Source organism: Panthera tigris, chromosome X (assembly GCF_018350195.1).
Source record: "Panthera tigris isolate Pti1 chromosome X, P.tigris_Pti1_mat1.1, whole genome shotgun sequence".
In the NCBI taxonomy this organism is placed as follows: domain Eukaryota; kingdom Metazoa; phylum Chordata; class Mammalia; order Carnivora; family Felidae; genus Panthera; species Panthera tigris.
The window spans coordinates 74,841,204-74,913,292 of NC_056677.1; the positions used below are offsets into that span (position 1 = coordinate 74,841,204).

Here is a 72,089-nt window from a genome sequence, read left to right on the forward strand (position 1 = left end):
TGTGTACTTACTAAAACTGGTTTGGATAAATTCTCATCTATTTTATTCATGAAACTAAAGCTTTGCATGCTGGTTTTATTCTAGGAGAAAAGAGTGCAGAAGATTACTACCAACAATAACAACAAACTTACTATAGCTGAGTATTGAACTGAGTTAACTGATTTCAAGTTTTAACTTTCATCCTCTGTGACAGTTTCTCACTGAATAATGACTAGAACCTTCATTTTCAACATTGAACCACTATACAATTGAAGTACCTTGTATATCTTCTTCTGCCTCTAAAAATATTCTGGCAAGTATGTGCAATGTATACTTTCAGTGGGGAACTGTGATTAGGCTATGAAAATCTCAGAAATCATTTCCTCACAGGAAAAAATTCATAATTGTTCTTTATTTTCAGCATATATAGGTCAAACCAAATTAGTTGTATAAAGACTAACATAAAACAAACTTTTAAAAATATATGTATCTAGATTTTCAGAGAAAACACATTAGAAATTATTGCAATTCATCTAGCTCAAATCTTTGTGGCACACTGGAACAGACATTTTCGGACTGGATATTGACTAAAATAAATAAGTTCTTAGCTAGGACTTAATTTTTTTATTATACCAACATTTATGTTGCAACAGCTGTCAATGTAATTATCCAGTACATGAGATAAACCCAATTTCTCTCCCTGGAATTTGTAATATCTATGTATTTCATCTTCCTCAGAGGCTAATCAGCCAATAGCAGGGACTTTCAGAAGAGTAAGCTGTGGGATTTAGATGAAACTGCTGTGGTTATCAGGTGACCTGGTCAAAATATTCTTGGCATACTAGAACTGGGGTATTATTTTTTTTTTTTAAGACGAATAATGATATGGGCTAGGTAAGGCAGGGTGAAATATGTCTTGTTTGTTTATGCTGGCTTTCCAAGCTACATCAAAGATTTTGCACTGCTCCTTTATAATGTACTTCTAGAGGAGTGTCTCTCTATTCAGTATAGATCCCAGCACAAAATTTTAAGTGATTTAATGAATAAGACTCTCAGATGTGTTCCCATGTATTCCATGTGCATGTGGAAAATCAATCAGCCGTATTCTCCCTTAGGAGATTATAGGGAACCCATTGCAAAGCGGAACACTGCTTTCTGGTCTTGCTGAAAACAGCAGGCTGCACTTTGCCTATCTAGTTCATGTATATCTAGAGAAAGTATCTTATCTAGTTAATGTATTTCTAGGGGTTAGGTCCTGTCTGTGCTCATAAATTCCTTAGATCATGTTATCACATGGAATATTTTATCTTGTTTCCTACCCTGTTTTCTACATCTGCTCTTTTGAAGTCTTGGGAATGCCTTAACTTGGTTTTGTGCATATTTTCAATATGTTCTTACTGGCACGTAGCCCACTGATGTATTATATATTGTCTCCCAAAATGTATGCTTAATAAATATGGGAGCTTGAGAGCAGCTTGGGGAGACTTCCCTTAGTCTTCCTCTCATCTCTTTTGACTTGTGTAGGGTCCTGAGTAATTCTTTCTGCTGCCATTGACTTTGCAGGACAAAATGGAAAGCTGAACCCACATGTGCATACCCTAATTATAGTCCCTATTCAATTTTACTGTATTTGTTGGCTATCTTCCTGCCCCAGTACAGGGCTTTCTTACAGAATATGCAGGACATTTTTCACCTTTTCATCCCCACAGTCTAGCCCCATTAATGGTATTGGTGAAATGCTCCACAAATTTTTTTAAATATTTTTTTAGTTATATTTATTTTTGAGAAAGAGAGCAAGTGCACAGGTGGGGGAGTGGCAGAGAGAGAGAGAGAGAGAGAGGAAGAGACTCAAAAGTAGGCTTCAGGCTTTGAGCTGTCAGTACAGAGCCCGATACAGGGCTCAAACTCACTGTGAGATCATGACTGAAGTCAGACGCTTAACTGACTGAGCCACCCAGGCACCCCCAAATTTTTCCATATAAATAATGAGGGAAGGTGTTCACTTCCTCCTTGGAAATGCATTTATATTCCGTGCTAAAAAAATTGAGTTTAGCTATAAACTATATTTATATATCACATTTTAATGAATTCGATGTAAAAACATCATGTAAAAATTATGTAATAACAGTACAGAAACATGAACAATAACAATGTATGACTTAGTGTATACACAAACAGTATATCCCCCTTCCTCATTCAAGTAATTACTGTTAACAGTTTCTTGTGTATCCTTCCTACAATTTTGCATTGCTATTAAAATTTTCATGCATAAATTATTTGTTTCCTACCTCCATAATTAGATTCTGAGTTCATTAAATACAGGAAAAGCAGCATACACTTCCATATTCTACAAAACTTCTAACTCTGCTGGATACCTAGTAAGTATGCAATAAAAATAATTGCAGCTGTGATGGTTGTTGACTCTTTAAAAAAAAAAAGAAAGGATAAACTGAAAGCCATGCAAAATGTTATAGCAAGCAGGGCAACATTTAAGGCCAAGTAGTAAAAGTCTATAATGACATTGGTTAATAATCCTAGGGCCACAGTACCAAATTAAGATGAGTCATTTTTTTTTTTAATTTGGGTAGAAAGACACTCATTAATTTAACAAATTTGCGCAGAATAAAAGCCTGGCTACATTTTGTGGGATATACAGAAGCACAACCATCTTATTATCTACATTTTACAAAGAAATTGAGATTTAGAAAGATTAAGTATTTTCCCAAGGTTATTCAATTAGTAGATGGCCAAATTGGAATTTAAAATGAGACAAAGTCTAGGATCCCTCAAAGGAAAGAAATGGGCTTGAGAATATAAAGAAAATATAAGAAGAGGTTTAGCAATTGATTCAGTTGGGGTGTGTGTGAAAGTGAAGTAGGCAAAATTATTGTGAGGTTTCAAGCCTAGATTTGTCAGGAAATAATTTGACACAATTTCCAGATCTATGTTCAAAACACACATCAATATTGTATGTCCTCATTCCCTGCCCTGAATGACATGGCTAAGGAGTCCCTGCAATTTTGGAGTCTCTATGACACTTTGAGTTCCTGTGAGATCTGATCTCAGGGGAGTTAGGTACTCTGTTTTAGAGATGGATAGACACCAGCTACTCCTTGTTTCCCTCACACGTCCCTCTCTGTGCCCCAAGTTGTGCTAAGAAGTCAAATCCTGGGACCATTTCAAGGGAATCTGCCTGCCAGTTCAGAAAGACCAATTAATTCACTCATTGCTTCTCACCAACTTCCTGCCCACGGGATTCTGACACCTCTATGTTTGTGTGAATACAGACTTCCCCAGCCCATCCATCCCTCTTTCTGTAGTTTGGAGTTTCTGGCATGCACATATGATGCCAAGAAGGACAGGAAGTTTGAGTGAAACCCCTTGTGGCCCTGTACCTGAAGAAGTAATGACACCTGGGGGTGTCCACAAGTTAACTTGTCTGCTGTACCTGGGATGGCAAGGCTAAAATAATAAAATATATATAGTATGTTCTCCCCATGCAAATATGAAAACAAGTGTTATTAGTGAAGACTTAAATTTTAAGTTACAAAACATAATCACTCACTAAATAATATTACTTTATTCTCCCTGTATGATTCTACTACTCATACAAATAATACTGGGATTTTGTTATATCAATAATAATAGATGTAAGATGTTTTTGGCTAAAGTTCATCTTCTTAACAGACTCACACCAAGCAGATTAATAAGCTATTCCTGGCACTCAGAGGTTAAAACTTGCCAAGTTCACACAATCAGAGCAGGATCAAGTGTCTGCCAAACAACGATTCTTTTCTACAGATTCCAGGCATGCAAGTTTATGTTAACTGCTGGAGTAGGTAAAAACTACAGCAGGAGTATGGAGGATTTTCTTGTACCAATATATTTTCTAGATTCAAAATGATGCTATTTCCTCATGATATTGAGGAAGCCTTATGACTTTTTATTAAAGCTTATGCAGTAGTTCTAACAAAAATTGCATATGCAGATCCGAGGGCCAACAAGGTTGAAAGAAATGTTACTACAGAGAAATTACAAGAATATTGTGACTTCTAGAGAGACTGACAAATATGAAACAGCATGTCAGAATGCCTGTGTACATTCTCATAAATGCAGTCATATAAAATAAGCCAGAACTATCTCACTAAATTAGATAATAATTACTGCCTGAAACACTCTTCCTCTCCACACTAGGCATCACCATGAATGTTTCTCTCTAAATGTCAAAATTTCCCTTTACTGAAAGCTTATCACTTGCAGAGAGCTGGTTAAAGGGGGAAAAGGCCAAAGTGATATTTGATGGGACTTTCTTCTCTGACATACTTCTAATCTGGAAATCTTCAATTTGCACGCAAATGTCTACATAGATTTATATTCTAGAAACTTTGGAAAATATCCTAAGTCCCAGCTTCTAGGAAAAGATTCATTTCCTCCCAGTATATTCAATAAAATAGAATACTTCTGTGAAATAGAATATACTCATCATGTAAGTATTAGAGGATATAGAGAAAATATATTGCTGTTACTATTATTAAGCTATATCTGCACAGTGACACACACTGGATATTAGAATAGGAATAATGTATTCAGCTGTCGTGATTTGCCATGGTCCAGCACAACCCTGAGAATGGCAAGAATCCACAGATAAAAACCACAATGCCACTTACCCTACCCAGTCATCTTAGTGGGTCACAGTTAATAAGACCTACTAGTTACATTCTTTAGTCAGAATTGATAATTGATAGTAGAAAATATATTTTGAGAGACAACGTATCTCTTGTGAAATATTCATGAAAATGTTTTGTTCAACAGGTATGTTGCTTGCCTGAGGATGATCTATCACAACATTTCTGTATTTTCATGTAAGCAGACAAAATAATGGTTTGGGGCTGTTACAGTCAAACTGATTTTTTTTTAATAACAATTGGAAACATATTTGAACCCAGAAGTCTAGAAATATGTGAGCTACTAATTTCTAATTGTCTTGTCTTTTTGCTAAAGACCTGCCCTCTAACAAGTGTCCCACAATATACTCAGTTTAAAAATATGACTTCTTTTACTATATGTATATGTGCACAATTTAACTGCAAAAGTAAATAAATAGTATAAAGAATATGGACATGCAGACATGATCCATAACTATACCCTTGTTTTAAAAGTGATTCCCTTGCCTAAGATGATGTAACTGATAACTAGAGACACAGTATTTGAATCCCAGGTCTGGGTCATTTTAGAGTGAAGAAAGTAAAAAAAAAAAAAAAAAAGTATGAATGATGATCAGCATCAAAATTTGTTCCATTTTGATTTGTATTCAATACTGTGGACACATGTGTGTGTATATAGAAAAAACTTTTGGGGCCCCTGGTTGGCTCAGTTGGTTGAGTGTCCAACTTTGGCGCAGGTCATGATCTTACAGTCTGTGAGTTGGAGCCCCGCGTCGGGCTCTGTGCTGACAGCTCAGAGCCTGGAGCCTGCTTCGGATTCTGTGTCTCCTTCTCTCTCTGCCCCTCCCCCACTCATGCTCTCTCTCTCTCTCTCTCTCTCTCTCTGTCAAAAATAAACATTAAAAAAAAGAAAAAAAACTTTTAAAGCTTATCCATGCATAACTGTTGACTTTTGTCAAAATGCAAGCAAAGATCTACTTGAACAACTAGAATATAACATCATTAATAACTCTTTCTTTGCTTAGAAACTCAAGGACAGGGGTTGTTTTATGATACTTAACAATACAGTTGTCAATTTTGGAAAATTAAATTTGCAATTTCCTCATATTTTATCAGAATTTTCATGTAGAAAATCTTAGGCATGTACTTTAAAAGAAATATTACTTCTCCTAGCACCATAAATAACTCTTGCTGTTTTTTAATGCGATTCATCAGAGGTTCTAAAAGATTAGCTTTGTTTACTAAAAACCTATTCCAAATCGTGTCAATAAATATATGTATTCTCTGTAGATAGATGTAAAAAATGAGCTAGATTTCCCAGAGAATCATTTCATATATAGGACTAATAAATATATCTTAGAGATAAAGAAACAATCTAGTAAAAGGGACAGAATTTCATTGATAGCCTTAGTCTACTGAATAATAATACTATTAGTACTAATTATAGTTAAAATTTATTGATTATTTACTATGTGGCAAAGACTTTGTGCTAAGCATTATATATATTGTCTTGTTTATTCAGTACAAATTTATGAGCCAGGTGCTATTATTATCCCCATTTATTAATGAACCACTGACTTTGAAAGAAAATAAGGTACCTCACATATCTTGGCCTTGAATTTAGTTCTGTTGAACTCCAAAACCAGTTTTATCACTTGTATGTGTAGCAGAGGCACTGCCAGAGAAGAAAGCAAGGCAATGATGAAACATGTGAAAATAAAAACATGTGAAAATAAAAAAATGTGAAAAATAAACATTTATTCTTTTTCAGTGAGAAAACATGCCAGCTAAATCAGAGTTGGCTTCCAATTATGATGCCAGAAGACATAAGGGAGGACCAAATATTGCTTTCACAACTGGAATTGCCTAGAAAATGCAAAATAAATAGTGAGTGGAGGGCTACTCCTTGTGTAGTGGTAGAGAGACTAGAGCCTTAACATATATACAAAGTAAAACATTCCTTAGAAGGGTGGGGGATAGTGTACCTCCAAGACTCACTGAAATTAGCGTCTATCAGAAGGGTGGTTATAGGTTGCATAAGAGTTATGAGAGAAAAAAAAAAGTTTTCCCAAGGTGGGGTGGGGAGAGGAGTTACCATAAAGAGAAATGAGTATACTGGCTATAGTAGTCAGGGTTCTGCAGAGAAATAGAACCAATAGGAGATTTTATATTTGTGTATGTATGTACGTGTATGTAATATATGTATATATGTATATACAAATAAATAAAAATAAAAATATATATGTATATTACACACACAAAGAGATTTATTATAAGGAATTGTCTTAAAAATTTAGAGGCTGACAACTCCCAAGGCCTTCAGTCAGCAAGCTGGAGACCAAGAAGAGCCATTGGCATAGTGTCAGTCCAAGTGCAAAGGCTTGAGAACTAGGAGAGATGATGGTACAATTCCAGTCCAAAGGCCAGCAGGCTTGAGATCCAGATAAGAGTTGATATTCCAGTTTCAATCCAAAGGCAGGAGAAAAATGATGTTCTAGCTCCAAGGCAGTGAGGCAGAAGGAACTCCCTCTTACTTCTGGGACAGTCAGTCTTTTTGTTCTAATCTCATCCTTTAACTGATTGGGTAAGGCCCAATCACATTAGAGAGAGAAATCTGCTTTGCTCAGTCTACCAATTCAAATGTGAATCTCATCCCAAAATGCTCTCACTGGCACACCAAGAATAATGTTGGATCAAATATCAGGGCACCTCATGACCCAGTAAAGTTGACACATAAAATTAACCATCACACTGGTTATGTCATCAAAGTGGTAGATGCTACAACTAGTCCTCCTAACACAACACTACTAGGGCAGGCAGGAAAAGGTTGTGTGGAAAAATTGCAAAAGCTAACTGACAGAACAGTAACATAATGGACTCATGACTACAAGGCCATTAAAGCTCTGACATTAAATATTCCCCCAGCAAAGAATTGCTGAAGCAGATTTCCTTATAATAACCAGCTGAGCAGTAGACCCAGTAGAGTTGTGTGGGTAATTACTCCTTAAATATTGCTTCTCAGAATGAGTTTTTCACTGACACGGTATATTGGAAAGATACTAACCAACAAAATGGTAAATCTCTGACCTCCCTCTCCTTTAGCCCAGAGCTACTTAAGCAACTAATGGGAGTATGGTAGGGGTGGGAAATCACCTAAAATACCAGAGAAGTCAGAAATTGCTGTGATGGACCCAAATAAACAACCTATATTGAAATGGGAACTCTCATTGAAAGAATTATCACCAACCACAGTGCAAACCTCTCTCCTCTCTACCATTCTCCAGGATAAAGTAAGCATGCAATTAATAACTTTTTAAGGGAGAAATACAGATCCTTACACAAGACATAAAACAAACAAAGCCTACAGAATACTATAACGTAGGTAGAGAAACAAAAGATAGGTTAAAATAGGGGACCTATACAAAAAGAGAAAAAAACAATTTCATGAAAAAAAAAGTGTTGATAACACTGTATTGTAGAATTGAAGTTTGCTAAGAGGGTATAACCTAAATGTTTTTAGAAAACAATAAGTAAATAAATAACTACATGAGGTAATGGATATATTAATTATCTAGAAAATGGGAATCCTTTCACAATATATACATATATCAAATCACCATGAGGTAAACTTTAAAAATTGTACAATTTTTTGTCAATTATACTTCAATAAAGCTAAAAAACTAAAAAATAAAAGTGGAAAAGGAAGGCAGAGGAGTTGTCGGCTCTGAATAAGAAGGAAAGGGTTTGTGAACCAAGACACATGAGTGGCTTCTAGAAGCTGGGAACAGCCCTGAGCTGACAGCCAGCCAAGGAAATGGAGATATCATCCTATGACCATGAGTAACTGCATTCTGTCAACAACCTAAATGGGCAAAGAAACAGTGTTCTCCTGGAGCCTCCAGAAGGGAACCCAGCTTTGCTGACACCTTGATTTTAGCTTAAGGAGACCCATACTGTACTTTTGACCTACAGAAATGTAAGATAATAAATTTGTGTTATTTTAAGCTGCTAAACGTGTAGTAATTTGTTACAGCAGCAAGAAAAAACTAATGTACACCAGTGGTGCACAGAAAGTAGAGGGAGAAAGAAGAGGGGTATGTTACTCAGCTCTCTTCTGTCTAAGGAGATTTCCAAGCAATAGATCCTTCAACTTAAGGAAAAAATGAAAATGGTATGGAGGAAAAGAAAATAAAGATTTGTCCTGAGTGCAGACTTTCAGTTATTCCCAACTTTTAATTAGCCATGTAAACAGTACTGACACAGTATTTTTTAAAAGGGGGGGTATTCAAACCATTTTTGGCTTTGTAATTGATGTTTATTATTATTAAAAGGGAGCATATTTTCTAATCTTTCTTCTTCACCTTGAAAAGTCAATCAATAATCAATAATTCTATATCTTCTTTTAGATCTGGTTCAGTACCATTGAAATTCAAATCAAATAAAAATCAAGGAAATTCAAATCAAAACCATTTTGAGATATCATTTCACACCCTCTAGAATGGCTAGAGTCATGAAGAGAGATAATAAGTATTGGAAAATATATAGAGAAATGGATCGCTCATATAGTGCTGGTGGGAATATAAAATGGGAGAGAGAGTAGACAGGAGAAATGCTGGGTTCCTTTCACTTCAGTATTGTTTAAAATAGAAAGTTATAGACTTGTCTCAAGGGTTTAGCAACTACAGAAAACATCTTGTCAATTACTAACAAGATAACTTGAAATCTTAAAGTGAAGAATGTAAAAAAGGTATAAACTATGTTCAACATCAAAATTTATTCTGATGTGTATACTGGGGATGTTTGAAGTTTTCAGGCATTGTCTGCCACTGAGGGTGATGCTGTTAATGTATTTTGTATCTTTATGAAAACAGTAATCTATGCTGGATAGTCATTTTCTCAACTAGGATTTTTATAACTAGATTAATTGGTAAATTTATCTTACCCAAATTAAAATTAAAAACAATCCTCCTGAGACTTCCAATTCATCTTTACAGATTGCAGTAGACTTAACTTTGCAAAAAAAAAAAAGATATAGAAAAGGAGTAGGTAAGTCTAACTGACTTAATCATCTGTCCAGGGAATTAAAAGTAAGAGAACATGTGAAAAGAGAAGGGGGAGTGAAGCCAGACAAAACTAGAGATAAAGTAGAACACTAGAAAACAGTGAAAGACAAGCTGAAGCAAAGAGAGAGAAAGGCAGTTGAAAGGATGGTTTAGGTCCTGCAATCAAAAATTATTTGGGGGCACCTGAGTGGCTCAGTTGGTTATGATCAGGTCATGATGTCAGAGTTTGTGAAATTGAGCCCCACATTGGGCTTTTTGCTGACAGTGCAAGAAGCCTGTCTCTGATTCTCTCTCTCTGCCCCTCCCCTGCTCACACTTGCTCTCTCTCAAAATAAATAAACTTAAAAAAACTTTTTTGTCCATTTGCAGAGGGAAATTCACATACTTCACATATAAATTAATAATCCAAACTGAGAAATACGCTATTATAATGGTTTTATCTGGAACATGGTGACTAGACCAGTTGTGGCAATGATGGACTATATCTTGGAGGAATTGAGTTTTTCAACTTTCTCACTGGGAACACAATAGGCCTTTGACAGGAAGAGAGAAAGATATTCATTTTTTCTCTAATCCCCAAGAAAAATGGGAACTCTAGCGTCATCTTTAAAGGAGGGGGTCAAGGGGACTCTCCCAAAGGGAAATAAGTTGGCATTTGCAACGTGTATGGCATAAGGAAGGACTACCATTTAAGGAATCTTTGTGCAGAGGCATAGACAATGAATCTCTGATAGCTAGTTTTAAACTTTCCTTTTTTTGTCTGATAATTTCCTTCTATTCCCAAATCATCACTAAAATTTTGTTAAGCTTAAGAGTCAGATATTAGCTGTTTTAGGGGTTTACTTTTTGGTGTTATGTGTTAATTTTTAATGTAATGTGGATTGGGATAAGTGGCAGCAACATGGAGAAGTGGTTGTAAGACAGCACAGTATGACCAGTGGAAAAGTCTAAAGCACTTGCTCTAAGAAAGTGACAAGCAGACACACTTTTGGAACATATAACCAAGTATTTTCTAGGTTTCTCAGAAATACTTGGAAAAGGAAACTAGGCAGAGACTAGTAAAGTTACTTGAGGGAATGAAGGCTGAAGTTACGTTATTTGAGTATTAAAGGGAAATGTAACCATTGAAAGTCAGAAGTGTTAGAGAAACTTGGTTTTATAGTAACTGTTAATTGCACAAAAAAATGAAAGGGAAAGCATATGGTTTTCTGAACTTCCCACTACTTACATATTGTATGACCTTGGGTAATAAGTAGATACAATGAGCCCAAGATTTCTTACCTATGAAATGAGAAAGTAGATCATCTCTAACATTTAGCGTCAACATTATTGGAATTTGTGTTTGGTCTTAAGGTGACCACTATGAAGGGTCATAAACTATGTGAATTATTTTAATACATTATTTTTAAAAATAGTCTCCAATACTGCATAGCTCAAAAATGTGCCTTCATAATTCTTTGTTTTCTGACTCTACAGCTCCACATAATTGTCTATAATTCTAACATGTTCTTTTTCTTCCACTATATTTTCTTCTGATCACAACAGTAAGTTGTGACCATTATATAAAATTTAGAATCCCCAAAATTATGAATATAAATTACCTACACCCCATTACATATAGATAACTAGTATCAGAATTTTTGTGTACTATATATAATTTACATATATATGCACGTATTTCCATATTTTTGACACCGTTTTCATTAAGCAACTTATCGTAGTTAACTTTCAATGTCAGTACAGAACTGTAATATTATCTTAAATGCCTTCATATTATTCAACTGTCTGAATAAAGTAAACATATAAATTGAATCCCTTTTTCTGGACATTAAAATTGTTTTTGACATTTTCGAATTATAAGCAATACTGAAATTAACATTCTTTTTTCTAATTAAAAATTTTTTTTCTAATAAAAAAATTTCTAATTAAAAAATTTTCTAAATAAAAAAATTAAAAAATTTTTCATGTTTATTTATTATCAAGAGACAGAGACGGAGCATGAGCATGGGAGGGGCAGAGAGAGGGGGAGACACAGAATCTGAAACAGGCTCCAGGTTCTGAGCTGTCAGCACAGAGCCCAAAGCGGGGCTCGAACTCAAAAAACACAAGATCATGGCCTGAGCCGAAGTCAGATGCTTAACTGACTGAGCCATCCAGGTACTCATCTTTTTTAAATTTTTAAAAATATTTTTATTTAATTTTGAGCGAGAGACAGAGCATGAGTGGGGGAGGGGGGCGGGAAGAGAGAGAGGGAGATACAGAATTTGAAGCAGGCTCTAGATCTGAGCTGTCAGCACAGAGCCCAACCCAGGACTCAAACTCATTAATTGCTAGATCATGACCTGAGCCTAAGTTGGATGCTCAACCGATTGAGCCACCCAGGTGTCCTCAAATTAATATGCTTGTAATTGGTTTTGCTGTTATTTTCTTAGATAAATTCCTTGAAGATTTGCTAGGTCAAGGACTATGCACATTTTTTTAAATATGAAATTTATTGTCAAATTGGTTTCCGTACAACACACAGTGCTCATACCAACAGGTGCCCTCCTCAATACACATCACCCACCCTTCCCTCCCTCCCACCCCCCATCAACCCTCAGTTTGTTTTCAGTTTTTAAGAGTCTCTTATGGTTTGGCTCCCTCCCTCTCTAACTTTTTTTTTCTCCTTCCACTCCCCCATGGTCTTCTGTTAAGTTTCCAGGATCCACATAAGAGTGAAAACATATGGTATCTGTCTTTCTCTGTATAACTTATTTCACTTAGCATAACACTCTCCAGTTCCATCCATGTTGCTACAAAAGGCCAGATTTCGTTCTTTCTCATTGCCACATAGTGTTCCATTGTGTATATAAACCACAATTTCTTTATCCATTCGTCAGTTGATGGACATTTTGGCTCTTTCCATAATTTGGCTATTGTTGAGAGTGCTGCTATAAACATTGGGGTACAAGTGCCCCTATGCATCAGCACTCCTGTATCCCTTGGGTAAATTCCTAGCAGTGCTATTGCTGGGTCATAGGGTAGATCTATTTTTAATTTTTTGAGGAACCTCCACACTGTTTTCCAGTGCGGCTGCACCAGTTTGCATTCCCACCAACAGTGCAAGAGGGTTCCCGTGTCTCCACATCCTCTCCAACATCTATAGTCTCCTGATTTGTTCATTTTAGCCACTCTGACTGGCATGAGGTGATATCTGAGTGTGGTTTTGATTTGTATTTTCCTGATGAGGAGCGACATTGAGCATCTTTTCATGTGCCTGTTGGCCATCTGGATGTCTTCTTTAGAGAAGTGTCTATTCATGTTTTCTGCCCATTTCTTCACTGGATTATTTGTTTTTCAGGTGTGGAGTTTGGTGAGTTCTTTATAGATTTTGGATACTAGCCCTTTTTCTGATATGTCATTTGTAAATATCTTTTCCCATTCCCTCGGTTGCCTTTTAGTTTTGCTGATTACTTCCTTTTCAGTGCAGAAGCTTTTTATCTTCATGAGGTCCAAATAGTTCATTTTTGATTTTAATTCCCTTGCCTTTGGAGATATGTCAAGTAAGAAACTGCTGCAGGTGAGGTCAGAGAGGTTGTTGCCAGCTGTCTCCTCTAGGGTTTTGATGGCTTCCTGTCTCACATTCAGGTCCTTTATCCATTTCGAGTTTATTTTTGTGAATGGTGTAAGAAAGTGGTATAGTTTCAACCTTCTGCATGTTGCTGTCCACTTCTCCCAGCACCATTTGTTAAAGAGACTGTCTTTTTTCCATTGGATATGCTTTATTGCTTTGTCAAAGATTAGTTGGCCATACTTTTGTGGGTCTAGTTCTAGGGTATCTATTCTATTCCATTGGTCTATGTGTCTGTTTTTGTGCCAATACCATGCTGTCTTGATGATGACAGCTTTGTAGTAGAGGCTAAAGTCTGGGATGTAGTAGAGGCTAAAGTGATGCCTCCCACTTTTGTCTTCTTCAATATTACTTTGGCTATTCGGGGTCTTTTGTGGTTCTATACAAATTTTAGGATTGCTTGTTCTAGCTTTGAGAAGAATGCTGCTTCAATTTTGATTGAGATTGCATTGAATGTGTAGATAGCTTTGGGTAGTATTGACATTTTGACAATATTTATTCTTCCAATCCATTAGTAGGGAATGTCTTTCCATTTCTTTATATCTTCTTCAATTACCTTCATAAGCTTTCTATAGTTTTCAGCATACAGATCTTTTACATCTTTGGTTGGGTTGATTCCTAGGTATTTTATGATTCTTGGTGCAATTATGAATGGGATTAGTTTCTTTATTTGTCTTTATGTTGCTTCATTATTAGTGTATAAGAATGGCAACTGATTTCTGTACATTGATTTTATATCCTGTGACATTGCTGAATTCATTTGGTGGTTCTAGTAGACTTTTGTTGGAGTCTATTGGGTTTTCCATGTATAATATCATATCATCTGCAAAAAGTGAAAGCTTGACTTCATCTTTGCCAATTTTGATGCCTTTGATTTCCTTTTGTTGTCTGATTGCTAATGCTAGAACTCCAACACTATGTTAAACAACAAGAATATGCACATTTTTAATTAATTTTTAAAATTTTTTTTTTGAGAGAAAGAGAGAGAGAGAGAGAGAGAGAGAGAGAAGCAGGGAAAGGCAGAGAGAGAGGGAGACACAGAATCTGAAGAAGGCTCTAGGCTCTGAGTTGTCCACACCAAGCCTGACAAGGGGCTTGAATTCATGAACCACAAAATCATAACCTGAGTCAAAGAAAGAAGTTCAACCAACTGAGCAATGCAGGCACCCCAGAAATATGCACATTTTGAAAATATTTTCCTTGCTCATTTATTTATTTTTGAGAGAGAGAGAGAGTAGGGGAGGGACAGAGAGATGAGGAGAGAATCCCAAGCAGGCTCAGTGCTGTCAGGGCAGAGCCCAACGTGGGGCTCGATCTCACAAACCAAGCCATGAGATCATGACCTGAGCTAAAATCAAGAGCTGGCAGCTTAACCAACTGAGCCACCCAGCTGCAGCAAGGAATATGCACATTTTTTAAGGTTTTTATTAACTACTGCCAAATAATACTCCAGGAAATATGTACAAACCTTTCCACTTGCAGTATCTGACATGGAATTTTCTTCACATTATGGAAGAATGATAGCAACTTTTAAATTTTAATTTTGCCAACAAAACAGGTAAACATCAGTATCTCATCATTATTTTAATTTTCATCTCTTTTATTCGTAGTGAAGGTGAGATTTCTCATATTTATTAGCCAAAAGGCTAATATACATATAAAAATATTTTTTGGAATTGCCTCTTTCACTCTTTTACAAGTTTTCTTAAGTTTGTCATTCATCCTATATATTGTTTTATAAATGATATGATTTTAAGTTGAGACTATCAAGACAGATCCAAAAATTAGATAAGGAATGTCACCTAGTACTCTTTCTTCTACCTTTCCTTAGGTACAAGGTACTCTCCAGATCACTACCACAAAGCAGGTTGATAGATAGAGAAGACATGCCAAGAAAAAAATCTTAAACATCAATAAATTCTTGTATTTTTAAAAAATATCACATGATGCATTTTTGGTGGATGGAAATTAATCTACCCTGAGTAACAAAACTCTGACTCAACTGCTCTTTACTATACACAAATACTTTTTGTTTACTAAAAATATTAGAACAATACAGAGATTTAAGCCATATTTAATATCAAATTAGTGTTTCTGCATCAAATAAAAAAAACTAAATATACTCTTTTCACATAAAATTATTTTGGTAATTGAGGTATCATTTCTGATCTCTTGCTTCCTCATGAAAATGAAATGAAAATCAAATTGTTGGGATAATACTTCTTCCAACATGTAATTTAAGATATAGCATTTTTTTTTGTTGGGTCTTGTCAAGTTATTCTTTTTTACTATTAGACTTGTGAGAATATTTAATAACACAAGCTAAACAAACCTAAACATATTTCAAAAGACTTATTTCTAAAACCATTGTCTAGAAAATCAACCAGGGATTTCCCTAAACTAGAGAAATTTTCTGATAAATTACCATGTGCTGCTTAGTATAGATTCAGTTACAAAACTGAATTCATTTTCTTAAACCTCATCATCTATACAGATTTTTAAAAAATAGCTATGTTCTTTCTCTAACTCTTCACCTTAATTAAATACAGCTGTAGACTTTGCATAAAGGAATATCAAACAATTAATTGGCAACCCGCTGACATGATAATTAGGCTAAGAAAATCCAATTCTTCCAATATTTAAAAGTATATTATATTTTTGGAATGCTTTCCTTGCACCCTGAACCCAGACAGAAATAACAGCAAAAAATTTACATGACTTACTTGTCTTTGTGCTTTTCTTTGTTTTTCAATCCAAAAAGTGAAGAACTCTATTAAAACTTGAATTATACTTAAATAATTATAAGTAATGCATCTTATTCCTGAAATCTTTTTTATTGGATTTAAAGAGATGTTTTTCCTTAAAGCCAGACCGGCTGATGTGAGTTAATAACAAATTCAGCAAATCTAACATCATGATATTTTACCTGAAGTTGTAAATAGTGGTGATATTTGAAGGGAAATATTACGTGAAATATTTTTACTCTCCTCAAATTTCATTTTTTATGGGATGTGGTGCAAATGTTTTAAGTAGATGTCATCTGATATGCTGTTCGTTGCCTTTCACTTCTCACATCTCATGCTCTCTTAAACTTTTACAAGCAATTCTTAAGAATAAACTTCCTAACCAAAAGAACATTTTTAGAAACCACGTCAAAATATCACTAACCTGTTTTCTGTGAACCCTATTAATACTCTGGCTAAAACTAGAAGAGGTTGTATAAAAAGCATTCCACGCTGGAAATAGTTTGTAAATCCCTATTTTACATAGAAATGGGCAACTGCGTTCTGGAAATGATCCAGTTGTATTCAATATTACTAAAGAAAAGTTTTTATTGCATAGTCTTTTGGTAAGAAAACAGATTGGGTAGAGTACTGGCTCTTTAAAGAAATGGATAAAAATTCAAAATGATCTTGAAAGACTGAAGATATAGTAATGATGCAGGCAGGTAGGTGTTTACCAGGAACTGATTTAGGGAGGAAAAAGACAAGAGAAAACTGGAATGATTACATGAAACCCATGAAAGAAGATTTTTTTCCTCAAAGATGGACATAACTGGATGTGTGAATACCTATTGTAAAATCTTTAATATCATTATATTTCATTGGAATTCCAACTAAAACTAATTTATTCTAATTATAGCAATCACAATTATTATTATTTGAATGGTTACTGCACACCAGTAAGTATGCTAAGTATTTGATAAACAATATCTCATTTAAGCCTTACAATAATTCTATGATGTAGTAAGATAACAGCCACATTTTGTAGATATGAAAAATGAGGATTAGAGGTATTAAGCAACTTGCATAAGGTCACAAAGCCAGTAAGTGACAAAAGTGGGAGTCAAACCAAGCCTATCACAGACTTCAAATCCCTGCTTTCATCCTCTACAATGCTCAAATCCTATAAATGTCCCTTTGGGTTATGCTCAAGGATGCTTAGGAGTAAATCTCTTCAGTTTCTCTTCCCTTCTTACGTTGACTGATTTAAAAGGCTCTTTATTGCTGCTGACTACAGGAAAACAGGGAATGATAAATATATAAGAAGTTGGAAAGGTAAAAGAAATCTTTAATGGTAATAGATCATCCTGAACTTAACCAAAATATAAATTTACTAAGCCATTTCTCATCATACCCCTGAATATGATGGATATGACCCAGGGGCTAAGCTCCACCCAGTGGTCTTATTAAGCTATAAACCTTGACAAAGTTACTCAGACATGAGTTACAAGTGGATTCAGGGGGCACCGCTGCTAGATAAGATGAAATTCTTAGTTTTCCTCAATAGATGAACAACCACTTTGTCTGCAGGTTATACTTATTTTTTCTCTGCTGCTTCCCTGAGCCTTTGTGTGTAGTCTTGAATATAGACAAAGAAGGTGCTTTTTTAGGTGGTAAAGTATGGTAGAGGGTGGTACAGTAGAGCAGTTAAAAACATGGACTCAAGCCAGACAGCCAAGTTTAAAACCTGGCTTTGTCAATTACCATTTGTGTGAACTTGGACAGGTTACTTAACCTCTCTGTACCTCAGTTTCTCCATTTGTTAGAAAAAAATAATAATTGTACCAATTCAAGATTATAGCAAGAGGGCTGCCTAAGTGGCTCGATCTGTTAAGCATCAGACTCTTGATTTCCTTTCAGGTCATGATCTCAAGGGTCATGGAACCTGTGATGGGCGTGGACCCTGCTTAAGATTCTCTCTTTCCCCCTCCCTCTGCCCCCTCCCCTGCTGTAATGTGTGCACTCTCTCTCTCTAAAAAAAAAAAAAAAAAAGATTGTAGCAAGATTACATACATAAATAATAATTTGTATATTCCTGGTACATAGTAAACATCACATAAGCATTTTCTATTGATACTATTAAACTTTCAAATTTTACAGAGAAAGACCTTGTAATTCCTTCTTCTGTCCCTATGGGAGGTCCTGGCCACTGGAAGTCCTGTTTGCTTTTCACCCAGTTTTATTCTCCTATAGCATAGTCACAGATCAGTGACTAACACACTGGAATACTACCCAGCAATAAAAAGACAGCTATTAGTACAGGTACAATTTGGATGGACGTTAAGGTTATTTTGCTGAGTGAAAACAGGCCACTCTCAAAAGGTTACATACTATATAATTCCATTTATATAACCATCTGTATAACTTTTTCATATCAAGACAGAAAACAAATTAATGGTTGCCAAGCATTAGGGACAAGAGGGAGAACATTAGTATATTAGTATTAATTTGTGATGATGGAACAGTTCTGAGTCTTAATTGCAGTGGTAGTTCCATGAATCTGTACATGTGGTAAAACTGCATAGAACTATGTGGACATACACATGCACACACACACATACACACACGAATGCGTGTAAAATGTGTCAAAATCTGAATGAGGTTTGTAAATTGTACCAACTTAACATCCTGGTTTGGGTATAGTACTATAGTCATGTAAGGTGTTAACCATTTGGAACAGCTGGATGTAGGGCATACAGGACCTTTCTATACTGTATTTGCAAGTTTCTATGGGTTCTTTAAAGGTCTCAAAAAAAGTTTTTGGTTTTTTTTAGCAAAAGTTTTTTTTTTTTTTCTTTAAGTGTTAAGGGAGGCTTTTACCAATAAATGAATCTGGGCTAATTTACATATTTAGCCAAAGCCAAATTCACCAAACAGGTACTCCTACTGAATTAGGAGAGTTGTTAATAGCTGTGCTGCAGAAAAAGTTTTCTGAGGTCAATACATTTAGAGAGAATTATATACGTCCCTCTCAGAGATTCTTCTCTATATTGCTTTGTGGTTCTCAATCCTGCATGTGCATCAGAATCATCTGACACACACTGGAAAGAATATCTTTCAGTTTCAATGAAATTGTAACCAAAGAAAAAAAAATGCAAGACTATGAATCAATGCTTGCTTTCACAGGTCTCAAGCCCTAAATATTTGATTTAGGCCTGTGGCAGATAGTGAAAGCAGCAAAAAAATAACCCCTTTTGGAAACAGCTCTGATGAGGAAGCATGGGGCAAGCTGAGGGCAAAGTACATACTAAAAGCACCCACCCCCAGGTAGGATATGTATGATATTCCTCTGACACTCCTGACTGCCCATAAACAAAGGTAAGTGAAGAAAACAAATGGCTGACTGATACAGACCACAATCATGCAGGACAGGAATCTCTTTCAGTTTATGTATAATTTAGTAAACTGCAAGAAAAAGGCAATGTCATCTATACGCTAATTTCCAGAAGCCTATACACTCCTTTCCCTAGAGCCCTAATATCACCCTTATCAAGATGTTAAGGGGGTTTAATTCCTTGCCATGGTGATGTGGGAAACAAAGGAAAATGAAAAACTAAATTCCCTTACTGACTACAGCCCATTGACAAATCCGTGAAACAGGTAGAGTGACCTTCCTCTAGGAGCTCAGCTGCTTAGATGATGACACTTTTCTAGGGACAAAAGGGAATCTTGGCTTAACATTATCCTAACACCCCAGGATCCTGTGAGTCTCCCCGAACACATAAAAATTCCTTTGCAAACCTCCTTTATCTTTAACCACCAAGTATATGTTGGCAATTGTACTCCAAGCATATGACCCCTGATATACATCTGAAGGGTCTCATGACTGAAGTTTTACTGTTTACACATCTGAAAGGTTCATGACTGAGGCTTTACTAAGTAGTAATAAATGATGTTTTCCTAACAACAGCTAGCCCCTCAAGGTCCTGGAAACCTTGCTTCCAAAATTCCTTAGAGACTTACGCTGTCCCTAACCTCTTCCCAACCTGAAGGTATATAATCAGTCACTCTTCACAACCCCAGTGCAGTTCTTTCTGCCCATGGGTCCTGTCCCTGTGCCTTAATAAAATCATCTTTTTACACCAAAGACATCTTCGAGAATTCTTTCTTGCCCATCAGCTCTGAACCCCACCATCACCCCAAAATTTCATCACCTCCATAACACAGAACAAAAGTGGAACTGAAGTAAAGAAGAAAATTATACCAGTATATCATCTTTATTTTCTGGAGATTGCTTCAATATGAGAAAGACAAACAAGAAGTAACTAAAGATGCTGGTCAGTCAGTTGAGCAGAAATTAACTACTAGATCGCCACAGAACACTTCTAACTCAAGACATTTCACTGAATCATACTGATCTGCTGTTCATTCCAAAGCTGGCAATGGAGAGAACACCATAAATTGATAGAAATGGCCTCAGGAGAGAGATATTAGCAATTTAGAGAGAGAATGATATTATACAAACCTGAATTGAAACTTCTGAGATGCTTGAGTTCATTTCTTTCCACCTCTTCACACATCACACTTCAGCAAACAGTTGCCCCCATTCAAAACTGAAAAAAAAAAAAATGAGACAACCCCTAAGCATAGATGATTTAAAAATAAGAAGCAAAACAACATAAGCAAAAGGCAGACTAAGGAAGAAGAAACTAAGGAACAGGTCCTGAAAATTTTTGAAAAGCCTATTTTAACAGGTAAACTTTAACATTCTACTGAAGGATATAAGAAAGACTTGATTAAATGGAAAGACACATCTTGTCCTTGCATAAAAAGCCTGAATAATATGAAATTCCCGATTCTCTCTAAGTCTATCTACAAATTCAAACAAACCCCAAATCAAAATATCCATAGGCTTTGGGGATGAAGTGTGAAAAAAAGCAATACTGCAGCTCATCTGGAAAAATAAATAGGTGAAAATTTCCCCCAAAAAAATCTTTAAAAATGTATAATAAAAAATCTTAAAATGTACATCAGAGATTTTTTAAAAAGATTTATACTAGCACAAGAATAACCATTTTGAACGGAACAGTCCACGAATAGACACAAACACATGAGGTAATGTATTATATAATAAAGGTGTCAATTATTTACATTGGATATTTAATACTCAATAAATGGTGTTGAAACAACTAGTGAGTTGTGTTGAGAAAAAAAAAAATGGTACAGGTATCTCAATCTTTACATCAAAATTATTCCAGAAGGATTAAAGCTTTAAATGAAATTAAAGAATTCTGTAAGAAAACATGATCAGGTAAAAAAAAAATGATCTTGGTGTGGAAAGATCTAAGCCAAATACCCAAAATCTATAATAGGGGGAAAAAGGATAAATGTGGCTGTATTAACATTAAAACTCTTCTGCAGGGGGAGGCATCACAATCCCAGACTTTAGCCTCTACTACAAAGCTGTCATCATCAAGACAGCATGGTATTGGCACAAAAACAGACACATAGACCAATGGAATAGAATAGATACCCTAGAACTAGACCCACAAAAGTATGGCCAACTAATCTTTGACAAAGCAATAAAGCATATCCAATGGAAAAAAGATAGTCTCTTTAACAAATGGTGCTGGGAGAAGTGGACAGCAACATGCAGAAGGTTGAAACTATACCACTTTCTTACACCATTCACAAAAATAAACTCGAAATGGATAAAGGACCTGAATGTGAGACAGGAAGCCATCAAAACCCTAGAGGAGAAAGCAGGAAAAGACCTCTCTGACCTCAGCCGCAGCAATTTCTTACTTGACACATCTTCGAAGGCAAGGGAATTAAAATCAAAAATGAACTATTTGGACCTCATGAAGATAAAAAGCTTCTGCACTGAAAAGGAAGTAATCAGCAAAACTAAAAGGCAACCGAGGGAATGGGAAAAGATATTTACAAATGACATATCAGAAAAAGGGCTAGTATCCAAAATCTATAAAGAACTCACCAAACTCCACACCTGAAAAACAAATAATCCAGTGAAGAAATGGGCAGAAAACATGAATAGACACTTCTCTAAAGAAGACATCCAGATGGCCAACAGGCACATGAAAAGATGCTCAATGTCGCTCCTCATCAGGGAAATACAAATCAAAACCACACTCAGATATCACCTCATGCCAGTCAGAGTGGCTAAAATGAACAAATCAGGAGACTATAGATGTTGGAGAGGATGTGGAGACACGGGAACCCTCTTGCACTGTTGGTGGGAATGCAAACTGGTGCAGCCGCACTGGAAAACAGTGTGGAGGTTCCTCAAAAAATTAAAAATAGATCTACCCTATGACCCAGCAATAGCACTGCTAGGAATTTACCCAAGGGATACAGGAGTGCTGATGCATAGGGGCACTTGTACCCCAATGTTTATAGCAGCACTCTCAACAATAGCCAAATTATGGAAAGAGCCAAAATGTCCATCAACTGACGAATGGATAAAGAAATTGTGGTTTATATACACAATGGAGTACTACATGGCAATGAGAAAGAACGAAATATGGCCCTTTGTAGCAACGTGGATGGAACTGGAGAGTGTTATGCTAAGTGAAATAAGCCATACAGAGAAAGACAGATACCATATGGTTTCACTCTTATGTGGATCCTGAGAAACTTAACAGAAACCCATGGGGGAGGGGAAGGAAAAAAAAAGAAAAAAGAGGTTAGAGTGGGAGAGAGCCAAAGCATAAGAGACTCTTAAAAACTGAGAACAAACTGAGGGTTGATGGGGGGTGGGGGATGGGTATTGAGGAGGGCACCTTTTGGGATGAGCACTGGGTGTTGTATGGAAACCAATTTGACAATAAATTTCATATATTGAAAAAAAAATAAAAAAAATAAAAAAAAATAATAAAAATTCTTTTTGGGGCTCCTGGAAATCTTAGTTGGTGGAGCATGAGACTCTTGAACTTGGGGTTGTGGGTTCAAGCCCCAGATTGGGTGTAGAGATTACTTAAAAATAAAATCATAAAAAAAAAAAAACTCTTCTGCAGGGAAAAAGAAAAAAAAATGAACAAAATCAAAAGCAAAAATGTTTCAACATATGCAACATTTTTCCTTAATTCAAATAGTGTTTGTAATTACTAACCAATTAGAAAAAAATGCTCCTGGGGCGCCTGGGTGGCGCAGTCGGTTAAGCGTCCGACTTCAGCCAGGTCACGATCTCGCGGTCCGTGAGTTCAAGCCCCGTGTCAGGCTCTGGGCTGATGGCTTGGAGCCTGGAGCCTGTTTCCGATTCTGTGTCTCCCTCTCTCTCTGCCCCTCTCCCGTTCATGCTCTGTCTCTCTCTGTCCCAAAAATAAATAAAAAAACGTTGAAAAAAAAATTAGAAAAAAATGCTCCTAACCTAAATGCCCATGAAAAAAACCATACAATAAGTTATGGCATATCCATTTAATATATGTTAAAAGGAATAAACTTTGCATGCACAGGGCTCCAAAATATATTAAATGAAAAGTGAAAGTGATAAAATCGTAGTTATATTGTAAGGGTTAAATTGTAGTGTAGGGCTAACCTGTAGCTTTAAGAAATAACAGCTTTGTTTTAACATTGTAGATTAAGAGATAACAGCCTTGTCCTATCAATCAAGGGAACAAAAGTTTAAGGGAACTCAACTGGTTTAGTGTTTGATTGGATTGGGGCAAGGCCATGTCTGAACTGTTTCCACCCCCATCTGGGAACTATTTCTTTGTTCTGTCCCCAGGTGATGATAAGACAATGTGGTCAGCTATAAAAACTCTGTACCCTGGCTGTTTGACTGCACTCAGGTCAAGAGTGTCGGTCTTGATTGGTTGGCCTTGTCTCTCGCTGCAATAAATTTTGTTGTGACTGTCACTGGTGCCGATTGCATTCTGTTTCAGGAGTCATGTGGATGCAACAATATTAATAAAGATATAGACATTTTCGTGCAAATTGTGGTTATGTTTGAAGGCAGAACTGTTTAAAATAATTTTTATGCTTTTCAGTATATTTTCCAAATTTTTTATAATGAACATACTTTATAATCAGAGGATGTAATACAACAGTAATAAAGTTTCAACTTTCAGTGAAGCACAGTTCAAACAAAATATAATTAATCACTTTAGTTTACATAACTCATGAGTACAGCTGAGAAAAACGCTCGCAAACACTAACTTTTCTCAGCACTACCAGGGAAAAACAGCTTCATTATATTTTTCTTTATAAATCCTGTGTCACACAAAAATTTAAGAAGTGATATCGGAGACTTGATATTAATGTGTTTTTGAAAATTCTTAACTCTATGCTACTTTATTCAAGTGATAAAATTTTGTTAGGTACCATATCATAGTAAACCACATTTTTATAGCACAATAATAAAGGCACACCTGGTCTAAGTTGACTTAAACTCTTTTACTTCTGAGCTGGAGGCAAAACACATACTTGAATTGATTGGCTTTCCAAGTATATTTCCCCCCAGGTAAATATTAGCTTCAGTGAAGAATTCTAATAATTTTCCCACTCTCTAAAATCTATAATACAAAAAAAAAAAAAAGGACTAAACTGCATAGCAATGAGAAAAGATGGTTTAGAGAATTTGTTGTGTTCTGTATCTTGAAGAAAAGTATACTTCTAAATGCTGTTTTAATTAAATATTTCATTTTTTTATTTAAAAAATATACTCTACAAAACTCACAAAACATTTGAAGTAATCCCTACGTGTATTAAAGTTATTATACTGTAGGTTGTCCTAATACATGCACTAGTTGGCACAAACACCTACCTCATCAAGTAAGAGTTTATACTTTTTTCAAAAGCCTGCAATTCCTTTTCACATTTGGCTTCTATCTTGTCATATGGTCCCTTAAGTGTTTTTTTTTGCGGGGGGTGGGGGCAGGGGCACCAGTATCGCTAGACTGCGACATAATGGGTAATTTGCTTCATTTGACTATCTGTATTTTCACTTTGTTTACTTCGATCCAGAGTTTCTTCCATGATCTCTTCATTAATCCCTGCTGCTTAGTCACATTCTTCCTCATCAGTCAGCAAGGTTAAAGGAAAAGAGCAAACTTTTAAAGTGACTACCATGGACGCTCATTGCCTAATCCAGGACGGGAAAGAACTCACAAAGTAGGATGTGGGAAAGGGGGGGACGTGGTGGTGGTGGGGGTCCTCCTCGGTCGGGTTGGGAACAAGGAAGAGGGCAGCTTGCCTCAGCCTTAAATGACAGCAAAGGGAAAACAGCGCGCCAGAAAGAAGTCACAGAAGACTGAGTAAAAGCTCTCCCCAAGCTTTTGCTCTCCGCTCACGGAGTTCATTCCCAGTAGGCTCCTCCTTCCAGCATTATTCATTGGTTGGGCAAGTGTGATGGACAAACCTGCAGCCCAACAAACGTGCAAGCCCAGCGGTTTCCCGGCTGTAGCCACCTTCACTAGCCACGGTGGTAGAAGCGCCTAGCACAGACAGTTTGCATTTCTGTGATTCTAGCTTTACTAATGTAAAAAGCTTTGGCAACTACCCCGCCCCTCCCTTTCCTCCACCCTCCCACCAGCCCCCTAAGCGGTAAAGGTAAATATACCATTAAGCTGTTTTTCCACCGCGCTTTCTTACACCCACCCTGCTTGAATTAACCTTTTTATTTGAGCCAAGAAGTTGTGATAAAACCTAATCAAGAGACAGACTGGGAAAAAATACACCAATCTATAAACACGATATCTTCCTGTAGCGTGCTTCTGAATGACTTTTATTTTCTGCATTTCTGCTTCTTTGTTGCAAATATTCTGAGGTGCGTTCCTTTAATATTGGAAAATACAGAACAGGTAGGGGCTAAATACTTAAGTAAGTGTTCTAAGATGCGATAAGGATTTTGCATTCCATGTAGGAGTTTTAAGGGCTCTGCTATATCTGTGATGTCTGACAAGCACAGTATATATCCGATTTGGGAACCTCCCCAACAGTGACCCAGGTACACCATATTTATTATAGCCTTCGTTTTGGCCCTGCTATATTAGTAAATCTATTCCCATACCCTTTCTTGATGGATGCAAATATCTCAGAAATAAAAACCTAAATATCCAAACACCCCAGATTGGTTAAATATAGTGTCATATATTGTAATATTTTACATTGTAGACACGGTCTGGGCTATTGTTAAACAGGGATAAAAGCAAGATATTAAACTATGTATGATGGGATTTGGAAAGACTATTAGGTAATTTTATGCCTAAAGAGCCAGAAACCCCCAAATCCTGTCTTCTTCCTGCTTCAGCTCTTTCCTTAAGGTTTTGATGGAAGATATATGTGGACAGGGAAACGGCAAATGTGAAAGAAGATACTACTTTACCATTTGTTGTGCTGTGCCTTTGTGCCCTGTGCAAAGCTTCTGATAAGCTGAGTTTTAAGGGACCTCCTCTTCACACTAATTTCAACCCCAAAATCGCAGGATCTCATTACCCTGTAACCAGTTGCATGGTATTGAAGAGGTGATAACCAGTTGCATGGTATTGAAGAGGTGAAAGCCTGAGACACCTATTTAAAAAAAATGCCACATCTGAGAGTGTGACCTTCTCCCAAGTCAGGCGGAAGGTGGGCCTGGATCACTTGTTCATCCTAGGTCATTTGCCCATCCTACTTTTGGAAGTGAAAGCAACAGCTTATATAGATGTATTTTCTCAGTGAGGCATTCCTTCCCTTTTTCCCCTTCTGCTCTATCCCCACTACCTCCCATCCTTTTCATTCCTCACCCTCTTCCCTTTCCCCTCAAGCCCTTTCCCTTCTTTCTCCACTCTCCCTTCCCTTCCAACCACCCTCCTCTCCCTCTTCCTTCTCCTTTTCCCTCCCCCTCTACCCTCTCTTTCTCCTCCTCCCCCTTAGCCTTCCTCCTCTGTCCCATTTCTCTCCAATCACTTGAATGTGTATCTTCCAAAGAAGACCTAAGATCTGGGAAACAAATCAGAATATGAATAATAGTTATGTATTTCTTAAATTTCCCCTTTTCTCAGTATTTTCCACTTTTTTGAGAAGACCTACATTTTTTATAATTAGGAAAAAATGTTAGATTTTTATAGCATGATACACTTTATTTGACATTTATTTTAGGATGCAATAGAACATGAAAAAATATCAAATGATATAAAGTGATCATCTTAGTGAAAGATAAAGTAGAACATATTACAAAGAAAATGTGGTTAGTAACCTCAGTTTACAATTACACAGTATGAGGAAACTTTTAAAAAATACCATGTCACTAACACTTCAGTGGTAAACAACAACTTAATTTATAGACCACTATGTCACATAAATAAGCTCACAGTCATATCATATATGGTCTCGATGGACATTCTTAAATGTATGCTAATCTTTTTTAAGCAAATTTCACTGTTAAGCTGTTCTAGTTACTGTAAGTACCATATTTCTATAGCAAAGTAATGAAGGCACAGCTAGTGCAAGCAGATTTAAACTTTTAGTCTTCCAGGCTGGAAATAAAACAAAACACTTGCGTTGGTACTTCAGGAACTGTTTTTTTCAAGCAAATATTTGTCTCAATTGACAATTCTGACAGTTTTCACAGCTACATTCTAATAGGAACATGACAAAAAGACTTTACAAAAATCAGAACTTTATAGCACAAAATGAGCATGCTTTAGATAACTGACATTTATATATTTTGAAGAATATTACACTACAACAGGCTAGATAAACTGATACTTAGACACTGTAAGACCATTTTCAGACTACCAAGAAAATATGAAAACACAAGACTATAAGGAATGCTAGTGTTGAGGTTATAGAGCAGCGCCCCCCTCCCATCTCGCCTAAGGCTATATAAACCTGCTTCACTTCTGCTTGAAGTTTTGAGATTCTTGAAAATTCTTTCAAGCAGCTTTTTTTTATTTTCGATATTTCCTGTTTCCATAATTTTTACTATCTTCATAGGTACATTTGACTTCTCCTGTATAGTAATAGATCGATTTCAGGATGACATTATCATGTAAAGTTTGACCAATTTCAAAGTCCTCATTGAGGATAGCATCTTCTCGTGGCTCTAGCTTTCCAATCTTAGGAATCTCAGGAGGGCTAAAGAAATTGAAGAATGATGCATTAGGAACCACTCTTGGCTGACTTTCAATTTCTCCAGTAGCAGTTGTTCGACTCTGGGTGGTTGTCACAGTAACATCCTTTCCTCTTCTCCAATCTATTTTACAGCCCTTGCAATCTTGGATTTCCCATCCCCAAGAGAAGAAGGGATCCTTGTGATCTGGTTTTGACTTTATTATATATGTCTTGGTCAGCACCTCATTTCTGAAGTATGGATTGGGTAGAAAATAAAATTCAAATGTGTAACTTATAGGCTGGCCAGGTTTTGAGAACTTTAGGCTAATATCTGACAAGAACTTCAGAATGGGTGCATCATACTTCTGAATCATGGGCCCGAGCTTGTCAACATTCTTTAAAACAGTCAGCCAATAGTCAGGAATGCCTTTAGGATCCTTTTTAGGCTTTCCCTTATGAGCTCTTTTAAGAGTCACTCTTTCTTTAGGCCTGGCCTCAGGAATTCTTTTAGGAGCCTCTATTATGGCAGCCTTTGCCTTAGCTTCTGTTGCTTTAGTCTGTTCTTTATCTTCTGCCTTTACCTGAGGGTCTACTTTAGGGTCTTCTTTCACTTCAGGCTTTGTCCCCAGAAAATCTTTAGACTCTGCTTTTTCTTCAGCCTTTGTCTCAGGAATTTCTTTTGGAACCTCATTTTCTTCAGCCTTTACCTCAGGTTTTCCTTTAGGCCCGTTATCTTCTTCCTCACCCTCTAAAGCAGGCATTTCACTAGGGCTGTCTTCCTGCACCTCCTCATCACTGCTGAACACCTCATCCTCTGAATTCCACTCATATTCTTCTTCTGTAGGTTCATATTCTGCATTGATTATTTGAAATCGCCGATCGTATAGAGGCTTATTGAGTTCGGCATATTTTCTTTCGAGATCGTGAATTGCCTTTAAGAACAGGATGTCTACCTTGTCACATTCATCTTGAATATTTCTGAGCGCCTGCACACGATTTCTAACGGCCTGAGGCAGCCTATCCACGAAACTTTTACCCAAAGGAGCCCGTTGTGCTCTTCTGGAAGGCCCAGATACCCTCCTCTTTCTATATAAGCGGCTGCGGCCACTGCTGCTGCTGCTGCTGCTGCTGCAACTAGTGCTGCTGCTAGAGCTACTACAGTCAGATTCCTCCCCAGAATCACTAGAGGAGCTAGCCATCTTCTCTTCAGCAACCCTTTGGGCGGCAGGTTCCAAAACCGTGTTAAGATCCGCTTCTGCCATTTTGCAACCCTGCAAACCTCTTAATGTGGTGACTACCGCTGAGACCGCGCGACCAGAGATGGGCAGAAAATGACTCACGGATGCTTGGGTGGCGGCGGAGGCCGAGGCTGAGGAGGTGGCAGCGGCGAAGGCAGCAGTAGCGCAGGACGGGGTTGGGCTGGGTTGCTGTGATCCCGCAGAGGTGGAAGCCGCAGTAGAGGCCTGGGCAAGAGCGGCGGTGGCAAGGACTCTCAAAGCAGCTGCGGCGGACAGAGGAGTGCCGCAGTCTAATGGCGCAGTGTAAGACCCCAAGATCTCTTCACGGTTTAGATCGCGAGCTCCCACCCCTTGCGGACCCACCTGCAGTCAATTTAGTTCCCAGTGTGCCTTTTAGCTCTCACCTCATTTGCTGGGCAAACTTGATTGACAATGTCTAAGCCTATTGAATGACCAAACGCACGCGCCGCTCTCCAGGCTCCGCCCACCTTCCCAGACGCTGCCTGGTAGCTGAGGCACACATTCGTGGAAGACGTTTATTTCCCCTGAAAATTATATCTTTATAGTTTTATAATTCAAAAAATAAAAATAAAAAAAGCTTAGATATGAGGTAAAAATACTATACATGGTTCTTAACAAGGGAAGAGGAGTATCTTTCTCCTATCATTTCGTCCTGAATTCCCGTTTGGTTTGTCAGGAGCCTCTTGACAAAAATTTGTTTTTAAAAAATTGGATGAAAATACTTCAAATGGCATCATTGGGTAGTGTGAATATGTAATATATTTTTTTAAAACTATATCTAAATATGCTATTAGCGTGTATTTTTAAACTGGAGAGAAAAGGGAGTCGTTTATTGGCAAAGGGGGGAGGGGCTAGAAAGCAGGCATATTGAGTTCCACCTTACAGTTTTTAGTAAGTACTATCTGTGGTGTTGGGCAAGCCTGATTTATATCCATCTACAAGGGTGGCGATGCTATGAGTCAGTTACACTATTTTTACTGTATTTCTTTTTTTAAAACTGGCATATAATATACTCCAATCTTGCTGCCGATTTGCCTCTAGCTGTTCTCAAAGCTTGCAACAACCTTGTAGATGAAGTGCAAGGACATTCAGATGTTAAGTAGTGTTATTTAAAAGCAGACGGTTTGCTCTATACTTTTGTGGAGCAGTTTTCAATTCCATAAACAACAGCATGGGAGAGGGAATTTGTGCTGATGAAAGTGCATCCTCTGTCAGGGTATACTTTACAATGTCGTCTACCACCAGTTTCCTTCTAACATTGTAATATTCCAGCCACACTAAAGTATGATTTACCAGTCCAGTAATATGTTAATAAACTTTTGTAAAATGAGGTTTAAAAACAGGTATCTTATTTTTATTTACAGGATTGTTTTCTGCTACAGAACACCTCCCTTGGTACAACAAAAAAGACCAGTGTTTACTTTTCATTAAAAGGTAAGAAACATATTTAGCCCCTTTTTATGAATGACCACAATTACCTATCTATATTTGAATAAAAATTCACAGGATATATTAATAGTCTCTTAAAGAATTCATTGGAAGATATCTTGATCTTTCTGTGGAAGTAAAAACAAACAAAAAACCTAGATGTCATTTGATATACTAATGCAGAAAATAACCTAATTAATTAAATTCACTGTCTAAACCTGCTCACAGAACACAAGTAGTAAATTAAAATATAAAATATGATGAATTATTCACTTCAAATGAGGAAACATTTTAAAGTTAGATTAATCTTTACATTACTTTTTTATTATAGAATTTGGGCTTTGTCATTTAGTCACATATTTTTAAAAAGTTAGGAAACACTTTCTATGTTGTAAATAAATTTACTTTTATTGTTTATTTTTGATCTTCAAGGTATATAAGCATTATAAAGAAAAAACAGTATATAAAATTCCAATGATGGTATATATACACAATCTTATCAACCAAATGATAACCATTTTTAACATTTTGGTGCATTTCCTCCCAGAAATTTCTCTGTACATCTACATACCTGCCTGTTTATATATACTGTTTTATCTATAAAACATACTTTGTTTTGTAATCTGCTCATTTATCAGTTGTGGCTATATTTTCATGGTAAATGATAAACACCTAATTTTAAAATAGATGCATATTCCATGGAAATGTTTATTTATTTAATATTTAACCATATTCCTGTTGTAGGGCAGCTACTTCCCACATCATTTTTCTACTAGCATACACATTTTTTTCCTACTATAAAAAAATTAGCCCTGGATACCTACTGTATGCACTCGTGAAAATTATGGGAATGCAGGAGTAAATTGTGTTCATTTTATTCTTTGACACATATTGCCAAACTTTTCTCTCCAGAAAAGTTATCACAGTTTACACTCCTACAAACAATGCTAAGAGTTAATTTTGTCCTTCAACTAATATTTTTGTGCCTGCCGTGTGTTAGGCACATGTGGTAGAGGATGGCAGTTTAATGGTGAATAAAACTTAACTGAGTGTGAGGGGTGCCTGGGTGTCTCAGTTGGTTAAGCTTCTGACTTTGGCTTAGGTTTCTCACAGGTTCATGAATTCAAGCCCCATAAGGGATTCTGTACTGACAGCTCAGAGCCTGGAGCCTGCTTTGGATTCTGTGGCTCCCTCTCTCTCTGCCCCTCCCCTGCTCTCTCTCTCTCTTTCTCTCTCTCTCTCAAAACTTAATAAACATTAAAAAAATATTAAAAAAACTAAACTGAGTGTGTATTCTTTCATTTCATAATTTTAATCACAACATATACTATGGAAACAATTATTTAAGTCAGTGGGTTTATGCCATAAATATTGTCCTGAAACTTATTATTTTCATTTAAAATGATAGATATCTTTTTTTAATGAATGCTCTTATATTTTGATAGTATGTTAAAGGTTTCATTTACATGTTAAATTTTGTATCATCAGGAATTAATATTTTGGATAAGTATTGAGTTAGGGATTCAAATTTTTTTTAAGTTTATTTACTTTGAGAGAGAAAGAGAGAGAGAGAGAGTGAGTGGCAGAGGGGCAGAGAGAGAGGGAATCTGAAGCAAGCTCCCACACTGTCAGTAAAGAATTTGATGAGGGCCTTGATCCCATTAACCATGAGATCATGACCTGAGCCAAAATCAAGTTGGACGCTTAACCGACTAAGTCACCCAGCACCCCTCAAATATTTTTAAATATATTTTTATTAGCTAGCTAATTGTTTTGTGCTGTTTGGTAATCTCTCTGACTCATACTTATTTGAGATACCAACTCTATCATATTAACTAAAATGCTTGGTTCTGTTTCTGAATTCTGTTCTCTGATCTGTTGGCCATAATTTTTCTACAAACAACTAATGAGGTACTGGCAGGTTTTTTTTGAAAACTTTATATTTTATGAAAATGATATGCATTGAAAAAAGGTTAGATAATATGTTGAAATCCAAACAAGAAAAGTAACTAAAAACACACTGAGAGTAATCACTATTCACATCTTTAATGAAAATCTCCAGATTAATTTCTTTTAAAAAATGTTTATTTATTTTGAGAGAGAGAGCATGTGAGTGGGAAAGGGGTTAGAGAGAGAATCCCAAGCAGGCTCTGTGCTGTCAGTGAGGAGCCGGATGCAGGGCTTGATCCCATGGAATTGTGTGATCATAACCTGAGCTGAAATCAAGAGTTGGACACTTAACCGACTGAGCCACTCAGGTGCCCCTCCAAATTAATTTCTCATCATTATGTATTTGTATTTCTTAGGTTAGTGGTAAGATTCAATGTCTTTTCATATTTTTATTGTCCATTTGAGAAATGCCTACTCATATCCTTCACTTGCTTTTCCACTGAATTAAGAAAGAAATTAATCAGTGGTGAGATCCTACAGGTTAAATAATTACGGTCTTGATTTAAAACAACTGTGACTCACTTAGAAAATATCTCTGTTCTGACTTATAATATTGGACAAATGTGACTTAACTAAAGCTTTTATTTTAAATTACTCAATTTCATTTTAAATTGTCATCTAAATAATGTCTTTCAAGAATTCATGCTTAATCACACTGATCAAAGAAGTTTGAAATGAAACAGAGAATAAAAAGAGAAAAACTTGTAAAAAAACTCATACAAAGATAATATATTAATGAACTATTTTGATTTTTCTATTTGTAAGTATTTTTTTCCCAAGCCAAAGACTATTGGTGACTTCTAACTACAGTGCTCTACTTTAGATGTGTATGCACTACCTTAGGTATCTTATAACACACTTTTATTTTTGTAGCTTTTTTGTCTATTGTTAATTTTATTATGGCAGTTTCCTAAAAGAAAATAAGTATTTTATTTATATAATGAATTTAATGTATGCATTATAGCATATATTTTCTATAGTGAATATTTTTATAAGTATTCTAGTATATAATATGCTTATTTTTTTTAATAAAGCTATCTTCAGTTGCATAGTGATATGTTCACCATTTCATTATTTTATGACATGCTTTTTTGGGGTCAAATATTCATACTTCTACATGAAATGATGCTTAACACAGAATCTATTGGTATATTCAGGCTGAACATGGCTCTTGACATCTGTTTATATCTTCCCTGTTATGAACATATATACAACCCCAACTATCATGCCTGTCACACAAACACATGTATGTAATACACAATAAGTGTTACAGAATTATCTTTGTTGTAGATATTTAAGAAGCCAAGCATTGCAATTTCATTTATTGGTGGACTTTTTTGTTGTTGTTGTTTTTGTTCATCTAGACAGATTTTATCTGAACATATAAGTTAATTCTCTCTCTCTCTATATATATATATATTTATTTATTTATTTCTGAGAGAGTGCTCACTCATGCGTGTACCCATGCTTGTGCATGAGCAGGGGAGGAGCAGAGGGAAAGGGAGAAAGAATCTTAAGCAGGCTCAGCATGGAGCCTCACACGGCGCTCAATCCTATGACTCTGGGATCTTGACCTGAGCCAAAATCAAGAGTTAGATGCTCAACCAGCTGAGCCACCCAGGTGCCCCTAAGGTAATTCTTTTTAGAAACAATTTTATTGAACTATAATAGATACAACTGTACATACAGTGTACAATATGATGTTTTAATAAATCTGTACACCTGTGAATTCATCACCACGGTCAAGAAAATGAAAATTTTTATCAACCCCAAAAGTTTCATTATGCCTCTCCTTGTCTCTACCTTGGCAACTACTGATCTACTCTCTGTTTCTATAGACTAGTTTGCACTTTCTAGAATGTTATATAATAGACTAGTTTGCACTTTCTAGAATGTTATATAAATGAACTGAGGAGTCACATGCTATGTTTATGTTTAACTTTTTAAGAATTAACTGTTTTCCAAAGTGGTTGTACAATTTTGCATTCATATCAGAAATGCCAACACTTGGTACCGTTGGTCTTTTTAAATTTAGCAATTTTAATAGGTATGTAGTAGCATCTCATTGTGGTTTTACTTTGCATTTCCCTAATGACTGATGATGTTAAACACCTTTTTTGTAGTGATTTACCATCCACATAACTTCTTTGGTGAACTGTCTATTCATATATTGCCCATTTTTCTATTGGGTTCTGGTCTTACTATCGAGATTTGAGAATTCGTTATATACTCTGGATACAAGTCCTTAGGAGATAAAAGCTCTGCAAGTATTTTTTACCAATCCATGGATTTTATTTTTATTCTCTTAACAGTACATTTTGTAGCTTTTCAGAGAACAGAAGTTTGTAATTTTGATAGAGTCCAATTTATCATCTTTTTTCTTTCCTTTTATGAACCATGTTTTTGGTGTCATCTCTAAGAAATCTTTGCTTATCCCAAGATCACTAAGACATTCTTCTATGCTCTTTTAGAATTTTTATGCTTAGTTTCACGTTCAGATCGGATCTATTTTTGTATGTGGTACAAGATATGGATTGAAATTCTTTTTTTTTTTTTTTTTTTTTTTTTTTTTTACATATGGACATCTGGTTGTCCCACCATCATTTGTTGAAAAACTATCCTTTCTCTACTGAATTACCTTTGTATCTTCATCAAAAATTGTCAACATATGTGTGGGTGTATGTTGGGCTCTCTATTCTGTTCCATTGTGTGCTTATTTTAACTTCCTAATTTGTAAATATTTGTTAGCTATATTTATATTTGGGAGGGAATGAGAACCAAATTGTGGGATAATAGAATTTCATGATAGTGGAGACAATTACAGTAGCTAGGTCTTCATCCTTGGCCTTTCATTTCTGCTCCCAAATATCTGAGAGAAAAGGAAAATAACAGCAATGTTAACCTAGAAAACAAATCAAAACGAGAAACAGAAATGCTTTTCTATTTTGTGGAGTTGCCAGTGTATGGCTGTCTACAGCCCAGCCACAGGAATGGTAGCTAGCATTATTCAAGAGCACGAATAATGCCTGTGCTTTTCTCAACCTTTGATAAGAAAGATCTCTTTGTTAAATGTAAGTAGAAAACATTTTCAAGCTATTAATAAATTATAATTAAAGACAGGATTGTTATGAATAATTGGTTATTATTTCATACTGTGAGTTTCAAAGCAAAATTATCTCATTCCATACTCATTCCTAAAATAAGGACACACACAAATGAGTAGAGTATGGCATATAGCTATAAAATTTGGTTTTTAAAGGAAATATTTGTGAATTACATTTCTGGCATTATAGCCTTAACTTCATGGTGTTTGAAAGGGCACTTACAATTAATGTAATGGCAGAGTAGGTGAATCAGTTACTAATTTGGATATTGTTCTAATGCTAGTTTTCAACTTAACAATAGCATACATGTTCAAAAACGTAAATCCACATTGCAGAGGAACACTTTTACAAGGGCATTCAAGGATCTTTTTCCAATGGTGCTCATTTGAAGAATTCTCACATTAAAACTCAAATAAAGCAAATCTTTTTTTATTGCAAGTTTGGAAGCATTTTTTTTAATGCTAGTAAAAACGGAGGGGGTTGCCTAGGTGGCTCAGTTGGTTAAGCAACCGACTCTTGGTTTTGGCTCAGGTCATGAACTCATGGTTCATGGATTTGAGCCATACATAGGGCTCCACGCTGATAGTACAGAGCCTGCTTGGGATTCTCTCTTTCCCCTGCTCTCCCTGCCCGTCACCCACTTACTCTCTCTATATCTCTCAAAATAAATAAATAAACTTTAAATTTTTTTAAAGCAGGAAAATTTTTTAAGGATTTAAATGTCTTTGCATGTATATATGACCACAATAACTATTTTTAAATTTTTCATTATATTTGGACAATGTAGAACAAGCCCAAATGGATATTCTCTGCCAAATTTTATCCAGAATACCCAGATATATTTAATTAATTTGATTTAGTGCATCCTCTGAGGAAAAATGAGTCTTATGATACTGCAAATATTCCTGCTGGCAGGAACAAATACATGTTCCACAGCTCTTCAGAGGTGATGGTCATTTTTGTATCAAACAACATACATGCAATTCACAAAAACCTTTTTTAGAGTATAAAGAGGAGAATCCCAATAATCATCAAACCTTAGCATTTGATTTCCTTACTGAGACATTATGACCAGATTGTTAGTGTAGGTGCTGGAGTCAGAATTGCTGGGCTTGAATCCTTTTTTTTTTTTTTTTCTCTTACTAGTTGCATTAGATATTGGACAAGCTACCTCACTTGTATTACTTCTGTTCTCCCTCTCTAAAATGGGGCTAAGAATGGGACATAGAACTACAATTCAATATTGTTTACTACTTTTTGTATTATTATTTATCAAGGTAGTGTTTTAAAGAAACCTTTCTTAGTATATAGTCTCAAGCCACTCAGCATTTCTATGAAGTCAGTATGCTGTGACTTCTATTATGGAAGCAGCATAGGAATCTACAAATATGAATTTTCCATCTATAATATGCATGAAAGTAGAAATTTCATGGATATTGGCAACTCCTTGATATTAATAATAGTATTAGATCTTGATAGTTCTAAGGTCAAATAGCCACTCATGGTGGTTGGCATTATCTGCCTACAGAAGGTCTCCTGTTATTTCAAAGGAAGAAAAATCAGCACGACACAAATAAAATTCCAAACCAAATATTGTTTTAATATTTTACACCTCACACAGCATCCTTTCTTTCTTGAGAGCTTTTAAACTTCCCGACAGCCCTAAATTACTCAATCTTCATTACCTAAACCTCAAATTTATATCTCATGTTTATTTTTGATGCCATTTATTTTTTATTCCATTATAAAGATTAAGAATATAATATTTGCATACAATTAACTACATATATATGAAAATATAATAAAGTAATTCCCAATGTCTTAGTGACTTCTATTCTTGATATTAATAACATTTTTTTAACTTTTTATGTGGTTAGAGTACTATGCATTGTGACAATTTTAAATATCCACCAAATGCCTTAGATTTTCCTATTTTTTTCATCTTGTTTAGAGTAATGGTCTCAAGCCTAACTCACAACTGTGTGAAAATATTATCCTTGTTGGAGGTGGAAGAGATTTTAGAAATCATTTAGCCCAATAACCATATACATATTGGGGAAACTGAGGCCTTCCCTTTTGGATGGACATTCTGTGTGTTTCCAGGTATTTGTCACTACAAGCAACACTTTTACAAACATTATTACATATTCAAAAAGTCATTTCCACATATGTTAATGATTTTGGGTTAGGACAGATTAAGGAATAAAGAAAGGTCCTCTAATAATGGGTAACTATACTAAGCATTATGTAGTAGTAAGTGTTCATAGTTGTCACTAAATAATAACTAACTTTATCATTTTCAATGTATCAAACACTGAACCAAGCACTTTACTTTTACTATTTCATTTTAATGAACCCACTGAAGAGTTCATTATCATCCTCATATGGTATTATCCTCATATCATCCTTAGTGTCCTCAATGAGAGCACTAAGACTTTAAGTGAATAACTTTCCCAAGGTCACATAGTTTATAATCAGAAGAGCCCAGATATAAAACCAGATGGTTTGACTCCTGCATTAAATTATTATTCTACCATCTTTTTTTAAGTTTGTAAAAAAATTTTATTTATTTATTTTAAGAGAGAGGGAAAGAGAGAGAGGGGCAGAGAGAGTGTAAGGGAGAGAATTCCAAGCAGGCTCTACAGTAGCAGTGTGGAGCCCAACATGGGGCTTGAACTCACGAACCATGAGGTAATGACTTGAGCTGAAACACTTAACCCACTGAGCCACCCAGAACCCCTTTACTCTACCATCTTTAAAGAACGGAAGTGAATGAACTCTTGAACAGAGGTGCTCAAACTGTATTTAAATGACAGCCGTGGCCACTCTTCCCTTCCTCTGGTAGTAGTTATGTTTTTATTATTTGAATACCTTTAAGGGCACTAGTCCTCAAGTTCCTCTGATTCACACATGAGTTTTGGATTGATCTGAGGGTATACTAGAACAAGCTAATTTAATGAAAAAGATGGTTTTCATTAGTTCTAACATGCCTGATGACTTTATTTGGTTAACAACCAAACACTAGGAAGGCAGAGCTTAAAATAAATGCCAGTGTATCCAATCCATAATTAAATGAAAAACACCCTAGGAATTTTTCCACTTAAGTATCCTTGTTGCAGAGGAACCTATACTTTAGGAGCTTGAAGGTATGATCTGAAGCTACCCATTGATAGCAAGAAACTCTTAATATCTATACATTTTAACTATAAATTTATTTTCAATATTTGTTGTATATTCTTTAATTTATTGACATTAGTTTTTATGTAAAACAAGATTTCCTGTCCCTGAGTAAACTGACACCCAGGAAGATGTGTTATGATGATCCAATCAATTTTCCTGTGAGTTTCAGTCTCACGGGACTGAAGAGACTGCCTGACTGCCTTTTCCTCATTGTATATTCCTGCCTCCTTTGTCGTAGATTAGTTGGCTGTATAAGTATGGGTTTATTTCTGGGCTGTCCATCCAGTTGCATTGATCTATGTGTCTATTTTTGTGATCTATGTGTCTATATTGTTTTCATTATGAGAGCTTTATAGTTTATCTTGAAATCTGAAATTGTGATGTCTCCAGTTTTGTTTTTCTTTCTCAAGGTTGCTTATTAATTTGGGGTCTTTTGTGGTTCCATACACATTTTAGTGTCATTTGATTCGGTTTTGTGAAAGATTTTGTTGATATTTTGGTAGGGAATGCATTGAAACTATAGATTTCTTTTGGTAGTATGGACATTTTAACAATATTAATGCTTTCAAACCGTGAGCATGGAGTATCTTTCCATTTGTGCTGTACTTAATTTCTTTCATCGGTGCTTTATATTTTTCAGATACAGTTCTTTCACCTCCTTGGTTAAGTTTATTCTTAGATATTTTATTGTTTTGGTGCAATTAAAATGGAATTATTTATTTAATTTCCCTTTTTTGCTGCTTCATTATTAGTGTATAAAACCCTAATGATTTATAGGTATTGACTTTGGATCCTACAACTTTACTGAATTCATTTATATTACTTCTAGTAGTTTTTTTGTGGATTCTGTAGGATTTTCTATGTATTAGTATCATGTTATCCACAACTGGTGACCCTTTTTTTTTTTTTTTTTTTTGAGACAGAGACAGATAGAGCATGAGCAGGGGAGGGGCAGAGAGAGAGGGAGACACAGAATCTGAAGCAGACTCCAGGCTCAGAGCTGTCAGCACAGAGGCCGATACGGGGCTGGAACTCTGGACTGTGAGATCATGACCTGAGCTGAAGTCGGACGCTTAACCAACTGAGCCACCCAGGTGCCCCACAACTGGTGAAACTTCTTTCCCCATATGAATGCCTCTTTTTTTTTTTTTTGAATGATTGCTGTGAAGACTTCCAATACTAGGTTGAATAAAAGTGGCAAAAATGGACATCCTTGTCTTGTTTCTGATCTTAAAGGAAAAGCTCTCAGATTAACCATTGATATTAGCTGTGAGTTTTTCATATACACCTTTATTAGATTGAGGTATATTCCCTCTAAACCCACTTTAATGAGAGTTCTTACCATGAATGAGTGTGGTATTTTGTCAAATGCTTTTTCTGCACCTATGTAGATGATCATATGATTTTTATCCTTTGTTTTGTTGATGTGGTATGTCACATTGATTGATTTGTGAATATTGAACCATCCTTGCATCCCAGGATAAATCTCATTTCATCATGGTGAATGATCCTTTGAATGTATTGTTGGATTTGGTTTGCCAATATATTTTGAGGATTTTTGCATGCATGTTTATCAGGCATATTGGCCTGTAGTTTTCCTTTTTTGTGGTGTCTTTCTGGTTTTGTTATAAAGGTAATGCTGGCCTCACAGAATGTACTTGGAAGATTTCTTTCCTCTTCTGTTTTTTGGAATAGTTTGAGGAGAATAAGGTATTAACTCTTTAAATTCAGAATTCCCCTGTGAAGCCATCTGGCCCTGGACTTTTGTTTATTGGTAGATTTTTGATTGGCGATTCAATTTCTTTGCTGGTTATCAGTCTGTTCAAGTTTTCTATTTCTTCCTGTTTCAGGTTTGGTAATTTATATGTTACTAGGAATTTAATCCATTTTTTCCAAGTTGTCCAGTTTGCTGGCATATAATTTTTTGTAGTATTCTCTTATTATCCTTTGTATTTTTGTAGTGTCAGTTGTTACTTCTTTTCCTCATTTCTGATTTTATTTATTTGGGTCCTTTCTCTTTTTTTGTTGATGAGTCTGGCTAAGGGTCTATCAATTTTGTTTATCTTTTCAAAGAACCAGCTCTTGGTTTCATTGATTTTTTTTTTGTTTTGTTTCGTTGTTTTTGGTTTGTTTGTTTGTTTTTTGTCTCTATGTAATTTATTTCTGCTCTGACCTTTGTTATTTCCTTCCTTCTGTATACCTTGGGCTTTGATTGTTCTTTTTTTCCTAGTTCCTTTAGGTGTAAGTTTAGATTGTTTATTTGAGCTTTATCTTATTTCTTAACTAGGGCTGTGTGTCTTTTTATTCTCTCTTCGAACTGCTTTTGCTGCATCCCAGAGTTTTTAGAACATTGTGTTTTCATTTGTCTCAATGTATTTTTTTAATTTCTTCTTTGATTGTTTATTGACCTATTTTTTAGTATCATGTTTAGCCTCCATGTGTTTGTGATTTTTTCATTTTTTTCTTGTGATTGCTTTCTAGTTTCAAAGCATTGTGGTTAGAAAAGATGCATCGTATGATTTCAATCTTCTTAATTTTATTGAGGCTGGTTTTGTGGCTTTACATGTGATGTATTCTGGTAAATGTCCCATGTTCACTGGAAAAGAACGTGTATTCTGTTGTTTTGGGATGGAATGCACTGTAAATATCTGTTATGTACATCTGGTCTAATGTGTCATTCAAAGTCACTGCTTACGGGGCACTTGGGTGGCTCAGTCGGTTAGGTGGCTGACTTCAGCTCAGGTCATGATCTCATAGTTTGTGAGTTTGAGCCCCATGTCAGGCTATGTGCTCAGAGCCTGGAGCCTGCTTCAGGTTCTATGTCTCCCTCTCTCTTTGCTGCTTCCCCACTCACACTCTGTCTCTCTGTGTCTCTTAAAACAGAATAAACATAACAAAAAAAACTCACTGCTTACTTATTGGTTTTCTGCTTGGTTGATGTATCCATTGATGTAAGTGGGGTATAAAAGTCCCCTACTATTATTTTATTACCATCAGTCTTTCTTTTTATGTTTGTTAACATTTGCTTTGTGTATGTACATGCTCCAGTGTCGGGTTCAGAGATATTTACAAGTGTTCTATCCTCTTTTTGGATTGATCCCTTTATCATTAAATATTGTCCTTATTTTTTAGTGTTTATTTTAAAGTCTGATTTGTCTGATCTAATTATTGCTACTTTAGCTTTGTTTATTTATTTTTTTGGCTTCCATTGAGGTGAGTCTCTTATAGGCAGCATATAGATGGGCCTTGCTTTTTTATTCATTTTGTCACCCTATGTCTTTTTATTGGAGCATTTAGGCTATTTACATTTAAAGTAACTATTAGTTATTTGTTTTCTGGTTGTTTTATAGTTCTTCTCTACCCATTTTCTTTTCTTTCTTTGTGATTGATGAGTTCCTGTAGTGTTATGTTTGGCTTTCTTTCTCTTTATTTTTTGTATATCTATTATAGGTTTTGGGTTTGTCATTTCCATGGTTTTTCATTTCAATGAGGTTCATACATAACATCCTAAGTATATAACTCTCTATATTAATTTGATGGTCTTTTGAGTTCAAACACATTCAAAAGAAGTTCTTTTTTACTCCTTCCATGTTTTATGTATATGCTATCTTATTTTACATATTTTCACTCATGATTTTCTTGTATCTAATTAATTATGGCAATTTCTTTTCTATTTAAATTAGTCCTGGCACTTGGGTCAGGGCACCTGGGTCGCTCAGTCAGTTAAGCCTCTGCCTTTGGATCAGATCTTGATCTAATATTTCATTAGTTTGAGCCCCACATCATGCACTCTGCTGTCAGTTCAGAGCCCACTTCAGATCCTCTGTCCCCTCTCTCTCTGCCCCTCCCCCACTCGTGCTATCTCTCTCAGATAAATGTTAAAAAAAGTTTAAAAATTAAATAAATCCCTTTAAAATTTCTTGTAATCCTGGTTTAGTGGTGATAAACCCCTTTATCATTTGTTTGTCTGATTTGTTCTTCAAACCTGAATGATCACCTTGTGGGTAGTATATTCTTGGTTGTAGTTTTTTTTTTTTTTTCTCCTTTCTGTACATTGAATATATCATGCCACTCCCTGGTGACATGCAAAATTTCTGCTGAAATATCAGCTAATAGCCTTATAGGATGTTCCTTGCAGGTGACTTCATGCTTCTCTCTTGCTGCTTTAAAAATTCTCTGTTTATCTTTAACCTTTGATATTTTAATTATTATGTGTCATGGTGTGGACCTTTTTTGGATTTGCCTTTTTGCAACTTCCTGTGTTTCTTGAACCTGGATGTTTATGTTCTTTACCAGGTTAGGGAACTATTATTTTTATTTTAATTAATTAATTAATTAATTAATTTTATTTATTATTTATTATTTATTCAAATAAGATTTCTACCTCTTTCTCTTCTTCTTCTTCTGGGACCCCTATAATGCAAATGTTTCTTTGCTTGATGTTATCCAAGGGATCTCAACCTATCCTCACTTTTTTTTTCACTCTTTTCTCACTTTGTTGTTCAACTTTTATGATTTCCATTACTCTGTTTTCCAATCACTGATTCATTCTTCTGCATCTGGTAATCTATAGTTAATTCCCTCTAGTATGTTTTGTATTTCAGTTATGGTGATCTTCGACTAACATTGGTTCCTTTCTATATTCTTTATCTCTTTTTTGGTAGTCTCACTGAGTTCTTCCACTCTTCTTTCCAGCCTCGTGAACATCTTTACAATCATTATTTTAAATTCTTTATCAGGCATATTGCTTTCTGTTTCATTTACATCTTTTTATGAGGTTTTGTCTTGTTCTTTCTTTTGGAGCATATTCCTCTGTCTCCTCATTTTCCTTTACTTTCTCTGTTTGTTTCAATGGATTAGGTGGAACAGCTACTTCGCCTAAACTTGAAGGAATGGCCTAGTGTATGGTCATCCCCTATGTAGACTATGCTTGGTTACTTTTGCTAGCTAGCTAGATCTATAGTGTGCATCGGCTGGGGGTCATAGGACTCCACTCAGCGGACATTCTGGCAGCACAATTAAAGCTGATGTGTACAGTTTAGTGTGCTCCTTTGGCTCTCCATGCAGCAGGTACCCTGGTAAGACAGCTAAGGCTAAAGAGGACATAAGCTGGGAGGTCTCAAGGATCTACATGCAGAGAGCACCTTGGCAGTATAGCTGAAGCTAAAGTGATGTTATCTGGGATATCCTGGAACTCTCCACCCAGAGGGTGCCCTGGTGAGGTGGCTGATACTGAGGCATATTGTGGGCCATCACATCCTAGGGATTTCCATGCAGCAGGCACCCTGGCAGGACAACTAAAGCTGAAGTAGATGAAAGTTGGGGGATCCTGGGGCACTCCATGTTAGGAGTACCCTGGTGGAGCTGCTGAAGCTGAGTTGGTGAGCAGGCTGGGAGCACCTGGAGCTCTCCATGCAGAGGGTACTCTGGGTACAAACTGGGGTATCCCATGTATTCTGTGCAAGGGGTGCCCTGGCAGAATTTCTGGAGCAAGGTAGTATACAAGTAGGAGGTCCCTGTGCTCTCTGTGCAGAGGATTCCCTGGCAGGATAGTTAAAACTAAAGTGGGTGCATGCTGGGAGTACCCAGGGTTCTGTGAACAGAGGGCAGTTTGGCAGGATACCTGAAACTGAAGTGAGTGTAAACTGGGATGTTCCAGGACTCTCTGCATAGAGGGTTCCATGAAGTGGTATATAGAGCCAAGGCACTGTATCATTCAGGAGGTTCTGGGCTTCTCTGTGCAGGGGGAACCCTGGAACAACAGCTAAAGCTAAAGTGAGCATGGGCTACTGTGGCCCCTGGGCTCTCTGAAAAAATGTGCCCTGGCGGGAAAAGTGAGGCTGAAGTGGTTGCAAGCCAGGGTGTCCCATGGCTCTCTGAACTGAGGGCAACCTGACAGGACAGATGAAGCTAAATTAGGTACAGGCCAGGATGCCCAAGGTGCTCAATGCAGGAGGTGCCCTTGCCTGGCAACTGGAACTGAGGCTGGTATGGACAGGAGTGTTCTAGGGCACTTCATGCAGGGGGTGCCCTGGCAGAGTGGCTGGAACTGATGCAGAAAAGGGCCAGGGATTCCCAGGTTACTCCATACAGTGTCTTCCTGGCAGGGCAGCTGGGTCTCAAGGGGACATCAGCCAGGTGGCTCTAGAGCACTCTGCTTCGGGGGTGCCTTCGCAAGCCTTCTGAAGCCAAAGTGGTATAGGCCTGGAGATGTTCCAGGGTTCTTTGCACCTGTTTCACCTTGGCATGAAAGCTGGGGCTACAGAGAGTGCTAACCAGGGGTACCCTGGTGTGCACTGCCTTGTGGCCACCTTGGTGGGATGGCTGTGGCTGGTGTGGACTAGGGACCCAAGGGTCACTGAGGTGGCAGGCCAGTTTGGGTGCCTGTATTGTGCACCTATCTGTGCTTTCAAGGTGGGGGTGGAAGTGTAGGCAGCTTTCCCTGCCATTCTGGGAGAGTTCTAAGGCTGGCTCTATTGTATGCTATTTGCTCTATTAAACCGTGGCTTTTTTCTGTGCCTCAGTGTGACCAGGGCTGGTGTCGGCTTGTGGACCTGGGGTTTGCTGAGGTGGCAAGCCAGCTATGGTGATAAGTTCCTACTCCAGTATCCATTTTTAAGGTGGAGAGAGAGCATAAACCCATGTCGCTGCTCAATCCCGCTGACCTGTAGTGTATTCCTGCAGATCCTCTGCTGTTTGGCAGAATTCTGGGGTTGACTTTTTTATATGCTAGTTGTGTTTTTTAAACCCAAGGCTTTTTTTTATTGTGCCCAAGGACATAGGAATCTGTTCTCAACCCCTCAATACTATCCCACCCCAATGAAATTCACAAGGTAGAGGGTTGGGGTTCCCTTTGTTACCATGTCTCTGTCTCTCTTGCTGTTCTTTTTTTTGTCATTCTATCTTTTGTTGTACAGAAGCTGTTCAGTTGACCCTCAGTTGTTCAAGAGGAATTGTTCTATAAATAGATATAATGTGGTGTGTTCCATGGATGAGGTGGATTCAGAGTCTTCCTACGTTGCCATCTTGGGCTGGATCCCCCCTCTAAGTTTTTTTTCTTTTTTTCATTCAAATCATTTTCTCTTGTTTTGAAATTCATCTCATTTTTCCTATTTACTTGTACAGCTATTTTTAATGTTGAAAATGTCTCTTACTTTTAGTGACTTATGTTGCCTAGAAAACGAAGATCATGAGTAGATCAACCATTCTTTGACAACTTTATTTTTATCTTTATGAGGAAAAAATAAGCTATTTCCTATAAATATCTGTTTGGATTTTTGATATTTTTTTTTCCTGTGGGTTTGTGATAACTTGAAACTTCAATCCATAAAACGTTGCTTGCTCATAAAATCACTAGGCACATTGCATTTTTTTTTCTGCAAAGGATGTTTATATATTTTAGGTGCAAATGGTTTACATTTGCTTGTAAGTTTATAGTATGAGTATACTAAGAGATTCTGTTTAGTTCAGTAAAAGACATATGCTTATGGGACAGAAATTTGAAATTACTCCACTGAGGTTATGCAAGTAATGGGATGTACATTTCAGAGAGATAGCTATCACAACTGATAAAGTATTCAAGTTACTATTTCCTTCTCTACTGTCTTGCATTCCAACTGTTATTTCACTGTTTCAGACTGCTGTCATTTCCCATCTGGATTATTTACCTCTTCTTTGTCATTTATTTTACTACCTCAAGCTCTCTTGCTTCCCTTCAAAGTATATTCTGCTGTGAAACTAACCTTTCTAAAATTCTATTTTATATCATACCCTTATTGAAAATCGCACTGAATCCCCATTGCAGGGCAGAATAGCGTAAGGAAAAGAACACCAGCTTTGGAGTCAGACGGATTAGAGTTTGAATCTTGGTCCCACCATGTAACCTCTAGTAGGTAATTTTATTGAATTTAGATTCCAGAGTCAAACATAACTACATTTGCTACTTGCTAGCTATATGACCTTGGGATTTTATTTAATCTCATTAATCCAGTCTCCTTATCAGTGAAATGTGGAAAATAATGTATATCAATTAGGGCTTTTGAGTTGTAAGCAACATAAACTAGTGCTGGTTGTCTTACTCAAAATTTGATTCATTGGAAAAAATAACATGGTCTTACAAATTCTGTGGAAGGCTAATGAATCAGGTCCAGGAATAGACAGGAACTGAAATAGCTTTGGATACCTAGGAAGCAGAAAACACAAGGTTTTCATAACCAGTATTGTCTAACCATGATGTTGAGGATGAGATAAACTGGAGCTTCAGTCATTTTCAATTTAATTGTTTGTCCCTTCACTATGGGAGTGTAAGACTTCTAGTTATAGTCCCACTGGACTCTTCTCAAAGGAAAATCAGTACTATGAGACTGAAAAAATGGATGCCTGATATCCAGCACATAACAAATGCCCACTATGCATGTAAACCACCAGTCACATAGGTGCTCAGTAAATGGCTATTTTAACAAGACAAAGTCTAGACAACTTAGTCAGGCATTCATGGTCATTCACTTTCTGTCATCAAACTGCCTTTTCAAACTTAATTTTCCCCTGAATCCTCTGCAAACCATTAATATCCAGCTCTGTCCTTCTTACTCAGTCCATTTTCCCTGTCTGAAATGCTCTCAACCTCTCTCACTTTTTAATAATATCCTATTTATCTCTTTTAAAGCTTAGTTTAGCTCTTTTTTCTGATTCCTGAATCACTGGTTTTCTTTTTCTCATTTTCTCTTAATCATGTATTATTTCTTGACATCTTTTTTGAATAGTGGTTTTGTAGTATCTAACCCATCTTGTGCCTTTTTTCTCCTATCTAGATTGTAACTCCTTGAGAAGAGAGATGATGTATCATATTTTCTTTGTTTCCTTGATGGCATTTAACCCAGTATCATGCACATAGTAAGTGCTCATAAACTTCTGGTAAATGGATACAAGAATATGAATTATTAATTTCAATCAATGTTCATTTAATGATCACACACTCTATACTCAGTAGCGTGGTGATTGTTTTGAGGGTGCAGAAAAAAGATAAAAACTGTAAAGTTGCCTTTGATAAAGCTTGCAGTTTAATTTAGGAGAGAAAAAAGATAAGAACATGAAGCGCCTCAAGAGCAATTATATTAATAAGTAAAAAATATCATGTGAAAATGTTTGATATCCACACTAAGAGTATAAGAATATATAAAAAGCAGGAGTTAACTAGATAGATGTGAGGGACAAGCAGATTGCCTTGTCTAGGATGAAGGGTTCATGTTGGAAAATAATAAAAGATAGTATTAGAGAACACAGGGTTGGGGAAGTATTTGAAAAATAAATTTATAAATTTAGAGGGAACAGCAATAGCTTCACTAAATGGAATGAAGTTTATTTACATAATGGAACATTAATCTGCTACCCACAGTGATGATTATTTAGTGACTTAGAAATATGATCAAAATACAGTATTCAGCCACAAAAACAGGTTACAAAATATTATGTACATGAATTTATTTTTTTAAATAAAGGGCATAAAAACACATCAAAATATCTGGAATTATAATCAACAAGGTACTAATTATAGTTGGATGTAGGTGGTATACTCCATGGTTGCTTTTTAAAATTTTTCCAACAGATATATTTGGTTGACAGAAAAAAAATATGTACACGTATACTTAAAAGTACTGTAGGTTTTGGGGCACCTGGATGGTTCAGTTGGTTGAGCGTCCAACTCGTGATTTAGGCTCAGGGCATGATCTCATGGTTCATGGGATCAAGCCCCACATTGGGGTTTTTGCTGACAGTGTGGAGCCTGCTTGGAATTCTCTCTTTCCCTCTCTCTCTGCTCCTCCCCTGCTTGTGTTCTCTCTCTGTCTGTCAAAATAAATACATAAACTTAAAAAAAAAAACTTAAAAAAAGTACTATAGGTTTTCCATCCTTAGTGCTTTTACCTTTCCATGGCAGCCAATTCAGATTTTCCATTCTTTTAATTCAGTGATATTTACATCTAGATATTCACCTTTATCTGCTTAAGTAAACATAGTCAAGTCTTAATATCACTGAGCCTCAGTTCATGATAAATATAGGAATCTGGACTCCAGACTCCAAAGTCTCGAAAATCCCTTTGACCCATGATACACTACGATCTTATAAATATTCATGGAAATATTCTGAATAAATCAATGGCACTGACAACTAAAAAAAAAGTACTATAGGTTTTCAAGGACATAATATAAAAGATAATAATTGAGGGAGATTGCTTTAACATCTTTATATAAGGCTCTAAAGCCATCAAGACATGCTACGATTCTTGATTAGATAGTGGAAAACTTAAGAAACGCTTTGGGGAAAAATTAGTTTGACTAAATTTCCAATTTAATTTGGGGATTAAGGTAGTGAGACTGCCTTCAGTCAAATGAGGACTTTAAGATAAAAAACAGATGAACATAAGGGAAGGGAAGCAAAAATAATATTAAAAACAGGGAGGGGGACAAAACATGAGACTCTTAAATACGGAGAACAAACAGAGGGTTACTGGAGCAGTTGTGGGAGGGGGGGATAGGCTAAATGGGTAAGGGGCATTAAGGAATCTACTCCTGAAATCATTGTTGCACTATATACTAACTTGGATGTAAGTTAAAAAAATAAATTAAAAATAAATAAATAAATAAATAAATAAATATTATTTTTTTAAAATATATACTTTTAAGTACTATGGATGTGTTCATGAAAACAACCCCAACCAAGTATTACAGAAGCTCAGAAAAATTATGTAATGATGGGATTAGACAAAGGATGAATATTTTCATTTGGAGACTGAAAGTACTGCAAATGTGATACTTAAAGCATAACTGAATGTACAGGAGATTAAAAAAAAAACTTTCATTGAATCAATAAATTAACAGTTAAAAGAAAAGTCAAAAAAGGTAATGAGACTGAAAATAACACTGAAGTTGTGAGAAATACAGAACAGATATAAGTAACACTAATAGTTATGAGAAAATTGAGGTTCAGGAAAATTTATTGAGGTAAAAGGTAGAGAAGAGTTTGTTAACTTTTGCAAGCAGTATGATAGGTAACTGGATATATGAGAATTAGAACTCGGAAAAGGGCTTAGCAGTCAAGGCCTACATATAGGAGATAAAGGATTGTGATTCATTGGTGTGTAAGGAGTGTTAGTCTAGATGGAGAAATTACAAAAATTAGTACATACAGTAGGCCTAAAGAAAGACAAATGAAGGAGTTCCTGGGTGGCTCAGTCAGTTAGGTGTCTGGCTCTTGATTTTGGCTCAGGTTATGATCTCATGGTTGGTGGGATCGAGCCTTGCATCCAGCTCTGTGCTGACAGCACAGAGCCTGGTTGGGACTCTCTCTCTCTCTCTCTCTCTCTCTCTCTGTCTCCTTCCCCCTCCCGCCCCACCCTTCTCTTTTTCTCTCAAAATAAAGAAATAAACATTAAGAAAGAAAGCCAAATGGAGGCCTTAAAGTACACCAAATGCTTCCATTTACTATATTCCTGTAATTTTAAACATATTTATTAATTTTTTAATGTTTATTTACTTTTGAGAGAGAGAGAGAGAGCACAAGTGGGAGAAGGAAAGAGAGAGACAGACAGACAGACAGACAGAATCTGAAGCAGGCTCCAAGGCTCTGAGATGTCAGTGGAGAGCCTGACGCAGGGCTAAACTCACAAACTGTGAGATCAGGACCTGAGCCAAAGTCAGACACTTAATGGACTGAACCACCCAAGTGCCCCTCAACAAATTTATTAAAATGTAATCTACATACTATAAAATTCATGCTTATTGGTGTTTAATTCAATTATTTCTGTAAATTAATACATTTGTTCAACCATACCCCTCTTAAGCAAAAACTCTTCTGTTTTCTGTCTGTAAATTTGCTTTTTGTGTACATTTCATATAAATGGAATCACACAATATATGGTCCATTGTGTTTAGTTTCTTTTACTCTTTTTAAGGTATATCCTTGTTGTAGCATGTATCAATAGCTTGTTCCTTTTAATTAATAGGTGATGGACATTTGGATTTTTCCAGTTTTTGCTGTTATGAGTAATGTTATTATGAATATTTATACATGTCTCTCTGTGGACATATACTTTCATTTCTCATGGTTAGATTCCTAGGAGTAAAATTGATGATATTTGTGTGGTAAATTTGTGTTTAACTTGCTAAGAAACCGCCAAAATATTTTCCAGAGTGTCCTTACCATTCCCACCAGCAGTGCACAAGTGGTCCACTTTCTCCCCATCCTCCTCAGCATTTGGTATCATTTGTTTTTTTGATTCTAGCCATTCTGGTGGATATGTAGCAGTTTCTTGTTGGAGTTTTGATTTACATTTTCCTAATGGCTAATGATGTTGCATATCTTTTCACGTCTTATTTTAGCCGTCCATATATCTTCTTTGGTAGAATGTGTATTTGAATTATTTGCCCATTTTTTAAATTGGGTTTTTTCTTCCTAATAATTATTGAGTTGTATTATTCAAATATTCTCTATATAAGTCCTATATCAGATTTGTGATTTGCAAAAACTTTCTTCTAGTCTGTGGCTTGTATTTTTATTTTCTTATTGGTGACTTTGAAGAGCAAAAGTTGATAAAGTCTAATTTATCAATTTTTTTCTTCTATGGATCATACTTTTAATATTGTATATAAGAATTCTCTGCCCTACCCAAGGTCATACTTTTTTTCTTCTGGATTTTCTTCTAGAAATTTTATAGTTTTAGTTCTTAAATTTGGGTCTGTGATCCATTTTGAGTTAATTTTTTTTTTGTATATAGTATGAAATAAGGGTATAATTTTCTTCTCTGCTTTTTTAATTGGGTATCTAATTGTCCTAGCACCATTTGCTGAAAAGGCTATCCTTTTCACCAATGAATTGTCTTGGTACCTTTGTGAGAAATCAATTGACCATAAATGTAAGGATTTATTTCTAAACTCTCAATTCTGTTCTATTTCTCTAAATTCCTATCTTTATACCAATACCACACTGTCTTATTAACTGGCTTTTATGTTACATTTTAAAATTGGGAAGTGTGAATACTCCAATTTTGTTCCACTTTTTCAAGTATGTTTTGGCTGCTCTGGTACCTTATATTTCCATATGAATTTTAGGATCAGCTTGTCAATGTCAATTTCTACAAAGAACTGAGATCATATTTTGGTAGTCAGAATTCTTGAGCTGAGCGAACTGAGGATTGGGAGTATGGGAGCAGGTCCAGGCCCTAGTGCCACAGATTCCCACACTTTGTCTCCCACAGTCAGCAATTTTTCAAGAATAAACACTTGTAGGATGGATATATTATTTTGGTCAATTTTCAGAATACTGAAGTGGTTGCTTTTGTTAACTTTGTCCAGATTTATAGTGCTTTGCAGGGAGAAGATTTCCTTATCTCCTCACCCAAGAGAATGACAGAAGTACTACCATGAACTTTGAGACCGATGTATAATGTATCAAGTACCATGAGCCATGGTACCATGTACCATGAGAAATGTGTTCCAGACACTTTTAACTCCAAAATCCCAGTGACATGATATCAATTGATCTATGCAAGTTCAGTCAGAAAACATATAAAACTACCACTTGTCCTTTAAAGATAAACATATGGGATTGGATATTTTTTTACTTTGCATTAATTATGTTTAGAGTTGTGATAAAAATGACTGAGATTAAGTATATAATTTAATTCAAATGAATAGATATATAAAGCAAATATATATATGTATATATATACATATATACATACATACATACATATATACATGTATATATATACACATATATACATACATACATATATACATATATATGTATGTATGTATATATATATATATATATATATGATTTTTATTTTTACATAAATAGTGCATTTACAATGGGGTAAAAACAGGTCTGTTCTCATATGCCTCTATACATAAGTTTCCAAACACTTGTATCTTAGTTTTAGGTGTAGAATTTAGTGATTTATCACTTACATACAATACCCGCTCTCCTCATAACAATTGCCCTCCTTAATACCAATTACCTATTTAACCCATCTCCTGCCCAGCTCCCCTCCAGTAACCATCAGTTTGCTTTCTATAGTTTAGAGTCTGTTTCTTGGTTTCCTCTCTTTTTTTCCCTATGTTCGTTATTTATTTATTTATTTATTTATTTATTTATTTATTTATTTATTTATTTATTTATTTTGGAGTATTTGGTATCATTCCAGGATCCACATTTATTTTATTTATTTTTTTTAGTGGTTCTTATTTTTTTTCAATATATGAAATTTATTGTCAAAATCCTATGTTCATTTTTTAAATTTACATTCCACATGTGAGTGAAAGTATATGGTATTTGTCTTTGACTTTTTTTTTTGCAGAATTCATATATATATATATATATTTAATTTTATTTAAATTCTACGTAACATATAGTGTAATATTGGTTTCAGGAATAGAATTCAGTGATTCGTCACTTACATATAACACCCAGTGCTCATCAAAACACATGCCCTACTTAATACCCATCACACATGTAGCCCATCCTCCACCCGCCTTCCTCCACCAAACTTTAGTTTGTTCTCTAATGTTCAGAGTCCTCTATGGTTTGCTACCCTCTCTATTTTTTTTTCCTCTCCATATGTTCATCTGATTTCCTTCTTAAATTCTATATGTGAGTGAACTAAGATAGTATTTGCCTTTCTATTACTCACTTATTTTGCTTAGCATAATACTCTCTAGCTCCATCCACATTTGCTAAATGGCAAGACTTCATCCTTTTTAATGGATGAGTAATATTCATTATGTATGTATGTATGTATGTATGTATGTATACACACACACACACACACACCATATATTCTTCATCCATTCCTCAGTCGATGGACATTTGGGATCTTTCCATAATTTGGCCATTATTGATAATGTTGCTATAAACATTATTGGTAATGTTGCTATAAATATTCGGGATCATGTATCCCTTTGAATCAGTATTTTTATATCCTTTGGGTAGATACTAGTAGTGCAAATGCTAGATCATAGGATAGTTCTATTTTTAAATTTTTGAGGAATCTCCATACTGTTTTCCAGAGTGCCTGCACAGGTTTGTGTTCCCACAAACAGTGTAAGAGGTTTTGCCTTTCTCTGCATCTTCCTCAACACTGTTGTTTCCTGTGTTATTAATTTTAGCCATTCTTACTGGTGTGAGGTGATATCTCATTGTAGTTATGATTTGTATTACCCTGATGATCAGTGATATTGAGCATCTTTTCATGTGTCTGTTAGCCATCTGTATGTCTTCTTTGGAAAAATGTCTACTCATGTCTTCTGCCCATTTTTTAACTAGATTATTTTTTGGGTGTTCAATTTAATAAGTTATTTACATATTTTGGATACTAACACTTTATCAGATGTATCATTTGCAAATATCTTTTCCCATTGTGTAGGTTGCCTTTTAGTTTCTTGATTGTTTCCTTAACTGTGCAGAAATTTTTCTTTTGATGAAGTCCCATTAATTTATTTTTGCTTTTGTTTCCCTTGCCTCCAGTGACATGTCTAGTAAGAAGTTGTTATGGCTGATGTCAAGGACATTACTGCCTTGTTCTCCTCTAGAATTTTGATGGTTTCCCGTATCATATTTAGGTATTTCATCCATTTTGAATTTATTTTTATGTATGAAGGAAGAAAGTAGTCCAGTTTCATTGTTTTGCATGTTGCCGTCCAATTTTCCCACACCATTTGTTGAAGAGTGTCTTTTTCCATTGGATATCCTTTCCTTTTTTGTCAAAAGTTAATTGACCATACAGTTGTGGGTTCATTTCTGGGTTTTCTATTCTGTTCCACTAATCTCTATGTCTGTTTTTCTTCCAGTCCCATACTTTCTTGTCACCAGCTTTATAATATAACTTGAAGTCCAGAATAGTGATGCCTCCAACTTTGCTTTTCTTTTTCAAGGTTGCTTTGGCTATTTGGGCCTTTTTCGGTTCCATACAAATTTTAGGATTGTGTGCTCTAGCTCTGTGAAAAATGCTGGTGGTATTTTGATAGAAATTGCACTGAATGTGTAGATTGTCTTGGGTAGCATAGACATTGAAACAATATTTTTTCTTCCAATCCAATAGCATGGGATGTTTTTCCATTTCTTTGTTTCACCATCAGTTTCTTTAATCAGTGTTTATAGTTTTCAGAGTACAGATCTTTTACATCTTTGGTTAGATATATTCCTAGGTATCTTAACGTTTTTTGGTGAAATTGTAAATGGGATAGGTTCCTTGATTTCTCTTTCTGCTTCATTATTGGTGTATAGAAATGCAACAGGTTTCCATACTTTGATTTTGTACCCTATGGCTTTACTGAATTTATGTATCAGTTCTAGCAATTTTTGGTGGATTCTTTTGGGTGATATATATATATATATATATATATATATATATATATATATATATATATATATGTCATCTGCAAAAAATGAAAGTTTGACTTCTTCCTTGATGATTTGGATGCATCTTATTTATTTTTGTTGTATGATTGATGAGGCTAGGAATTCTAGTACTATGTTAAATAACAGTGGTGAGAGTGAACATCTCTGTCTTGTTCCTAACCTTGCAGGAAAAGTACTCAGTTTTTCCCCATTGAGGATGATATTAGCTATGGATATTTTTATATGACCTTTGTGATGTTGAAGTATGTTCTCAATATCCTTACTTTGTTGAGGGTTTTTACCATGAATGGACACTGTACTTTGTCAAATGATTTTTCTGCATCTATTGAGAGAAAATTTTCTTATACTTTTTTAAATTAATGTGGTGTATCATATTGATTGATTTGTGAGTATTGAAACACCCTCGCAGCCCAGGAATGAATCCCACTTGATCATGGTGAATGATTCTTTCAATATACTCTTGGATTCAGTTTGCTAGTATTTTGTTGAGAATATTTGCATCCATGTTCATCAGGGATATTAACCTGTAGTTCTCTTTTTTGGTGGAGTCTTTGTCTGGTTTGGAATTATGGTAATGCTGGCCTCATAGATTGAATTTGGAAGCTTTCCTTTCATTTCTATTTTCTTGAATAGTTTGAGAAAAATAGGTATTAAAAATGTTTGGTAGAATTCACTTGTGAAGCCATCTGACCCTGGACTTTTGTTGTTGGGAGATTTCTGATTACTGATTCAATCTTTGCTGGTCTTTGGTCTGTTCCAATTTTCTATTGATTCCCATTTCAGTTCTGGTAGGTTATATGTTTCTAAAAATTAATTCATTTCTTCCAGGTTGTCCAATTTGTTAGCATATAGTTTTTCATAATATTCTCTTATAATTGTATTTCTGTGGTGTTGGTTGTGATCCCTCCTCTCTCATTTGTGATTTTATTTATTTGGGCCCTTTCTCTTTTCTTTTCATAAGTATGGCTAGGAGTTTATCAATTTTATTAATTCTTTCAACGAACCAGCTCCTGGTTTCATTGATTTGTTCTATTGTGTTTTAGGTTCCATATCAGTTATTCCTGCTCTAATCTTAATTATTTCTCTTGCTTTGCTGGATTGAGGCTTCATTTGTTCTTTATCTCCTTCACATGTAAGGTTAGGTTAGGTTGTTTATTTGAGATTTTTCTTGCTTCTTGAGGTAGTCCTTTATTGCTATATATTTTCCTCTTAGGACTGTTTTTGCAGGCCCATCATGTCTTCATTTTCATTTGTTTTCGTATCTTTTTAAATTTATTCTTTGATTTCCTGGTTTACCCATTCAGTGTTTAGTAACATGTTATTTAAGTTCCATATATTTGTGGTCTTACCAAAATTTTTCTTGTGGTTGACTTTAAGTTTTTCAATGAGTTGTGGTCAGAAAATATGCATGGCATGATCTCAGTCTTTTGTACTTGTTGAAGCCTGATTTATGACCTAGTCTATGATCTATCTCAGGCAATGTTTCATGTCACTTGAAAAGAATATGTATTCTGTTGCATTAGGATAAAACATTGTGAACATTTCTGTTAAGTCCACCTGGTCCAGTAGTGTTATTCAAAGCCATTGTTTCCTTGTTGATTTTCTTAGATGATCTGTCCTTTGATGTAAGTGGGTTGTTAAAGTACCTAATTATTTTTGTATTATTATCAATGAATTCCTTTATGTTTGTTATTAATTATGTTATATATTTGAGTATTTTCCATGTTGAGGCCATAAATATGTACAATTATTAGATCTTTTTGGAATTCCCCTTTATTATGATATAATGTCCTTCTTCATCTCTTGTTACAGTCTTTGGTTGAAAATCTAGTTTGGGGTGCTTAGGTGGCTTAGTCAGTTGAGCATCTGACTTCAACTCAGGTCATGATCTCACAGTTCATGAGTTCGAGCCCCTCATCAGGCTCTTTGTTGTCAGCATGGAGCTCACTTTGGATCCTTTGTCCCCCCTCTTTCTCTGCCTTTCCCCCACTTGTGCTCTCTATCTCAAAAATAAATAAACATTAAAAAAATCTAGTTTGTCTGATATAAATATTGCTACTCTAGCTTTCTTTTGAAATCCATTTGCATGGCAAATATTTCTCCATCCCTTCACTTCCAAACTGCAAGTGTCCTTAGGTCTAAAAGTAATCTCTTATAGGCAGCATATAGGTGGATCTTGTTTTTTTATCCATTCTTGCACTGTATGTCTTTTGATTTATATTCAGAGTAATTATTGGTAGGTATGTATTCAGTGCCATTTTATTACTTGTTTTGCCATTTCTGGATTTTCTCTCTTATTGTCTTTGTCACTTTTGGTCTTTCCTTCCCACTCAAAGAGTCGTCTTTAATATTTCTTGCAGAGCTGATTTAGTGGATTGGACCCCCTTTAGTTTTTGTTTGTTTGGGAAATTCTTTATCTCTCCTTCTATTCTGAATGATAGACTTCCTGGATAGAGTATTCTTGGCTGCAGATTTTTCCCAATCAGCATGTTTGATATATCATGCCACTTCCTTTGGCTTACCAAGTTCCTGTGGAGAGATCTGCAGCTAGCATTACAGGTTTTCCCTTGTAATTAAGAGACTTCTTTTGTCTCGCTGCTTTTAGGATTTTTTTAATATCAGTATATTTTGCAAGTATTACTACAATATTTCTTGGTATTGGCCTCCTTTTGTTGAATTTGATCAGAGTTCTCTGTGCCTTGTGGATTTGGATGTTGGTTTTATTCCCCACATTAGGGAAGTTTTCAGCTATTATTTCCTCAATAAACCTTCTGCCCCCTTTCTCTTCTTCTGGGACTCCTATTATATGAGTGTTACTACATTTGATGGCATTGCTGAGTATGTTCTCATGTTGCAGAATTCTCCATTCTTTTGTTCAGCTTCATTATTTTCCATTATTTTATCTTCTATATCACTTATTTGTGCTTCTGCTTCTTCCATTCTTGTGGTCACTCTATTGCTGTGTTTTGGCTACTCTGTTCCTTAGGTCAGTTGTCTGCAGAGGTTCTCCTTGTCTGCAGTGGGCAGTGTTTGGACTTTGACCAGAGTGTGGTGACTTTTAACTAGATGTACTCTGGTCTGCTTGTTACAGGAGATTTGATGCTTCTTGCACTAGAAATGACGCCCTTCAGGACTCTGTGGGTGATGTGGTGTGTGTAAGAGTATCTGCTGGTCTTCTGGGGAAGCAGCCTACTGCACTGGGACTTAGGCACACTTGCAGGAGAAACACGATATCAGCAGAGTGCAGGGGGGCAGGACTTGGTGTAAGCAGATTAGGCAGCTAGTATACGTTCTGTGCTGTTTACTGAAGCTAGTTTATGCTGAGAGGCAGGGGAGGGAAATCACGCCAGCCAGCTCCTTTGTCCCCAGAAAGTGCGCTCTTGATTGCTGCTCTCAAGTAAGCACTCAGAGAAGAGCAAATAATCTCCCTTTGTGTGTCCCAGCCACTTTTCAGGTCTCCATTTTTAAGCTGTCTTCAAGTTGCTTGTGTGCCTGGAACAATACAGTGTACTGTGAGCTCTATCCCAACCAAGTCTAGTGACTTTTACAACTCCAAACTTTAAGGACTTGCCATGGTGGGAACCTGTACTCATCTTCTAGGGGAGGGTCTTGCTGTGCTGGGATGGATGCAGGTTTGACAGAGAAGGGCAGTAGTGCCAAAAGACAGGGTTATGGGATTTTGTACAAGCAAGCTAAACAGCCATTGTTGGGATGGAAGCCCTCAGCAGGTGTCTTTGTGTCTATGCTGAGGGGTAGAGGAGGGTAAATTTCTCCCACAGGCTCCTTTGTCCCTGGAGAGATGTCTCCGTGAAAGCTACCCCTCACAGATGTGCTCTAAGAAAAGGGAACAGTCTCCCCCCCCCCTCCCCTCCCAGTGCACCTTAGACAATCCTCAGATTTCACCATCTGCTCAGAGTTGCTTGCCTGCCTTTACTCCAGCGCCCTCAGGTCTCTATCCCAGCCAAGCCTGCAGACATTTAAAACTCAAGTATTTGAGCTCTGCTGGTATTAGAAACTTGCCAAAATCGGACCTCCCCTTTTTATTCCCCAGCCAATGGCGTTGGGGAAGTGTTCTCCTTGTGTGTTTCCCTGTGTGCTCCTTTCTGTCTTGCCTTTCTCTGTGACCAGGGCTCCCTCCCCTCTGCAGCACCCATGATCCCTTCTTCCCCAAACCATGTCTCTGTACTTCCTACCTTCCATGTTGTGGCCTGTTCTCTCATTCTAGTTGTGGCGTTTGTTCTGTCCTCAGGTCGATTTCTTGGGTATTCAGAATGATTTGACAGTTATCTGTGTTTGAAGGACAAGCCTAGTCTAGGGTCCTCCTACTATGCTATCATATTAGCTCCTCTCCTATATATGTTTGATCCCATGGGAAATAATAGATGAATAAACCATTATTGCTGTCCTACCAAAATTCTCCATGTAGTGTTAGAGTCTAAACTAATTGAAGTATAAAGTAGACAGCCAAGTGTGTATCTATTTTGAGCCCCAGACTCATATTATCAATTGCCTATTCAAAACCTCTACTTAGATATCTAGCAGGCATCCCAAAATTAACATGTGCGAAAATGAATTTGCTCACCCACCCTTTGCTACTAATCCTCTTTAGTGAGCCCCATCTCAATAAATGGCACCTCTCTCTGCCAAGTTCTAGATACTTGGTAGTCATCTTTGACTCCTTTTTCTCCCTTACCTCATATCCAATCAGTCCCTGAGTCCTCTTAGTTCTACCTCCAAAAATTGTATCTCATATATTTCCATTTGTCTCCTACTCTAGTTCCAAGGTCATAGTCCAGACTATCATCATTAATTGCCACCACTGCATTCTAAACTATCCTACCCTGGGGGTCATCTGGGGGGCTCAGTCTTGAGTGTCCAACTTCGGCTCAGGTCATGATCTTATGGTTTGTGAGTTTGAGCCCACATCAAGCTCAGTGCTATCAGCACAGAGCCCACTTCAGATCCTCTGTCCCCTGTCTCCCTACCCCTCCCCTACCTCAAAAACAAATAAACATTAAGAAAATTTAAACTATCATACCTGGACTACTGCCTAACTTATCATCCTGCATACCATCCTAGCCCACTAATATTATTTCTCCACACAAGGGGAAAAATGATCTTTTAAAGATGAAAGTATGATCACATCACTTCTCTGCTTAAAATTTTCAGTGGCTTCCCGCCTGGCATATAGCATGATGCTTAATTAAGGGTGTTATTTAAGAGACATGACATTCTAGTCCCAAACTAGTCCAAGTAAACAGCATCTCTCTCACCTAGATTAACATTCCTTTTGAATACAGCCTTACCTATCTATTATTGTTTACAGAGAGAATAATTTTTATAAAATGCAAATTTAAATATATCTTTCTCCTTTATTCAGAACTCTTCTCATGGCCTGTGGAAAAACTTCAAAATATTTACTTTTGCCCACGAGTTTCTTCAGGATCATGCTCCTGCCCATTTCTCCAGCATCATGTCATGCCACCATAATCATTGATTATTACCCTCCAGTCATATTGTACTAATGTTTCTTGAAGGAGCCAAGCTAATTCCTATACCTTCACATATGATTTCCTTCTGCCCAGAACAGGACCCAATCTACTTTACCTGGCCAAAGACTATTCATCTTTCAAGTCTTATTTTAAATCCTACTTTCAAAGAGAGGTCTTCCCTGATCCCATAGACTCAGTATTAGTTAAGTGCATCAAACTCTATACATTTTCTTTATGGCACTATTACAATTTAAAATTTTGTTAATGTTTGTTTATTTTTGAGAGAGACAGAGACAGAGTGTGAGCGGGTTAGGGCCAGAGAGAGGGAAACACAGAATCTGAAGCAGGCTCTAGGCTCTGAGCTGTCAGCACAGAGCCTGAAGCGGGGCTTGAACTCAAAAACCACGAGATCATGACCTGAGCCGAAGTCAGATGCTTATCCGACTGAGCCACCAGGTGCCCCTATAGCACTATTACAGTTTTAATTATGTAGTTATTTGTGGATTATTTATTTAATATGAGCATTTTATAAAATCTATGAGTTTAGGGACCATAACTGTGCAATGTCACCAGTACTTTCTAGCACAGTGCTGGGCACATATTAAGCACTCAGTAAATATAGGATAAATGAATGAATGAATATAGCATAGGAATATAAGAGAGAAAGACATTATTTCCTTCCAGGAGGATCTGGAAAGTCAGGAATTAAAGGGAAAATATTCTAGGCAAAGAAACATGTTTGTGTAAAGTCAAAGAGTTAGGCAAGTTCTTGGAATATTTAAAGACTAGTAAGCTACCTTTTGTGACTAAAGCATAAGGATCTCAGTGATATATGGAAGAAGAAGAGAGAATAAGAGGAAGAGGGTTAAGGGGAGATGAGGTTAGATCAAGGCAAAGATCTTTCTGCCTAACTAGGGAATTCAAATGTAATTAAATAAATATTAAAGAGTGACCAAATGAGATTTTTTTTTTTTTTTTGGGAAGGTAACTAGAATTGGCAGTGTGGATGATATATTGGACAGAGAATAGGGTAAAGAAAAATATGTATGCAAGTAGAGCATACTTGGTGGACAGCATTTGCATAGTAATCTGCATTATTTATAGGACCCTCCTAAACATTTACCATTGTGTATGTGTGTGTAATGTCATTCAGATATATATTATTTAATTTCTGAATTTTCTTTGAAACTTTTGTTAAATATGGTTATAGGTCCTCCTATTATACCCTCATGATACCACGATAATACTAACAATTCTAACAATATGAAATTATATAAGCCTGACACATTTACCTTTTTGAAGTATGTTCATATATACTACCTTATTTGATTTTGACCAAAACTCATAAAATAGAGACAGCTTTTCTTATTTTATCAGAGCTTCACACAGGCTAAAAGACCATCCTAAGTTTATATAACTAGCATAAGTGAGCTGTAGCATTAGGACTCTTTTCTAAGTCCAAGGCCCTTCTTAATTCAGCACATTTGCATGCATTTTACTACTGATTTTACTGTTGTTACTTTTTATAACTAATGTTTTTAATAAAGGTTTCACAACAAGTTCTTATAACTTTGAAGTAACAACAAAGGTTAGCATTTGCTACCTTTAGGCTGCCCTTTTGAAATATTTCCACAATCTATGAGGCCTAAGCAAAGACTAAACAAAAAATTACATAGATAAATGGATTATAAATTTAATTGTCATAAAAATTCAGACGATGGGGTGCCTGCGTGTCTCAGTTGGTTAAGCGTCCAACTTCGGCTCAGGTCATGATCTCACAGTCCATGAGTTCGAGCCCTGCGTCGGGCTCTGTTCTGGGAGCTCAGAGCCTGGAGCCTGCTTCAGAATCTGTGTCTCCCTGTCTCTCTGCCCCTCCCCTGCTCATGCTCTGTCTCTCTCTGTCTCAAAAATAAATAAAAACATTAAAAAAAAAATAAAAATTCAAATGATGATTATTATCTATTAAAAATAACACCCATATTTTAGAACTTTTAAAAAATCTAAGGGTAATTTTAAAAGGAAAAGAATGACTGTCTACATAAAAGTATTGCATTGGGTTGGCAGAACAGGGATCATCTCATTATAGTTAGAAGGTGAATAAAGGATGGAAAAAAATGAATAGAAATGCAAAAAGATGGAAATGCCAATATGGTTGAACATCTTTTGAGAAAGATAATATGACATGTTTATTATTTGTAATAGTTTTGTTTGGAATGTCTTTTCTAAGACTAATTTTTTAGAGCAGTTTTAACTTTACAACAAAATTGAGAGTGGGGTACAGAGATTTTCCATACACCCTCTGCCCTCCATACCTGCATAGGCTCCCCCATTGCCAATATCACTTGCCAGAATGGTATTTTTTATTTCTTTTACCAAGGATGAACCTTTCCTAACACATCGTAATTATCCAGTTTATAGTTTATCTTAGGGTTTTCTCTTGGTTTTTATGGGTTTAGATAAATGTATAATGACATATATCCACTATTATAGTATCATACAGAGTGTTTCACTGTCCTAAAAATTCTGTGCTCTGCCTTTTCATTTTGTTACTACTGGAAACCACTGATATTTTTATTGTCTCCATACTTTTACCTTTTTCAGAATGTCATATTGTTGGGATTATACAGTATATAGCCTCTTCAGATTGACTTAATTCCCTTAGTAATATGCATTTAAATTTCTTTCATGTCCTTTAATGCCTTGATAGCTTATTTCTTTTTATTGCTGAATAGTATTCCAGTGTATGGATGTATCACACTTTGTTTATCCATTCACATACTTAAGGACATCTTGGTTGCTTCCAAGTTTTGGCAATTGTGAATAAAGCTACTCTACACATCTATGTCCAGATAGCTGTACAGACATAAATTTTCAACTTTTTAAGGTATATACCAAGGAGCACAGTTGCTAAATCATTTGGTAAGAGTATACTTAGTTTTGCAAGAAATTGCCAAACTGTCTTCCAAAGTGGCTATACCAGTTTACATTTCTGCCAGCAATGTATGAGAGTTCCTGTTGCTCCACATCCTTGCCAATGTTTGGTGTTGTCAGTGTCCTACATTTTGGGCATTCTAATAGGTGTGTAGTGATATCTTGCTGCTGGTTTAATTTATATTTCTCTGATGGCATATGTTGTTGAAGATCTTTTCATGTGCTTACTTGCCATCTTTATACAGTGCCTTTTAACACAGGAAAAAATTTCAAAAATATTCTCCAATTACCATAATATAAGAATTATAATATGAAACTTCTGTCCTGATACTTTTAAACATTAGAATATAATATAGACAGCATTCTGAATATTCTTAAGAACTCTTTGCAAATTTATTATTTATATTTGCAAAATTCTGAGTGTCTTATAAAATCAAGGTGAAATTAAGGTTAGAAATTCTGAGTGTCTTATAAAATCAAGGAAATTAAGGTTAGAAATTCGAGGTGAAATTAAGAAAAATGAAGAGCCACAGTAAGATAAGCCACTTGCAAAATTAACCCAAGAGACTGATTGTGAGTAGATAATTTGATTTGGAAACACCAAAAGTTTTGGTTGAGTTGCGGGGAAGCATGAATAGAATGTGTTGATAGACTTAAAAGGTAAAATCTAATCATTTAATTCAGAAGACTGAATTATCAGAAAGAAAATTACTGTATTAGAGAAAATTGGAGAGCTAGCTGTGAGTTTCCAGCAATGTATAAGGAAAGGAAATGCCCTAATTATCAGATTGAAATACTCTAGTCCTCAACCCAATGTTGGAGATGGGTAGGCAGATCAAATTAACTATTAAAGCAGTAGTCATTAAGAATATCTGACTACTTTTCTAATGATTCCTGGCTCACCGTGGTAATGTCTTATTATAATTTATTTTTATATATGTATTATCTGATAGATTCAGAATATACTGGTTATCAAACTGAACATCCCTGTGTTTACAAATATTTCCCATTATAAACTAATAGATGGGCATTCTGTTTTATACATTGATAGCTTGTAACTGTAGTTAGTTTGAATTAACTTCCCTAATCCTGATACTACTGGAACACTGATGGAATAGTAAATAATGTTTACACAGAAGGAAGGAAATATTAAATCTGTGTGGAAGGGCACATGGGTGACATACATTTACGATCAATAAAACAGGTAGTGATACAGAATATGCTTATTTTTCCTATTTTTATTGTTTCTGATTGAAATTTCCCTTATGGCAATGGTTTTCAGACTTTATAGTGTAATAACCTGAGGAAATTATTAAAATTACAAATTCCTAGATTTCACTCACTGCCAGAGATTTTGATACACTTAGTCTGGGATGGAGCACAGTAATCTGCATTTTTTAAAAACATCGTATATGATTCTGATCTTGAAGGTTAGTGTACTATACCTTGAGAAACACTGTTCTACAGAGAATTTTGCTGTCTTTAAATAACCCTGTGGTGCTGAAAGTGTTTTTTCACCGCTGGACGAAATTTCATTGGTTTCTGTTAATTGGCTAAATTGATAACATCATAAACAGTTCCAGGCCTCTGATTCGTAGGAACAATGTATGCAAATCACAGTAAACATTGAGGAAGTAGAAGATGGCAGCATTAAGTGGATAATTGATTTGGGGTGGGGCTAAGGAAAGACAAAATGGCTGCCAGCTTTATGGTTCCATGTGCCTCGAAGTGAACAACAGTAAATAAAATCCTTTGAGGAGGCTTACCCTGTTCAGGAGCAGAAGCATATAGGTAAGTGGTAATGCCAATGAGTAGCCTAGGAAATATTATGCCCCCACCAGATATCTCCCTAGTCACCCCAGTAAAACAACCTGAGTAAAAGCAATGTGCTTGCTTTAAAAGTGCAACTTTAAGCCCCTTTCTTTAAGAACTAGATTGCTGCTTCTAAATTCCTGTTACATAGAAAGTTTTGGGCTTCCTCTATAAATGAGGAACTATTTAGTTGAGAATGTGCAGTTGGAAGAGGATTCAGGAGATGGAGGGAGGGACAAAAAGTAAGATTAGGGAATCAGGCAAGAGTGGTATAGGCTGGGGTTATAACAAGGAAGCAGCACAACTAGGATTGGAATCCATCAGACTCCAAAGTCAATATACCTCTTTATTAGAATTTTCTAGTATTAGTATGCATAAGAGTCACATGAGGGCTGCTTTAAAAATGTAAGTTCATGACCCCTGGGTCTCTGAAGTCCAGAAATCTATATTTTTAACAAGTATCCCAGATGGCTGTGATGCACATGGTCAGTGCACATACTCAGAAACATTTTCTCAGTGAAAATGTTCTCAATGTTTTTGGTTTCAGGATTCCTTTACTTCATGACAAATTACTGAGAACCCCAAAGTACATTTGTTTATGTGGTAAATAATATCTGATAAAAATAGCTATTGATATTTATGATATTAAAGATGAGAACTAAGAAATGTTTAAAATGCTTATTAACTCATTTAAAAATACCAGTAATAAGACAATTGTATTTTAACTGGATAAAATTTTATTAAAAGTAATTATATCTTCCAAATTAAAACTATTTAGTGAACAGCATGTATCATTTCACATTTTTAAACTTCTTTAATACTGACAATAATTCTCATATATGTTTCTGCATTTAATCTGTTGTGATATGATATTTTGGTTGAAGTATATGAGTAAAATAAGGCCTCATACAAATAACATAATTGGAAAAATGAAAACCTTGCAGACCCCTGAGAGGATCTTGGAGAACCCCATGGGTCCTGGGGCCCCATTTTGAGTTATAGTCTTATAGTAATATCTGTTTTTTGCTATCAGAAAAGTTTTTGTGGGTCAGTCCATTTTGGTCAAAGAAGTTTAGAGACATCAAAGAAGATAGAAAATTAATTTGTTCCATAGATTGTGATGGATTGTCAAATTATTTCATAAAATTTACTCCAATATTGTTTTTATGAATAATTTACTCTGTAAATTTGAAAGCACTATAGAAATATAAAATTAGGGGTCCAGATGTTGGAGCAGAATTTTGTTTAAAGAAATTGGGTTTCAGAGCAATGATTCCCTTGAGAGTAGAGGAATTTCAACAATGAGGAAGAATGTATTAGGTGACCAATTATAGGTAGGAAAGTGTGATTAACAGGGAGCAACCTATAGTTACTTATAGTAGTTATTTACAATTGATTAAGTAATAATAATGGTTAAAGTGCTAATCATAACACTTTAAGGTAGATTATTGCTTTGAGTAAAAGAGTCTTGTTTTGGTTAGCATACTTTTTCAAATTTGGTTATTACATTTTCTGTTACGTTAAGTTTTAGTTCTATAACCTAAAACTTACCACCAGTTTAGTGCAAGAACTTTAACAAATATTATCTTATTTCTTGCTTATTTTTTTGGTCAATGTGAAAGAACCTGAAAAGGAAACTGGAAGGAACAAATGGGAAGGTGAGAGGAAAACCAAGAGTGTGTTTAATCCTGGAAGCCAACTGAGGTAAATGTTTCAAGGAAAAGGGAGTCATTCACTCTGTCAATTGATGTCAATTGATGAGATTAACATAAAGAATGAAAATTGATCATTAAATTTAGTGACATAGAGGTCATTAGTGACCTAGACAACAAAAGTCTCATGAAGTGGTTGAGATCAAAACCCCAAATTGGTATGTGTTTAAGAAAGAATACGAAGACTTGAAAACAATGTATGAACAGCCCTTTCCACAGGTTTTGCTAAAGAAGGGTGACAGAGAAATGGAGTGTTAGATAATAGGAGAAATGGGGTTGAAAGGTGGTTTTCTGTTGTTTTGTAAGTGAAACAATAACATATTTATATGCTAATGTTTTCCTGAAATCTTCACTAGTGAGCACAATACACACAGTATCCTTTCCTTATAAAACTCATAATCTAGTGGTAGGAAATTATATTAAATGATTACACAAATAATTAGATAGTTATCATTGCAATGAATATTAAAAGTAACAGTACAAAGTTCCATCAGAGTATAATTGTCAGACCTAGCTTTTTCAAGATCATCAAGACAAGTTTCTCTAAATGAATGATATTTAAGTTGCACTTAGGAGGGGAAATAGTACAGGCAAAGACCCTGGTTAGGGGAGAATGTGTCATATCTGAGATATGAAAAGAAAGCCATTGATTTTGAGGTGAGAGAGGAAGATAAGTGAGGCAGAAGGTAAGGAGGAAGAGATAAGCATGATAAGATTATTTAGACTGATGAGATTATTTAGACTGGAGCCTGTAGATTCACTTTGTCTTTTTTTAATGCCAAAAGCATTAGGGATCCTTGATTTTGAAAAAAGTGAACCAGCCAGAATTGAAAAGTTAAAGGTGAAAGAGACAGGAAGCAAAATAGAAAGGTGAATTGCTTGTTCACTATTTATCCTGCTGGAGACAGAACATTAGGCCAAGTCTATTTTGTAGCTTCATAATCAGTTATTTCCCAATATATTCAATTTATTCAGTTTTCAGCAACTGAGGGATTTTTGTATAACTTATCAAATCATACAGTAGACAAATCCAATTTAAGATGCCCCAAAACAACAGATATCACTCCTTACTTAATGTCTTCCAATGTCTCTCTTTTTTTTCCTCTTTTTTAAAAAAAAAGTTTATTTATTTTTGAGACAGAGAGACACAGAGCATGAGTGGGAGAGCATCAGAGAGAGAGGGAGACACAGAATCCAAAGCAGGCTTCAGGCTCAGCGCTCTCAACACAGAGCAGGACTGGGGTTCAAAACTCAAGAACATAAAGATCATGACCTAAACTGAACTTGGACGCTTAACTGACTGAGCCACCCAGGCACCCATTTTTTTTTTTCCCTCTTGAAAATTAACATACAATTTTTTATTATGAAATTTTCAAGAATGTAGAAAATTTGAAAGACTTTTGCAAGGAATACCTATACACTCACAACCTAGAATCAAGAACTAACATCATTTTGCTGTATTTGCTTTCTCTGTTTTGCTGCACAATTCAAAAGTAAGTTATAGACATCATGATACTTCAGATGCAAATTTTTCAGCATGCATCACTTAAAAATAAGGATGTTTTCTTCTGTACTATCAATATTATAATATTTGAGATAATTAAAAATAATTTCCTGATATCATTTAATACCCATCAATATCAGGTATCTTCAGTGTCCCCTCAAAATCTTTTTTAACAGCTTTGTGGGATAAAATTTTAAATGTAAGAGTCAGTGATTTACTGTAAATTTATAGAAGTTGTACAGTTGTTACCACAATCTAATTTTAGAACATTTTCATCACTCCTAAAAAGAAACCTCATATACCTGTTTTTTATTGAACCAGGATAAAATCAAAGCCATGCATTTAATTATGTCTCCTTAAAAGTTTTTTTTTTCTAGAATCATCTTCATTTTCCTCCATGTAATTGTTATAAAAGACAAGATGTTTGTTTTATAGAACGTCCCATATTTTGGATTTATCTGTGTTTCTTCATTATGTCATTTAACTTGTTCTTCAATATCCCCCACCTAGTATTTTGTATTAGAGTCTTGATTACATGTATTATGACATACTTGGAATAAAGCCCAAATTTGTAATTATCTTCCTCTTCTAAAATGTACACCTCATGAAGTCACGGACTTGATCTGTCTTGTTTAACACTAGTGCTTATCTCATAGTAGAATCTCAGTATATATTTGTTATGTGAATAAGTGAATCGCCTTCATTCAGATTATGTATTTCTGCCATATAGGTTCAACCTTAGTTTAAGTTATTTTAAATTTTAGTATAGTCAGAATAAAGTTCTAGAACCATGATTTATTTTCTAGGCCAGTAATTTGTACTGATGAAAAGTAAGTTTTCTTCCATTTTAGCATGGATAAACATTTTAGATGTTTCATTAATTTTTAGTATATAAACTTTATTTCCATGATGAGGAATTTCATGCTCAAACATTTTAGAATAGATTAATCCAAAAAGATTACAAGGTTTTGGAAGGACTGCCTATCAAAAGATTTAAGGGATTGCATTAAGTAATCTGTATGCTTCTATTTAAGGTGGTTGAATAATTTCAGGTTAGAATTGACTTCTTGTATAAAGAGAAAGTTATCTAGAATTACTGAGTTTGGAGTGAATCAAACAAACGTACTTGAACCTTCAGATTTCTGAATCTTCAGATTTAGGCAGTTATATAGGCAGATTATTTCAGTGTCAGTAAGACGGTAAAAAAAGATTCAGAAGAGTCTAAGTAAAAACAGCTGAGTTCCCAGTGTGTAACTTTCCTATATTTCTGAATACTGCATAAAAACTGGCAATTATATAACAAATAGGTGAAAATAAGTGATATGATATGTTTTTAAGTGTCAAGTTAGCAAATTCTGTCACTCAGAATATCTGCCAACACAATAGATAGAGCATAGTAGTTTGGGCACATGCTATTCTTTTATCTTTTAGGGATCTGCAGTTCAGTGAGGGAAAAGGAAATTAGAAAGAACAGTCAGGGCACCTGAGTGGTTCATTCAGTTAGGTGTCTGACTCTTCATTTCGGCTGAGGTCATGATCTCATGGTTTGTGAGATCGAGCCTCATGTTCAACTCTGTGCTGACAGTGCAGAGCCTTCTTGGGATTCTCTCTCTCCCTCTCTCTCTGGCCCTCTCTGCTCATTCTCTCTCTCCCTCTCCCTCTCTCTCAAAATAAATAAGTAAACATTAAGAAAAAAAGAAATGACAATCTACAAATACAGAAACATATGCAGTCATACAAAGGAACAGAGCTAGGTAGTAAGTAACCTGTAATCTAAAAGGAAGAAACTCTTAGTAGAGTTTGTAGATAATCCAGGCTGACTGGGATAGTTTCCATTTTATTTTTTGCTGCTTACAGTTAACACTGTTCCTTATGCATTGCCACACTTGCAAGTTTGAAAAGAGAAGGAAAACTTGAATCAGTCCATTTTAACAATTCTGGTAATCATCAGGTTGGGCAAGGAAAGAAGTTGAAAATAATGGTGTTTTAAAGTTTTCTATATATTTCCATTTTCTCAAGTTAATCCTCATTATCATAAAATTTAGTGGTATTGGTAATACAAAAAGAAACATTGACTAGTTTAGGCTAGACTTCCATCCCCATTCATACCCAAAGAGAGATGTATGCTTCATGTATCTGAAAACTTTAGATTGATTTAACAAATTAGTAGAACTCCTGATTCAAGTTGTCCCAATTTATAGAAACTGATACTATCAACCAATTTAAATTTTATTAACATTAGACTCTTTTCTGCCCTTTCCAGTAAGTACTTGTCCTGTGACCTTCTGAACTTGAGGGATAGAGGTACAACTACAAATAACCATTATATTTTCATTAGAGTTCTCAACTAGAATTTACGGCCACTTTTCATGCTATAACATTCTTTAATAATGCAGATTTTAAATCAGGCTGCTAGGTGTCTAATCTTGGTTCTAGCACTTACTAGTTATGAAACCTTGGACATATTACTTAACCTTCTGGATACTGAGTTTCTTCATCTGTCAGATGGGGAAAATAATGGCATCTACTTCATGAGAATTAAATGATCAACCATGTAAACTACTTAGAACAGTATCTGTTCATGGTGAATTCACTATTCAGTATTCACCATGAACAGTGAATGAGAGTCAAACAGTATTCCATTTGAACCTGGCAGGGAATGAGATTATAAAAAATGATCATATGTTAATTTTCAGAAGTGAGAACTGAGACACAGAGAGGTTATATGATTTGTCTGACAGCTTCAGCAAGTAAATGGGGAAGCTAGACTTTCAACTCTAATGATAATGAATTCTAATGATGATTTGCTGCATGTGTGAAGTTAATATAGCCTGCCTAGTGAATTTTCCCTACATTTTATCTGCCTTCATCAAGCCAACTCTTCTTCATTGTTATTCCTGAATTGAAATCTGTTTTGTTTTGTTTTTTCCTTTCCATATGGAGTTATTTTCCCACATATGTTTTCAAATCAGGCTAGTCATGGAAATGTAGTCCCCTTTGATTCTAATATAATAAAGTAATGCTAATACAAATTTTTAGTTTGTGATGCTTCTGAGCACAACTTACTATCATTTCTGATAAACATCATAATTTAGCTATTGTAACAAATAAGTCTATATGCTCTGGCATTTGAATTATTAGGAAATTTGCACATGTAGTAATTTCAAATGAGAGGAGATGTGATTCACGTAAAGGTACCCAGCTTCAGTAACT

At 35.8% G+C, this 72,089-nt stretch overlaps 1 protein-coding gene across 1 annotated transcript; it reads right to left on the reverse strand.

The window, feature by feature from the left end:
• Positions 1-27,193: 27,193 nt before the first annotated feature.
• On the reverse strand, positions 27,194-29,435 carry NAP1L3 (nucleosome assembly protein 1 like 3). The gene has a single exon (XM_015541871.2). The coding sequence runs from the start codon at positions 29,350-29,352 to the stop codon at positions 27,928-27,930; it is 1,425 nt and encodes a 474-aa protein (XP_015397357.2). The 5' UTR covers positions 29,353-29,435; the 3' UTR covers positions 27,194-27,927.
• Positions 29,436-72,089: the final 42,654 nt, after the last annotated feature.

What these genes read in the sequence shown, in the direction of transcription:
- NAP1L3 (XM_015541871.2), bottom strand. Translation starts at nt 29,352, where the DNA reads ATGGCAGAAGCGGATCTTAACACGGTTTTGGAACCTGCCGCCCAAAGG.